We start from the raw sequence: 71,925 nt of genomic DNA on the forward strand, positions 1-71,925 counted from the left end.
AGATCTGCTCAGCAAATAATGCCGCAATAGCAAATTGCGCTGACTTTGTCCTTTCAGAGGGAGGCTCCCAAAATTGGAGGTGGCTTAACTGGAACAAGTAAAGTATTGCCAAGAAAGTTACATTTTTAAATTAAGGCATAAAATTTCAGGGTGATGATATATAAGGTCTCCTGAGACCGACTGACTTGCAGTGACTTTCAGGACACTTTTGGAAAGAGACTGTGCATATATTCAAACATACACACATTCACACACAGAATGTGCCATCCTGTTTGTATTGGTGTAATAGCCACCGTGTGCTGGGCACCGGGGAAAAAAACTGTGTCATGTACAGATCTTGCGTCCCCATTGCTTTGTATACTGACTTTTAGAAATTAAACACTCATTTTCAATAAACGTTATTGGTGCTCACATTAAAAATTAGTCTTATGTTCTGTTATAGTCAATAAAAGCTATTGTTTAGTACCACAAGCCCTCAATTTTGTGCAGAAGCAACACAACAAGCAAGCTGAAAATTTCAGTTTTCCTTTCCCTGATTTAGAAACCCTGGTTAGTTTAACCAGGTACTCTGGATCAGCAACCCCTCTTTAAGTGCTGGACTTGTGTGGGTGTGACAAAGGGGCTATCTGATAAGAACTCCCTACCAAAAATAAAAATAATTCTAATAACGAAAGTAAGCTTGATCATTAATTCCTTTAACTACTTGGCTCCTCTTCTTCCCTGTTGATTTCCTTTACCAAGATGGCCGCCCTCGAGCTCTCTCCTCATTGGTCGGATTTTCAGTAGTCCCGCCCAACAGCTCGTCCCCCTTCGCCCTGGCCCCCGGGTCCTACATTTTTGGGAATGTAATTTACACAGGCCAGCAGGAGTGGGCGGAGAGGGCGCCGGATGTGACGTTTACGGAAGCTCCGCGTGTCGTCCGCAGGGACAGGTGGGGAAGGGTCGCGGTAATGTGGTGGGGCCAGGGATCTTAGCGTAGTCTAACTCAAGGGGAGCAGCCGGCGTGAGTGTGGGGCGTAGAGCCTTCGCCTCCTCCGGGTCCCCTGCCGAGCCCGCGGCGCGCGCGCGCGCGCGAGGGCCCTGCTGGCTCCCGGCCCTCGTTCCCCGCCAGGCCCAGCGCGTCCCCGCCTATCTCACTGGAAAAACCCGAAGACCTTGGATGATTTTTTGCCCTGGTTGGCAACTTGGGCTTGAGTGCCTTCAAGGAGGGGCCTCGGGCCGTTGTCAGGAGGTCCCTGTCCCCTGTATACGCCCCCTCTGGTCATTCCTGCTGCTGCTTTTCTCCTCGCCTTTCCCCCTCAGCCCTTTACGAGACCTCCGCCACACCCCGCCCTTGGGTTGCTTTCCGACCCAAAACATCCGCTCCCAAGAGCTACTGAGGTGCAACAAGCACGCTCAGCTTCAGTCAGCTTTAAATGGGCCATGGACTGAGTATACTAATTAGACAGCTTGGGGTGATTTCAGATTTGCTAGCGGCTTTTCAGAGGCCTTAAAAAGGTTTTGTGGGAGATGGAATGCCTTGCGCCCCTGGCAGCAGCCACAGCTTTTGTACTGTTAGTGAGGGTGTTTTTGAAATGAAACTTAGTGGAGGAAATGTGACCTGGAGAGAGAGAGACTCGGCCAGAAGAGAACTATCTCTGAGGGAGTGGTCGGAGGGGGAAACAACAGTGGATAAACAAATGAAACTGAAATGTGAGGATTTCTGGGGCAGACCAGAATCCTGACTGAAGCAAACGATCTCCTTTGGGAAGGGGTAAGGTTTAAGATTTAAAAAGACAAAGTGGGGCCAAGGGAATACAGAGTCTTGAATTTCGAAATGAATTTTACTATAGCTTATATATTCTAGAGCATGCTGGTTAGGCTGTGCTGTAATTCAACATGTATCAAATACCCAGATTCTTTTTGGAAATGATGTAGAGTGATACCTGATTGGAAGCTGGTATCTGATTCTCACAGCAACAATATCTAGAAAGACTAGAATACTGCAGTTTGAAACCCAGGAAGGGAAAGCACCGAGGTTTTTTCCTTCCAGGTCACCTTTGTGCCTTTTTGTTATTCAAAGAGTGCTTAGTCTGTGAAGATAGATTTAAGTCAATTGTTTTCAAGATCTGAATTCTTTGCACTGGTATGATGAATGGGTTAGATTGACTGGAATAGTGGTTTAGTGAGCAAAGTTAGGATTATGAGCATTTCTTCCCAGATCAGGTTCCCTAACTAACCTTGTGCTCAAATATGAAAAAGTACACCTCAGGAAAATGTCATTGACTCCCAGATTAAATAAAAATAATCAAACTGGAAGTCAGTTAACAATTGTCATGGAAGTTCATTGAGTATACTCTTGCCAGGCACTGCAGTAGGTGGAATGGGTAGCTGGGAGGAGAAGTAATGCCAGAAATAAAAGATGCTGTCCCTCCTTTTATGGTGTTGAGGGCAGGGCCACCTAATGACAGGGGATAATTAGCATGAAGGGTAGAACTGAAATTCTGTGGCCCATTATAGTTATATTCCTCAGTACCACCTAATTATGGCATAAGGACTAGAGGTTTCTGAGTCTGCCAATTTTCATTATTGTGATACAGGCTTCCTTGAGGGTCTCAGCCTTCCTGTGGGAAAAGGACGTTATTTGATATGAGCCACAGCATATGGTATTTTTCTCACAGTGTTCTAGGTTGTGCTGGGATAATGTGGGCCATGATGTTGATGCCATTTTTTTATGTTTCCTATCTCAGAACTTCTTGGTCCTGATGTCTGATCATGGAGATGTGAGCCTCCCTCCCGAAGACCGGGTGAGGGCTCTCTCCCAGATAGGTAGTGCCGTGGAGATAAATGAAGACATTCCACCCCGACGGTACTTCCGCTCTGGAGTCGAGATTATCCGAATGGCATCCATTTACTCTGAGGAAGGCAACATTGAACATGCTTTCATTCTCTATAACAAGTATATCACGTAAGACACCTCCAGTTTCTTTTCTCTTTTCCGGTGACTGATGTCTTACTCACTCTGCTTTTGTGCTCATTTATTTTTTCAGAATTGCTAAAGCTAGAGAACTTGACATCATTAGCATTAATCATTTTTGCTGGCAGCTCCTACATATTGGCTGCCCTTGATATTCAAAGACATGAGTACCGAAAGTGTTGTTTTCATGACTCAGTAATTTCATGAGTAAGAAATCTAGCTCTTTGGCCTGTGCCAGCTGTTAGGCAAAAGAGTTGGTGGTTAAACTGCACATGTTTTATATTGATGAATGTTTTTCCTTTCCTCTCTCTATTAATCATAGAATTAGTGTAAAGGCTTTGCAGAACCAAAATTCCTTGCCTCTACTTATTTTGTAGCAAAGTGAGTGATTCAGGAAAAGCTTGGTTTTTTTAAACTTTTATTATGCAAGTCATCAAAGAAGTATTGACCTTCTACAGTTTGTATGGCTCCCTTTGCTTGCCTAGCATCTTAGGGTTAGCAACATAAAAGAGAAGAGTTCTGTACAGCTAACAGGGAACACCTCCTAAAGCCCCAGTGATAACAAAATGATGTGTACTTTAGGAAGAGAATAATGTTACAGGGCCTCATTTATAATTTGTAGTCTTATTCTTTGGTAATATTTGAACCTTTTTAAAAAATAATAATTATAGTGTATTTGTATGGCTTTTAATAGTTCATAGAGTATTTCCCCTGCATTATTACATTTGATCTTCACAGGTCTGTGTGTGTTTACCAGTGCACATCATCCTCCCATTCTATAAATGAGGAATCAAGCTCGGGGTTTAGCAATATGCTTTGTTCCACTTTTTGGAGTGACAAAACCCAACATGGATTCTGTTCTTTTTGTTTTCCTTTTGATAATGTTCTGTTTTTTGATACCATAATCTTGAACCACACTTTTTAAATTTTTTTATTATTGGTTTTGAATAGGTAACACATACATATAGTACAGAATTCAGAAGGCACGAAAGGATATAAATATTTAAAAACTAAGTCTCCTGCCACTCCTCTTCAGAGACATTCACTCATATTAGTTTCCTGTTATGTCCTCCCAGAGATGATAATATGCTTACCAATTATGTCACAAAAAGTTTTTGATGATGTACTACTCTAAAGTAGGGTATATCAACGTTGACATCATTTATGTCTTGGGTTGAGTAATTTTTTGTTGTGGAGACTGTCCTCTTCATTGTAGGATGTTTATCAGCATCCCAAGGCTCTACCAACTGGATGTCAGTAGTACCGCCTTCCCTCCAGCCTTGATAACCAAAAATGTCTCTAGACATTACCTAATGTTCTCTGAGGGGCAAAACTGCCTCGGTTGACAGCCAGTGCTCTAAAGAAAAATGGGAGTTAAGAGCAGACTGTCCAGGATTCATGTTGTAATTTTAGAATGGAGAAAAGGAACTGCTATTGTTCCCCCCCATTTTTTTTTTTTTTTAAGTTTAGAAGTAGTGCCTGTTTTCTCAAAGATCTTGCATTCCATCCATCCTATCACACCTTGTCATGTGGCCTCAATGTTGATAAAGTTTCACAGAATTATAATTACATTTTGGCCTCTCTTTACTGTTATAAGTTTTTCATTCCTAGGCACAGTGGGTACAAAATTTATTTTCCTGAGTGGTTTCTTTGGCTACTGGCCTTCTCTTCATATACTCTGCTACTGGTAGAAATAGTATTCTTGTATATTTTCAGTAATCTTATAGATAGTTCTCCGAGGATGAACCCCAGGGGCATAATACCTTTGGGAGAATTCGATAGAATCATGGAATTACTCTACCAGGTATTTTCTGAAGGGCCTTCCATGTCCTGTCACCCCACGTAGAAAGTGCTCTAAGGGCAAGGACCATATTTGTTCAAGAAATGTATATTGTGCATACCTACTATATACTTGGCACTATGCTAGGACCTGGATACATAGTAGATAACATGGCCCCTACTGTTATTGCTATACCTTTTTAGTTATGGGAGAAGACAGTAAACAGGTAAGCAAATAACTATGTAGTCACAAAATGAGGAAAATGCTGTGAAAGCAACAGAGAGAGTGCTATGACAGAGAATAGGCAGGGTAAGTTCTGTCTAAGAAAATAAGATTTAAATTGAGACTTGAAGGATACAGTAGAGTTGGGTATTGTGTTTGGAGTGCAGCAAGTGAGGGAGAAGGATGGCTCCAGATGAGATCAGAAAGGCAGGCAGAACTGAATCTTGCAGAACTATATCTTGCAGAACTATATAAGCTACAGTAAGGCATTTGCATTTTATCTTGAGAGCAACAGAAAGCCACTGAAAAGTTTTAAGTGAGGTGACCTAATCTTACTTACATTATAAAAATATAAATTTTGGCTGCTGTGTGGTGAATGGGAGAGGGAATGTTACAAGAAGACAGGGAGGTTAGTTAGGGAACAAAACTGTTCAGGAGGGAGGCTGATGGCTTGAAGGAGCCTGGTGACTCAGAAAGAAGTGGCTGGATTTGGTATTCTGGAGGCAGAGTCTATGGGACTTACTTATAGTTCAGGAAAGATTATATCAAGATAGACTTCAGCTTTCTTGCTTGAGTCATTTAGGATGTGGTGGTCTGTTTCCTGAGAGGGAGACAGTGGTATTGAAAGGGGAAGATTCAAGAGTTCAGGTCTGGGTTTTTGTTTTTGTTTTTGACATGTTAAGATGTTAAGTTTGGGGTGCCTGTGAGATACCCAAGTAGAGATATCCAGTAGGAGGTTGGCTATACAAGTCAGTCTGAACTCAGAAAAGTCTGAGTTGGAGATATAGATGCAGGAGTCCTCAGCATACAGTGGTTATGGAGCCATGAGAACCACTGAGACCTTCTTTTTCTTAATCTGGGGTCCAGGAACCCCACGGGGATTCAGAAATGGAACCTGGAGTCCATGAACTTGGTTGGAAAAAACTTTTCTTAGTTTTACTAACCTCTAACTGAAATTTAGCTTTTCCTTCAATTTTGAATATAGGCCACAAATGACAATAGTATTAATAATATAGGCATACCTCCGAGGTATTGTGGGTTCAGTTCCAGACCACTGCAATAAAGCGAATTGTGCAATAAAGTGAGTCACATGAATTTTTTGGTTTCCCAGAGCATATAAAAGTTATATTTACACTATACTGTTGTCTGTTAAGTGTGCAATAGTCTAAGAAAAACACAATGTGCAATATATACCTTAATTTAAAAATACTTCATTGCTAAAAATGCTAACCATTATCTAAGGCTTCAGCAAATTATAATCTTTTTGCTGGTGGAGAGTCTTGCTTCAGTGTTGATAAAAAATCTGCAAAGCACAATAAAATGAAGTTTGCCTGTATTTGTAATTTTGTCACCAATAGAAATCAAAATATTTTCATGTCACATTATAATTTTTACTGATATCTCAGGGTAGCATTTGTACTTATCATTACCACATAATTATAGTACAGAGTTATTAATCCCATGACTAGATCCTGTTTTTTAATGCATTAACAACACGTCAATAAATCTGTTAACAATGCATTAATATATGCATTAATAAAAAGCACATTAATAAAGAAGCCCAACCCTGGCCAGTATTGCTCAGTGGATTGAGTGCTGGCCTGTGAACCAAAGGATTACAGGTTTGATTCCCAGTCAGGGCACATGCCTGAGTTGTGGGCCAGGTCCCCAGTGGGGGGTGTGTGAGAGGCAACCACACATTGATGTTTCTCTCCCTGTCTTTCTACCTCCCTTCCCCTCTCTAAAAATAAATAAATAAAATCTTAAAAAAAAAAAAAAAAGAAGCCCAGATCATAATATTTTATATTTTGAAAACTATTTCAGTAAAATTGGCTTTTTTTGTAATTCTTTGTATTTTATATTATACCTTAAAAAGTTATTCTGAGGAGGAATCTATAGACTTCATCAGGTGCTAGAAGGATCCACGGCACATAAAAGGATAAAGAATCCTTGGTAATGAGGCTGTAGAATGAGAAAAGGAGCCTGAGCCTGAACCCTGAGTTTGGTTAGTGAAGGGAGGACCAGCAAAGGAGACTTTGAGGAAAGTTCTAGAGGCAGGAATAAGTCTCAGAGAGGGTGGTGTCATGAGCGCCAACAGAGGTCAGTGTTTGCAGAGAGGAGCCAGCTACATCAGGTGGGTCAGATGGGTGAGGATTTGGGTTTGGTAAAATGATGTCATTGGTGATTTTGGTAAGTGATTTCACTGGAAGGATTAAAAAGACACTAGATTAGAGTGGGTTGAAAGGTGAATGGGCAGGGAAAAAGTGGAGAGAGTAAGTATACTGCCAGCTGAGTTTTTTTGTAAAGGGACACATAGTAAATATTTTTGGCTTTACAGGCTGCTTGATCTCTGTCACGACCTCTGCTTTGCAGTATGAAAGCAGCCATAGACAGCACATGAATGAGTGAGTATGGCTGTGTTCCAATGAAGCTTTATTTACAAAAACAGATGGTGAGCTGAATTTGACCCACTAGTGTAGTTTGCCAAGACCTGGCATAGACAACACTTTGTAGAAGTTTGGATAGGAAATAAAGTGGAAAAATGAGGACATAATTACAGGGGGGACAAGGAATGCGTGAAAGTGTGGTATGTATTTTAAGGTGGGAGATTCTAGAGCATTTTTTTTGCTTATGGAAAAGGAGAGGCTGCTGTTACAGAAAAAAGAGTATTTAACTGTGGCAATAAACTCCTAAATAGGCAAGAGGGGGTAGGATTAAGAGTACACAGACTCTTAAGGAATTGATACTTTTCTGTGACTTGGTGTTACTTTGAGTGACATGAGTATTAGCGTTAACAGCCAGACTGATGGGCAGTCTGTCCCTGTATATGGTTCCTATTATAGGAGTATTTAATGTGATGAACTAGGCCTGGAGAAGAGTTGAATGAGAAAGAGGTGGGGTGTAGCAGTTCATTAACTTAATTTGTTAGATTTGGGGTTTAATTTGGGATTTTGTTGGATTGGATTGACCTGGATCAATAAATGTAGCTACCTTCATTTTTCCTGCAGATATCTTTTAAGACCCTAATTCTGATTCTGTGAACCAACAAGCCCTGAGAGTAGAAAAAAGTTCTAGTTCAGTATTCTCATTTTGTTTTTCTACCACATTTTACTTGGTCTATTTCTGTCAGTAACAATGGCTCACTTTGGCAATTATTACCACTGAGGAAGGAGGAAGCCAGGCATCCACATCACCACTCCTCTGCCTCCCCCACTACTACGAGTCATTGTTCTAGACCTTTTGTGAATCCTTTAATTCAGTTTTAAAGGCATGTTTGTTCTTTTCCCTGGAGCAGTTCAGGAATCTGAGTGATCTCAAGCACATTCCCCGTTCAGAGATTTTCCCTGCTCTAGGAATGCTTTGCCTTTTGCAGACCCTGGTGTAGAAGAAGGATTTTCAGCATATTAAAGCAGTGCATAGTTTCATGGTGAGCACAGACAACAATCCAGGCGCTGGATTCTTTCACAGCTTTTTATGGTCATTGACTAGGCTACATAAAAGGGCTTAAGCAATTCCTGTCTGCTCTGGAAATCGTCTGTCACCTGCACTGAAAATGGTTACAACTGGAATTCTGGCTAATAGACTGAAGTGATTATGCTCACTTCACTGATCAACTTTTTGAGACTGGAAGAAGTGAAATGAGAGTCCCTAATACTTTCATATTATGTAATTTCTGCTTGACATTTTGAATTGTTTTTATATAAAATTAATATTTCTTCATGATTAAAACTTTTTTTCAAAACATACAGCAAGGGAAATATATGTTTCTTGTATATATACTACAAGCACATGTTTATGCCATGCAAGCACGTAGGCTTACATGTTTATGCTTTTTTTTTTAAAGATTTTATTTACTTATTTTCAGGGGAAGGGGAAGGGAGGGAGAAACATAAGGAGGGAAACATCATTGCTTCTTGCGTGCCACCAAACGGGGACCTGGCCCACAACGCAGGCATGTGCCCTGACTGGGAATTGAACTGGAGATCTTTTGGTTCATAGGCCAGTGCTCAATCCACTGAGCCACACCAGCCAGGACAATATTCTTTTTTCTTAAAACATGAATGAAATTATATAATATATTATGTTCTACAACTTGCTTTTTTTTTAAAGTATATTTTATTGATTATGCTGTTACGTTAGTCCCAATATTTTTTCCCCTTTACTCCCCTCTGCGCAGTACCCCCCTCCCCTCCAGCAATCCACACCCCTTTTAGTTCATGTCCATGGGTTGTGCATATAAGTTCTTTGGCTTCTCCTTTTCTTATGTTATTCTTAATGTCCCCCTGTCTATTTTACACCAACCAATTATGCTTCTTAATCCCTGCACCATTTCCCCATTTATCCCCCTTCCCCCTCCCAGCTGATAACCCTCCAAATGATCCCCATATCTATGATTCTGTTCCTATTCTGGTTTGCTTAGTTGGATTTTGTTTTTACTTTTTAGATTCAGTTGTTGATACTTGTGAGTTTGTTGTCATTTTAATGTTCGTAGTTTTGATCTTTTTTTCTTAAGTAAGTCCCTTTGACATTTCATATAATAATGGCTTGGTGATGATGAATTCCTTTAGCTTTACCTTGTGTGGGAAGCACTTCATCTGCCCTTCCATTCCAAATGATAGCTTTGCTGGATAGAATAATCCTGGTTGCAGGTAGCCTTTCATCACATTGAATACTTCTTGCCAGTCCCTTCCTGCCTGCAAAGTGTCCTCTGAGAAATCAACTGATAGTCCTATAGGCACCCCACTGTAAGCAACTCTCCGCCTCTCTCTTGCTGCCCCCAGGACTCTTTCTTTATCTTTCACCTTTGGGATCTCAATCATGATGCGTCCTGGTGCGGTCTCCTCTGGATCCAGCTCGCCTGGGACCCTCCATGCTTCCCAGACCTGTATATCCATCTCCTTCACAAAATTTGGGAAGTTATCCTCATTTTTTTCAATTCTTACTTCCTCATTCTGTACTGGTTGACTGTTTTGTTCTTCCTTATGTTCCAAATCATTGATTTGAACCCCAGTTTTCTTCCCTTCACCATTGGTTTTGCGTGGATTTTCCTTCATTTCATTTAGCATGGCCTTCAGTTCTTCCCTTATGCATTTGCCATCCTTAAGCATATCTGTGAAGCCTGTGAGCATCTTTATTACCAGTGTTTTGAACTCTGCGTCTGTTAGGTTAGCTATCTCCTTGTCACTTATTTCTTCCACTGGAACCTTGATCAGTTCCCTGTTTTGGGCCATACTTTTCTATCTCCTCATCCTGACTGGTTCCTGTGTTTGTTTGCCTCTGTTCTTAGGTAGAGTTGTCACACCTGTTACATTGTAAAGGATAGGATGATATTCATCTGTACAGGGTGATCTCTTTCACCACATTGTGGCACTGTATGTGGGGGAGGGGTCTGAGAGGGAACAACGCTGCTTGCTCAGCTCTCACCCCCTTTTCCAGGCACTTCTCCCACTTTCATATGGGACTGATGCCTCTCTAGCTGTTGCCCTGACTGTTTTTCCCAGAGTGGGTGGGTCTGTGGACATTCTAGGACTGTGGGGCCATTTAAACAAGAGGACTTTGCTGAGATACTGGCAGTTTCTTCCTCCACCCCTACCCCCACTGGTTTGCACAGTCAAAAGCAATGAGGCTTTATTTTCCCTGGCACTGGGACCATGAGCTGTGCAGTCTTTTTAAAACATGTGACTGGGCTTTTTGCCGGCCCGACCCTCCTGCCAGCACCACACCGTTTCCTCTCCACACCAGCTCCACCCGTCCTACCTGTTTGGATGAATATTTCTTCTTTATATCTTTGTTTGTTGGACTTTCAGGTAGCTTGATTTTCTGGAACTTCTGGTTGTCTCTAGTTTTGAGGTAGTGGTATTCCTTCTTAGTTGTGGAGGGAAATGCAGCATGTCTGTCTACGCCTCCATTTTGGCCAGAAGTCTCATTTCTAGAAGTGGAATTGTGAGTTCTAAGAATATGCGCATTCTAAATTTTTAATAGCTGTCTCCCATCCCTACTCTTCCCTAAGAAAAAAATATTATCAAATTGTAGTCCTGCTAAGAGATATAAGGACACTCATTTCCCTACACCCTTTGCCTACACTGAGTATAATCAACCTTTAAGCCTTTGCCAATATGATAGATATCTCATCTTAATCTTGATTTCTTTCATGGTAAGTAAAGTTAAATACCATTTCATATACTTACCTTTTGTATTTACTTCTCTCCTTGTCTCCTTTTTCCCCATTGCTCTATTGGGGGTTTGGCTTTTGTTTTTGCCAGCACGTCTTAGTTTTGGTACACGTCCTCTCTCTTGGCTGCAACCAGATCTAACCCCAGAGAACAGTATACATCTGGGCCACAGCTATTCTATGCCTAGACCGTTTCTAGTGCTGGCGTAACATCTTCGTCTCTCCTCCTTACTCACATTTTTAATTTGTTTACTTATTAGTAAAACAATAACATACAGCTAACATACAGTGCTCAGAACTTTATTTTTTTATTTCTTTAAGCATCACAGCAATCTTACCATGTGATACTATTTTGTCTCTATTTATATAACTTACATATATATAAAGAAACTCAGGGATGGTGAGATTAAATAATTTGTCTGAGGCCACAGTAAATGGCCAACCAGGATTTGAGCCCAGGCAGAGTGGCTCCAGAGCCTGTCCTAACCACTAAGCTCTTATTCCTCCAGAATGGGAAAGGGGTTATGTGGCCCAGCCTCTACTTTCAAGAGACCTTTCTGCCCATATGTCCCCATTCAGAAAATGGGCCACAGTTGAAACAAGAGAAAGGTATTCATGTATTGGTCTGAAAGTTTTTCTTACTTATAAGCTAGATTCTATTCATTCAAAGTCTAAATAATATAAAAAGGTTTATGGTGACGAATTTAATTCCTACTCTTGTCTCATCCACACTATTTCCCTTGCCCTCTACTTTTGTTACTTACTGTATATATACTTCCTATGTTTCTTTGGATATCTATAAGCGGAATAAATAAATATACATATATATAACTTTCCCCTTTCTTACACGGTAGCATAAACTTTTTTATTTATACCCTGGTTTTTTCACTCAGCTCATCCAGCGGTTTTAAGTCCACTCTATTCATCAGATATTTATTGGGTGCAATAAATACAAGGCACTGCACAGGCTTTAGAGGGACATACAAAGAAACATGAAACAAAAATCTCTGGCCTCGGGGACTCTATAGTCTCTTTCTTTAGGTTGAGTGCATAAGTGAACATAAAGTGAAGTGTTCCTGTGACATGGTACTTTCTTGGTTGATTCAGGCTTCAGTACAAAGCACATTCAGCCAATGGAAGGTGGTGAACATGAACCTTTATCTTTAGGGCAAGGGCAAGAGAGTTACTGTATTGTTAAGTCTCATGAACGCAAGAACTATGTCTTATTTATCTTAATATCCTCTTAGGACTTATGACTGAACAGATAAATTTATACTTGTTTTAGACTTCAATGAAACTGTTTTATATCTTTTTCATGAACCCAAAGGGAAGATTTTTAGACTCCTTTTGATTTTAGAATTTATCCTGGCCTGAGGGGTCTTGGATTGAATGGAAATTTTCACATGCCAAATATAGAATGGAAGGAGAAGGACTCATCTGTAGAGGGTTTGTTTTGATGGGGGTGTTGGCAGGTCTTCTTCCTTTCCCCTTACTGAGGCTCCCTTCTCTATTTTTCTCCTGCCCATGGGCAGAAAATGGAAAAGACTCAATTAATCCCAACTATAGCAGAGTATTTTAAGGCTGTGAGCAAGCTACCTCTAATTTATTTGTTTTAGGTCTTGGCTTCTATTTATTACAACTTAATTCTATTAAAAGACCCCTTTATGCAGAACCCCTCCAACAGTTGTGAACATTCCAGGAGCCATATGGAGGTAATGTGGGGTATAGTAGTTAGTAGATTCTGTAGCTGACACTGAAATTCTAAATTTGCCACTTTAGGCTCTGATAAGATACTGAACATCCTTTTTTTTCTTTTTTCAGTGTTCCCAAGTAGACATCATAAATGTTAGAGGTCTGTGAATTGAGTCAGTTTATTTTTCCCACTGAACTTTACAGCCAAGGACAGGAACTAAAAGAGAAAATCTAGCACTTATGTTCCTCTTAAGTACTTTTCATCATAGTGCTTAGCATGACACAAGGAATATCTTTGAAGGAACATGAATCCCAAAGGAAAAAAAGCCCAAAGTTAAAGGTCACACAGGGCTAGGAGTAGAAATAGAATATGGGTTTTCCTTTAGCTTCCTACTGTTGGCTGCTGAACTGTTCTCTGAAGAGCAGGAACAGAGGCATGTCGCTGTCACAAGAAAAGAATGCCTTTGGAGGTATATTTTTGGGCACAGGGTAGGCTATCCCCACCCCATATCTTTTGTCGTAGGAGTCTGGTGCTTGCTGCAGCAGGCCTGATTTGGGAGAAGAGAGAAACACTCTGTTGCTCTTTACAGGGCTAGAGATGGGTGGGGGGAACATGGCCAGGGTGTGCCTGTTACCCCTGCCCTGCACATCTGGAACCCCGTCCTATAGGGGCTGCAGCATAAGGGAGTTGCGTGCTTCAGAATCTCTTGGACATGTGGACATTTTCTTTGTTTCATAATCATTCTGATCTGTTTCCTTAGGCTCTTTATTGAGAAACTACCAAAACATCGGGATTACAAATCGGCTGTCATTCCTGAAAAGAAAGACACAGTAAAGGTGGGTCTTCACTGTCATTGTTGCCCATCTTAAAGCTTCATAGTGGCACACACTAACTTAAAGGTGAAAGTAGTAGTGTTTGCATCTGAGCATCAAGTCCTGCAATAGGAGATGAGGCCAATTCACCAGATCAGTATAAAGTAGCAGGGGAGTGTTGTAAATTGTTTTTGGAAACACTGTTGTCATTGCCAATTTGACTTCTCTACTTAATTATCTGGGAACTATTCTAATTATCCGTATTTGTGTATGTCTCAGAAATTAAAGGAGATTGCATTTCCCAAAGCAGAAGAGCTGAAGGCAGAGCTGTTAAAACGATATACCAAAGAATATACAGACTATAATGAAGCAAAAGTGAGTAGCAACAAAAAAGGGAAATTAATTTTTTTTCTTAGGCTGCCCTGGAATTATAATATAATATTTCAGCAGATCCTATGATTTTAATGTGATACCTTACTTTTTTGGCAAAGGCCAGAACCCAAAAAAGTAGACTGCAAGTGTTTAGGCTGAGTATTCTAAAACAGAGTTAGCCTGCTTGTCCAAGAGGGTGACTTGAGGGACAGAAATGTCTGCCGTATCTAGAGCAAGAAGCTGAAAACAATGAATATTCTCACTAAAGCATAGATTTTTAGATCAGAGAATTTGGCAGGTTTCAGTCACATTTTGTTATACTTGAAATAGGCTATCCCTGTTTGAAATAATTGATTCATTTTTCAAGCCATTTTCACATAATTCTTGTTAGGAAGAGTCAGTGCAGCATGTGGAGAAACCCCAAGGCACCATCAGTGGGCTGTGACAGACATGAGTGCACACTGCAGGCACTCCGCATTACTCTGCAGCACTCTGCCCAGCTCTGATCTGGACTCTGTGGGTGAACATAAGCAGAGAGGTGAACAGCTATGAGGCATATATTTCTAAAATACCAAGTGAGTGAAAACCTTAATGAAGGAGATTATTACTTAATATTTCTTGTTCATTAAAAACTGATCACCAGAAAATTATAGAGGCTTCATTTTGAGTTAAAAATTCAGTGAGACCCCCAACATAGCAGGTGTAAGTTTGGATTTAGTTCTGTCTTATAGCTTTACTTGGGATATAGAGTGTACCCCTGAAACAGAATAAAACTGTCTATGATTCTAATTATGAGGTGCAAACAGTAAGTTGCATTGAGATGCTGGTAAAGAAGGAAATACATTAGAGTCATTGGGAAGGGTACTAAGAGAATTGGGACTTTAACTGTCCTTGAAGAATAGGTATATGGTGGCAAGGTGGACAGGAGTGGTGACTCTTCCAGGTGTGTAGAGGTTAGGGAAGTATGAATCCTGTGTTGGGAAATCAGGCCAGAGCAGAGTGCCTTTGGGGAAACCCCCCTGCTTGCATGGCCTTGCCTTCCTGAGGTGTGAAGTCACCTGAATGTAGTGTTGGCCTAACTCCTAGTCTTTCTTGGTAGAAGAAGGAAGCGGAAGAATTTGCACGGAACATGGCCATCCAGCAGGAGATGGAAAAGGAAAGACAGAGGGTCGCACAACAGAAGCAGCAACAGCTGGAGCAGGAACAGTTCCGTGCCTTTGAGGAGATGATCCGGAACCAGGAGCTGGAAAAAGAGCGGCTGAAAATTGTGCAGGAGTTTGGGAAGGTGGACCCTGGCCTAGGCAGCCCACTGGTGGCTGACTTGGAGAAGCCCTCTCTAGATGTGTCCCCCATGGCTCCTGTTGCGTCCACACAGCCCTCAGACTGTGATACAACTGTAAGGCCTGCCAAGCCCCCTGTGGTGGACAGGTCCTTGAAACCTGGAGCACTGAGCAACTCAGAAAGTAGTGAGTCCTTTTGCTCATGTCCTCTTCCACCTCAGCTACAGCTAAACAGTGTATCATGCTAGGGGATTCAGCCTAGGATTACCTCCATGATCCCACTCACTAGGCTGTGGTCACGGATACCCTTTTGATCAGTATTGCTATGTTGCGTCCTATCACACTGACGGTATTATAAAAGTGGCCTTTGCTTAAGCCATATAATTTTCCTGGGCCCAGATCAGTTTTCTGAAGAATTAATAATATCCTTGAAAGTTTCCACCTTCAGCTTTTAAAAGGTTATACAGAGATTTGAAATGTTCAGTGAACTAGAGACCACTATTGGCCTTTTGTAAAAGACATTTGAAATTTATTATAGCACTTTATAATGTAACAGCTTATATTAAGGGGGTGTGGGGGACACTACGGAATGGTGCTTACCCTGAAAACATTACTAATCCTTAAGGAGCTTAGTCAGGTAAATATTGTATACAGTCGGTGATAATTCAGTCTAATCATAAAAACTCTTGACAGTCTTTCCTCCTCTCACTAATGATTGACCATCTAAGGAAATGACAATAGCTGCAAAATACAGAGTATACCTTAGTTATGAGGTAAATCTTTTTGGGTAGGAATATGCTTTCAGGTAGTCATTTGAAGAAGTCTGCTTTGCAGAATATCCACTTAAAAGGACAATGTAAGAATGGGCAAGGGGTGCTAGACTCTGAAGCCTGGCCTTTAAGGTATTTCCCTCACATATTTGGCAGACTTGTCTCTCACTACTCTTCCTTCATACATATTCTATACTTTGGTCAAATTGAACTCTCACTTTCTCAGAACAGTTCCTGGACTGTCTTATCCAAAGAAGCTTGTTAACATTTGCCCTGAACCTAAAATCTCCTTTCTCTATCTTTTCCTGATTATCTAAAGTTTTTCCAGATCCCCTTCCCTTCAATCAGATTGATTTTGTTCTTAAAAGTCCCAGAGTTCTTATTATCTGTAATGCAGTTGAGGTCATTACCTAATAGTACAGTCATTTGTCAATAACTAGATTTTGCCGTCTTGGAGGGTTAGGGTTTGATTGTTATTCTTTTTTTATGTTCCCTGTGGGCTGAGCACTGTGTCTGCTTGGTAAGTGATTATTGAATTGAAAAGGAAGGACTGTGCCAAACCTTAATTCAGAGCCCTCAGATCACATCATCAGATTGCCATGTGACTGCTTGGCTCTTGGTCTGACAGTGTTACCTCTCCAGCATTTCAGATCTTGCTGTTGAATGTGCAAAAGCAAAACATCCTTTTTTTCCTTTTTTTTTTAATGAAAAATTGACTGTGAAAGATGCCTCCTGATTTTAGCCTGCTGTCTCTTTCATAGGTTTCTCCCTGGTGTTCAGGGACTGGGTTCATTTTTTTTTTTTTAATTTTTTTAAAGATTCTATTTATTTTTAGAGAGAGAGGAAGGGAGGGAGAAAGCGAAGGAGAGAAACATTGATGTGAGAGAGAAACTTTGATCAGTTGCTTCTCATACATCCCCCAGTCGGGAACCAAACCCACAACCCAGGTGTGTGCCCTGACCGGGGATCAAACCAGGAGATCCCTTGTTTTGCAGGATGACGCCCAACCAACAGAGCCACGCCAGTCAGGCTCTGGGTCCATTCTTGGCATTCTCAAACAGGCTTATAAGCTGCTTTGTTTGTGCATTCCTTTTTTGAGGACCAGAATTTTTTTGTTTTGTTTTATCCTTTTAACTTTCTTCTAAATTAATAAATTCAGAAGTGAGTTGTTACCCAAATTACTTCCCATTTATCTAGAATATATCCCGGTGTATTTCTTTGAAAGGCATACTCTTTGATATTCTTATCTTAGATTAAAGAGATTTAAAATGAAAGTTAAAGTTTAATTGAATGAGGTTTTTTTTTCATTCTTTGTATTAGATGGTGACAGAGAATTTCTGAATAGCTCAGAAACTTCTTTTAAGTAGTAGTTTACCCTTGTCTTAACTTGAATGATTGAAGCCTCTTCTCTTGAAATAACACACTCCCAACAGCTGTAGCCAGAGGTTGGAGAAGAGACTTTACAACCCTCTTTCTTCTGCCATTTAGGATGAGATTCCCACTCACTGCCTGAAGTTGACAGGGGAAGGGGGAGGGTGCGGGTGGTAGTGATTTGGCATTGCTATCCCAGGGTTGCCAGCTCTGAATTGGCTTGAGGAGGCTGTGCCCATGGTCTCACACTTCCCCCCTCTCTCCATTGCAGCTCCTACAATCAATGGGCTGCGCCACGTGGTGGTGCCCGGGAGGCTGTGCCCGCAGTTTCTGCAGCTAGCCAGCGCCAACACTGCACGCGGAGTAGAGACATGTGGCATCCTCTGTGGAAAACTGGTAAAAACAAGTGCTTTCCTGAGCTAAGACTGTTTCTTCCCCCTTGGCCCCCTCTGGCTCTCAGAGAAGGCAAGAGGGTCAGTTACTCTTTGCACTGACCTGTCTGCTGAAAGGACCATGGACAGCATAATGCAGATGTCACTTTGAATCTGATAACTGTACTTGATTGATTTTCAGAGGCCCTTGAATTGAACTGATTATTTGAATGCTAATAATAGGGAATACCTACTTCTATGCTTGGTGGGAAGATCCAGTCATTACCTGCACATCATTTTTTTAAGCACCTGCTTTAGGGTAGGACCTGGGGATATGAAATATATAAAGCACATAGCATGTGTCCACAGGAAGTACCCAAGCACTTTGGAAAGATGGAGATACACACCAAAAGACAAAGAGCATTCTGAATAGTATGTACAACATGAGCACTAAGAACTTTGGAAGAAGGAAATATTAAACAGAGGCATTTACAGAACCCAGTACTAATTGCTGAATGAAGTGGAATAGACTTAAACTAAGCCTTAAAGGATGAGGACTTAAGAAACAGGGAAGGGAAACTAAGCATGAGCAGAGGAAGAGAGATGGTGCTATATGGGGAGCTTCTCGAGAACCACAAGTAGACCCATTTCACTGTAGCAGGAAATTCCCCCAGGGCTGTGGGCATCTGTAACTTTGCAGAGTGCCCCCAGGGCAATGCACGGAAATAGCCAAGATTGTGAACCACAAGGTGAGGGGCTTGGAGCAAGAAGTATACTGTGATGGGAAGGGCCTTTCCTTACATAGATGTTTAACTTTCTGCTGCTGTGGCAGAGGGGGTTGCATGAGTGCCAGGGAATTATGATGAGCTGTTTCCTCCTTTGACAGATGAGGAATGAATTTACCATCACCCACGTTCTCATCCCCAAGCAAAGTGCTGGGTCTGATTACTGCAACACGGAAAATGAAGAGGAGCTTTTCCTCATACAGGATCAGCAGGGCCTCATCACACTGGGCTGGATTCATGTAAGCAATTCCGAGCTCTCAGGGTTAGTCTCTTTTCTCACAATGTTATAAACACACTGCTAGTTTTTTTCTTTGAGCCAAGTGAATTCTATCCAGATTATTTAAATGATTGTGTTTCCCTCCCTTGGATACAGACTTGACTTCTCTAGCATACAGGACTGCTTGTTACTCCAGTGTTGATTTCTGGGAACTACTTAGGGCTTTTAAATTTTTTATTTAAAAAAAAAAAATTTTTTTAATAAAAATAATTTTGTTTTCCTAAAGCCCCAGTTTCCTTGTGAGTATGAATGGTCATGGGATGCTGGCCTAGAATTTAAGTGGACATGAACTGTGCCTGCTTCATACATACTATATATGTTCCTACAAGTATATAAATCAAAGTATTTTGAATGAGCCAAGGAAGTTAATTCAAATGTTTGCATTTGGTTTTTCTTAAAGCAGCACATAACCTTATGTAAATCAGAAGGACCCCTAAATAGGTGATTTTCAAGTGTCTGCATATATTTTGGTCATATTCTGGTAAAATATAATTCTATCCCTAAATATTATTTCTTCATTTTTCTTTCTGTTTCTTTTCAATTCCTCACTCTCACAACTCATATTGTGTGCCAGGGTTAAATACAAACAAGTCAGCTCATTTCTGGATTTGGGAAGATTACTCACACTTGTATGTTAGAATTTGGGGAATTCTGACCTGTGAGGCATTCCCATGTGCCTATGTCTTTTATTCAGTTTAATTACATGAATGTTTGCCTTTCATTGTGTATCTCCACTGGATAGAAAACGTGTTTCTTATCTGCCCGGGGATACAGATTTGAGTAAGACACGATTTTAGTCTCATGAAGGAGATTAGACACATGAACAAGTTATAACTCCTCAGATGAGGCAGATGTGCTAAGGTCCTCAAGGGGAGCAAAGAGAGCCCAGTGGAATTGAGAGGAGGGAAGGACCACACTTGCTATGATTTACTAGAATTTTGACAAGATAATCCAAGGGAGAGTTCCAAATGGAGGGGAAGGCACTGGAATAGACAGGCTGTGTTCCTGGAGCATTGAGTGTCCCATTTGCTGGAGTTTGTGGCTCATGTCAGGAAATGATAGTAGATAAGCTTTACTGTGACACATTGGATAAACAGGAAGAATAGTTCTCCTTTTTAGGAAATGGAGAATTATTTAAAGTTTTGGGTTTTTTTTCTTTACTTGTGATGATTTCTTTCTTCTTTTTATTAGCATAGTTGCCATATTATATTAGTCGCAGGTGTGAAACACAGTTGTCGTAACATTTGGAGCAGAGCAATGACGTGATCAAAGCCACACTTTAGAAAATTTAAAAATTTAAAACAAAGGCATTTTTAAGGTAAGTTGAGGCAAGGAGATCATTTAAGAGATTAGTGTGGTGATAAATTCTAATACAGTATTCCCTCACTTATCGCGGGTATTATGTTCTAGAACACCCCACAATAGGTGAAAATCTGTGAAGTAGGAACCTTACATTTATTTTAGTATTTAAATATATTTTAAGGCTTTGTAAACCCTTCCCACACACTTATAAACTGTTCCCAGTCCCTTATTAACCTTTCCCACTCCCTTATTAACCTCTTCCACACTTTTATAAACACTACTTATGTTCTTAAACATATTCTATACTCTTAAACCTACGTAACTTTAACAACATACATATACAGTACCGCGAAATCCCACGATATAGCGAAAAATCTGTGATGAATAATTAAATATAATATTTTTTAAAATCCCTTGATACAGTGAGGCAGCGATAAGTGAACCGCGATATAGAAGGACTACTGTAATGAGAGCTAGGGTGATGGCATTGTGTTTAGGTAGGAGGAGATGAGTGTAGGATTTCAGAGGCTGTGGGGAATGAGTAAGAGAAGATGATGAGTAAAAGGCAGTGATGACTTAGACTTGGTGCCTGACTCACGGGAGTGGCAGTGAGCATCCCTTAAGCAGAAACAGGGGCTCCAGGAGGGGAGGGCTCACTTTGGTGTTCCGTTCTGAGCATGATGATGGCACCAGAGAGACATTAAATTGGTGAAGATAGTTATCAGGCAGTTGGAAATGTGGCTGGAACTTGGAAGCAAAGCAAAGCAGTAAAGAGATCTGGGAACCTCTGCATAGAGCTGACCTTGGAAGCCTTGAAACTGTTGCAGAGCAGAGAGCAAGAAGAGATTCACCGGCAGCCTAGGGGAGAGGCTACTGAGGGTACATAGGAAGTCGGCAGCAGTAAAGCAAAGAGGCATAAGAGAAAGGTGAGGGTAGTGTTAAGGCACAGAAGTCAAAGGAGGAGGAACGTTTTAAGAAGAAACTTCAGTATATTAACTATGTCACATGCTGCAGAGAGCTCTAGAATAACGAAGGCCCGCATGAACCTACTGGATTTGGGGAAGTCACTAATGATCTTGATTTAGTGAGTTTTAGGCAGTGGTGGCAGTAGCTTATAAGGGTTTAAGAAGTAATGGGAATTGAGGTTGTGGTGATAGTGAAAAATACACACTAATTTTCTGAAGAGCTCAGTTCTAAAGGAAAAAAAAGGAAAGAGATGAGATGTCAGGGAGCTGAAGGGGTAGCCAGGTTGAGAGAAGATTTGCTTGACTTATGGTTTAGTATGAAAAGCTTAAACATGTGTTTTATTTTGACTTTGTTTTTTTTAAAACCTTTACATTTGAAATATATATAAAAGTACATAAACTAACTTATGGATCATTTAGCAAACATCTGTGTACACAAACTACAAGAAATAGAGAATCGCCAGAGGCACACTCCCACCCTGAGTCTCCTGCCAGTCACACTTTCTCCCTGTCCTGACTTCCTTTTTATATAGTTTTACCACCTAAATATGTATTCCTAAAGGGGATGTTTAGTTTTGCCCGGTTATAAGGTTTATACAAATAGAATTACATACTATGTATTCTTTTGTGTCTGGCTGCTTTTGTTCAACATTTTTAAGGTTTATCTCCACTCTTTTCTTTTTTTTTAAATATGTTTTATTGATTATGCTGTTACAGTTGTCCCAATTTCTTTTCCCTTTATTCCCCTCCATCCAGTGACCTCCCTTCCCTCCAGTTGTCCCCTCCTCTTAGTCCATGCCCATTGGTTGTGCATATAGTTCTTCTCAACATCTTCCTGTCTACTCCACTCGCTCCTACTATGCTTAATTTCTGTACCATCTCCCTGCCTTTCCCCCTTGCCCCATCCCTGCTGACCTCCCCCCATAGTGTTCCCCAAACCTATAATTCTTTTCCCACTCTCGTTGCCTACTTAGTCTGCCTTTCTTTTGATTCCCTAGCTTTTGTTGTTGGTTGTTCTGATACAGTTTTCATTTTAATGGTCATAGTTTTGATCCTCTTTCTCCTAAACAAGTGCCTTTAACATTTCATATAACAGTGGTTTGGATCTGATGAACTCCTTCAGTTTTACTTTGTCCTGAAAGCACTTTCTCTGTTCTTCTATTCTGAATGACAGCTTCGCTGGATAGAGTAACCGTGGTTGTAGGTTTTTGCTTTTCGTTTCTTTGAATATTTCTTGCCAGTCTCTTCTTGCCTGCAGAGATTCTTTTGAGAAATCAGCTAATATTCTTATTGGGACTCCTTTGTATGTAATACTCTTCTTCTCTCTTGCTGCTTTTAAGATTCTCTCTTTATCCTTAATTTTTGACATTTTGATTATAATGTGTCTTGGTATGGTTCTCCCTGGGTCCAGTTATTTTGAAACTCTCTGTGCTTCCTGGACCTGTAAGTCTATTTCCTTCCCCAAGTTAGGGAAGTTCAATATTTTTTCACATAATTTTTCAATTTCTAGTTCTTCTTCTTCACCTTCTGGCAACCCTATGATTTGGATGTTGGCCCGCGTATAGCTGTCCCTTAGGTTTCTGAGCCTCTCCTCATTTTCCTCACTTTTCCTCTTTCTGCACTGGTTGTTTGTTCCTTCCCTATGTTTCGATTTATTGATTTGATTCATGGTTTTCTTTCCCTCACCGCTAGTTTTGTATGTGTTTTCATTCATTTCAGCAGGACTAGCCTTCATTCCTTCCCCATCTTGTTTAAGATCTGCTATTAGGTCTGTATGGATTTTTATAAGCAAAGCTCTGAACTGAGCCTCAGAAAGATTTCCTATCTCCTGAGCTGTTAGATTAGATATTTGCTGCCTGGTCAGCTGTGTCACTGGGATCTCTATCATGATCTGTGCCATCCTGACCATTTTGTGTTTACCTTTGCTTCCTTGGCGGGGCTGTCACACCTCCTACGCTATAGGGGGCGGAGCCCCATGCACTTGTCACTACCGGGCGACCCTTCTCACCACACTGGCATTTTGTGTGGGGGCGGGGGTCCAAGATGGATTCCTGCCGTTCACTCTCCACCGAGAGACTGGGAGCCTCCTCCTCCATCCCCACGCCCTCCAGCCCTCACAGTCTGAAGCATTGGGGGTCTGCCTTCCCCGGTGTTGGAATCGCGAGCTGACGGGTTTGGTTTACAGCAGGGGGTGCTCCCCAGGTGCTTCTCGCCTCCCCTTATATACGGGTGTCTATGATTACCGCTGTCCCGCCACTGGCACTGCAGCTGCCACCGCCAGCACAGCTTGACCTCTCTGCCCCAGCTTCACCTCTCCTACCCATCCAGATGAGCACCACTTCTTTATAACTTCATACGTTGGACTTCCATGTAGCTTTTTTTTTCTGGAACTTCTGGTTATTTCTGGTTTTGCGGTAGCTGTAGTCCTTCTTAGTTGTGGAGGGAGACGGAGCGTGTCAGTCTAGGCCTCCATCTTGGCCAGAAGTCCTATCTCCATTCTTGTATGTAGTTGTCTGTGTGTTTAACACCAGTGAGCCAGTGGAGGAGATTTTAGAGAGCAGGAGAGACAGGTAATATGGAGGTAGGAAAGTATCAAATCAAAAGTGAAAAAGAAAAAATTAATTAATTAATTTCTTTTTTTTTTTTTTTAAGAATAATATAGGAAAGGGCGAAGCCAGAGAACTTGTATGTACCACTCATGGGCATGGACTGGGGGGTGGGTGGTGCTGGGCAGAGGGGAGCAAAGGGGAAAAAATTGGAACTATTGTAACCATATCAATAAAATATACTTTAAAAAAAGTGGAAAAGGACATTCACATATGGGAGAGAAAACATTCATTACTCTGAGGCAGAACTGAAGGCACAGTGAAATAGAGATTTTTGAGGTTATATTTGGAGGAGTTGAGGGGACTCATTTCAGGTTATCTTGAATTCAGCAAGGGTGGAATGTAGATCCACTACCCAGAGAGAGGGAGATGGGGGTTTAGGAACTGGAGATGGGTGAATAATTACTGTTTAGGCTTCAGAAAGAACTTAACCACAAATGAATGAAAGGGTTTCTGATATCAGTGAGGGCCCAGGTAGGAACAAATTTAGAACCTAAATTGATAGCATTTCAGCTATTTTCTCCCCCATGATATTGCTTCCCCATTCCTCCTAACTTGGGATTAAAAATAAACAAAAGCAGATCATGGGCGTGCTCAGATCTTACAGTTGGCAAGAGGAAAATGCAAAAGATCAGGTCTTCCTTTTGCTCCTTGCCAACTGAAAATGAGGTTCTCTGGTCAAATGCTTTGTATGGTCATGTATTGATTACCAGCTATTGTGTAACCCCCCACCCAATACTGAAGGTGCTCCTTTACCCGGTCTCAGCCTGGCTTTGCTAGCCATGCTCTCCTGTGGCTGCTCTGCTCCTGTGCCCAGGCTGCCGTCGGCATCCGTTCCCCTTCTCATTTCTGTTCCTTTGATATGTTGTTTTCTCTTCATAAAAATGCCTTCCTCTGTCTCCAGCATGCTGGACACACTGGACATAACTATTTTTTCAAGCAGCTCAATTTTGAGGGGAAGGAGAAAGAAAAGGCATAGTAGAGGGAAGCAGAGGCTCAAGGCAAGGTTTTAAATTTAGTTTAACAATTATTTATTGAGCCCCTGCTGTGTGTCTCTATATTGTCTTTCTAGCTAACCCAGCTTTAGATCAGAAGCCTAGATCAGCTTGTATAGGCCCCATTTCTTCCGAGTTAGAATGCCTGGTTCTAACCATGGGATAAAATGTGCTGCACTGCCCATTTGTCCTTAGCAGGCTGTAGGGTCCTGCTGTTATCAGGTAGAAACTGTTTTTCCCTTGTGCTCACCGAAATTCTTACCTGCCCTGTGAGGACCTCTCTGCATTCAGCTAACATGTTCCTCTCCTGCAGACCTCTTTCACAGTGAGCTGGTCACAGTATTCTGTAGGGTGGTGCTTCTCAGACACGGTGGCACATAAAGAACCATTTAATGAGCTTTTTTAAAAAAGGAAAGTTTCCTCTCAGGATGGATATTTCCAGGGGTGGAGCACAGGAGCCTGTGCTTTTGACGAGCCCCTCGGGAACTTCAGTTTTTGCAGAGCAGGTTTGTAAATGGTGGTCAAATATACTTATTTATTTTCTGTGCTTTTCTGTCAGTGAAGGTTGGTGGTCTTTTTGAGTCATACTGGATCTTTTCTTTGTCCATTCTTGTTATCTAAAATCACACCACCTCTAAGATGAACATACATTATTATGTAGAATGTGTTAATAAAACATTAAATAATTGAAAACAAATGAGATCAACTGAATGTGCATTTAGATGGTGCTTTAACTGATTACCCTCAAATTTCAGCATCTTGGTCCTTTTCCCAAACAAGATAGGGTCCTTCTGGCTGTTGTGGCTCAGTGGATTGAGCGTCGGCCTGTGAGCCAAGTGTCGCTGGTTCGATTCCCAGTCAGGGCACATGAATAGGTTGTACAACAGATCCCCAGTTGGGGGTGCAAGTGAGAGGCAACCACACAGTGATGTTTCTCTTCCTCTCTTTCTCCTTCCCACTCTCTCTAAAAATAAATAAATAAACAAATAAACAAATAAATTATTTAAAAAAAAAGACTGGGTCCTTTGTGTGCCTTAACTACCCACTGAAATCCTAGTCACCCCCTGACTCTTACACCCTGGATGATATGCTTTAACCACTGGACTGCTTTTGTTACTTTTGCCTTTAGAGCCCCTGACTCATGTTTGACCTTTTAACACCTCCATCAAGAAGAATCATTCACCTAACTATGGCTTATTCAGTCTTTGACTTGTCTCAGTTTGAAGTATCATTGGGCAGCTGTACTGTCTATTACAGAATGAATGACTCTCGTTGTGTAGAGAGCTATGAGGAGTTCAACAATTAGAAATCATGAGTCTCTTCACACACTCATGTTAAACAACACTTGTTTACAGTGCTGGAAAGGAAATTCATTACTTATTATGAACTTCATACATACCCCTCACGGCTGCAAATGGCTCTGTACTGGGGAAGGAGGTTGTGGCCAGCTATTTAGATCTATTTGACTCTACCCTCCTGCATAGGCTAGGGTTCGCTGTGCAGTCTCACTGAGGGGGCCTCTGACCTTTTTTTCTCTTCTCAGACTCATCCCACACAAACCGCCTTCCTCTCCAGTGTTGACCTGCACACTCACTGCTCCTATCAGATGATGTTGCCGGAGTCCATAGCCATTGTTTGCTCCCCTAAGTTCCAGGAGTAAGTACATAGGACACAGTTTGGGGGCCATTACAAGGAGGCATATTCTTAAGACCTTGTTCTCTATAAAATAGATTGTGGTATTAACTGGCTATTCTGAAAGGGTTCTTTTTATGCTCCATATCCTGATAAACCTGTTATGCTTGTTTAAAAAGATACCTGAGCAACAACTTAGGTGCTTGTCTAAGAAAAGGATATAAGAAATTTGAAGTGTTTGATGCGAAGCAGTAGGAATTTTAAGAGATGGATGTCAGATTAGAAATTTCAAAATGAGATTTCTCAATGTTAAACTTTTTTTTCATTCTAAATCCTGTTATTTACTGTGACTTCCCCCAGCAAAACTAGTGTGGTGGCAGTGATGAGTCCTTCTCTAACTCTGATTCATTCACCAGAGAAGAGACCTATGAGCTCGCATACTTATGAAGGTGTCTCAAAATGAGCTCTACCATGGTGTGTGTGTGTGTGTGTGTGTGTGTGTGTGTGTGTTAGGGACTAGGGAGTCACATTTGCTTGATTCTGGGCCTGTTTTTTCTTTTTTTCAGAACTGGATTCTTGTGTCTCGTGTGTGTGTGTGTGTGTGTGTTAGGGACTGGGGAGTCACATTTGCTTGATTCTGGGCCTGTTTTTTCTTTTTTTCAGAACTGGATTCTTTAAACTAACTGATCATGGACTAGAGGAGATTTCTTCCTGTCGCCAGAAAGGATTTCATCCACACAGCAAGGATCCACCACTCTTCTGTGTATGTATTTATATAGAAGAAATCGGGCTGTGCCTCAAGCAGAGAGGCCAGTCAGAGCTGATGAGGTGCATTGTACTTTCTGACCCATATAGAAGATCACTCTTATCACCTGTCTTTCCAAATCATCCTAATAAGGACATGCAGGGGAAGCGAGTGTGGCATAGGAACAGATTGGAGTCAGCTCTGCCACTTATAGACTGTGTGTCTTTGATGGGGCTACTTAACCTTGCTGGGCCTAGCTTTCTCACCTGTAAATGGGGATGATAATAATAATAATACCTACTTTATAGGGTTTTCAAGAGGATTAAATGAAATAATATACAGAAAGTACATAGTGCCATAAGCTGGCTTCTTGTAGGTTTTTTTCTTCATCAGCATCAGATGCTAAGCCTGTACTTCAGTAAGAGATTTGAAATCAAAGGAAAAAAGCCACTTAAGACAAGTAAAGTATATTTGATTCTGGAATTTTATTTAGATAATAAGGATTTTTATGACCTTCTTAGGAAGTGTTTTCCCCTAAGTTGTATTCTGTGAATAAGAGAGTTTCAGTTGCTGGTAAGATCAGCAGGTTTCAGTATGCCCCTCAGATCTAATGTGACAGTGTTGCTCCGCTCTGTGCTGCCCGTGGCGTATGATTTCTTTTGGAAAGTGACCAACATGGGAGAGACACAGCATCTTGTCACATGAAAGGAACTGGGGGTATGTAGAAGATAAACTCCAGAGAGAATCTGAGAACTGACTTTAATGTTGGAAGAATTGTTGTATAAAAAGATGTGGGGTATATTTCTATGTAGAACTAAAACTAAGAACTCATGGAATGATAGTTTTCAGCTGAGAATGAGAAACAACTTTCTAACAGATCTGTTCAAAAATAGGTTAGTCTGTGGAATGGTGCACCTGAAACCTGTATAATTTTGTTAACCGGTGTCACCCCAATAAATTCAATGAACAGGAAAAATATATTCAGCTAAAATAACCCTTACAGAAAAACATTAGATTAGAGAAAATGGGTTAGTCTTCCCTGGGTGCCATGATGTTGAAACAGAGGCTGCACAATCCCCCACAAATGCCCAAGTTTTCAGTTATAAAGACCCCTTTGCATGCCAAAAGAGAGCATTCCCCATGAGTGGGTAGGTGTGCTTTATTATCTGGTTGACACAGTGACCCAACAAACTGCAATAAGTTCAGCAATTCTTTTATATAAATGTGTACCTTTTGAATGACTAGAGTATAGATATGTTTGAAAAATAAATGAGGATATACAGGCCCACATTGGTTCAGGGTAGAGGTAGGGGATGGCGGAAGTAATGATTCCCAGACCCCTTAGCAAAACTGCCTGTTAAGTGGCAGTCTGGCTTCCAGACTGGGAACCACTAACCAGAATGAGCATTTTAAGTAATAAATTTTAAAACATGACTTCAGAATTTTCCAGGACTTCCCCTTTTCTTTTTCCCTGTTACAGAGCTGCAGCCACGTGACTGTTGTGGACAGAGCCGTTACCGTCACAGACCTTCGATGAGAGTTTAACTCAAATCCCTGTCAAGAACTATAAAACCACATCAGTGTACTGTATCCCCTTAATTTAAACTTTCCAGAAAGTTTGGAAGCTTTATTAGACTAGAAAGTGAGTATCACCTGGGGGAGAACTGATTTTCTATTTCTGGCTTGAAAAGAAATAATTGAATGTATTTTTAGTCAAGTCTGGAAAAGAGCAGAGTCATGCTAAAGCAACCTTTCAGTCTGCCTGTAACTAAAAAATTAAGTTGATAGAATGGTATAAAGCCCTGACCAGTTGGTGCAGTAGGTTGGAGTGTTGTCCTATACACCAAAAGGTTATGGGTTTGATCCCCAGTCGGGGCACAAACCTAGGTTGAGAGTTCCATCCCCAGATGGGGTGGGTACAGGAGGCAACCAATGAATCTCTCTCTCTCTCTTTCTTGCTCTTGCTCTCTCTCTCTCTCTCTCTCTCTCTCTCTCTCTCTCTCTCTCTCACCCTCTCACCCTTTCCCCGCCTTGCTCTCTCTCCCCTCCTCCTCCTCCTTCCCCCCAACTCCACCTCTCTTTCTACCTCCCTCCCTCTCCCTCTCTCTTCCTCTCTCAAAGATCAATAAAAAACATCCTCAAATGATGATAAAAAATGGAAAAAAATGGTATAGTGAACACTCATATGTTCTTTGTTCTAGATTCACCAATTGCTAACATTTTTTTTTCTTTCAGCTCTCCTAATTTCTCTGCCAACTTGTTTATTGTTTACCTCTGGACTAATTAAGGGCACCTATGCAGAAATTTGGAAGCCATTCAGAAAAATCTCTGGGTTTTCCTGTGGTTTATGGCAATATTAATGAAGTTTATTACAAGGGCCAGGGACAGCTCACTATGTCTGACCGGATGGTGAGGCTTGAAAACCCTGAAGAATGATTTTTTTCAGGAATTATTGTTATTTAACAAATATTTCGGGATTTTTTTTCTCTACAATAAAATAACAGTTAACTTATTTGTGTATGTGTGCTCTCGAGAGCTCTGTTTGATCAAGCATTGTCTAAACAGACTAAAAGGTCTGGTTGTTTGGGAATATGGAATTTGAGATGCACTGCCATGAAGGTGTGTCCCAGTTCACTTTGAATTGTCCAGTGTTTGTTGTCTACCTGTTGCCATCATCCAGGGCTGTGAAGTCATCTGTTCATTTTGGTGCTGTCTCAAGTGGGTCATCCCATTCACTTCCTCCTTAATGCCCTAAAAGCTTGCAGATGAAGATAATAGAGCCTTTATGTGGAGTGCCAAGTTATGCTCCAAATAAATGATTCCATTCCCATGCCACCCCACCCTACCAATTTTTTGTGTTGACTGTTCTTTACTGACTCAGGCAACATTTAGGAAGGTGTTTAAAGCTGCAGTTGATCCTGTGTGTTTTTCCTGTGAGCCGAGCCTTGTGTTCTAAGGTGGCCTAGAAATAACGTTACTGTTTGTGACCCCTCAGGTGGTGGCACAATAGTAAATAGCTTGGATAGGAAGGCAGAGATTTCTTTTTATATCAAAATTCTGTGGAAAAAAAATTATGAAGTTTTGCTTCATTTTAAAATTTTGTGTCCTAAATATGTTCAGTCTTTATCACTTAGGTTAGTGGTCCTTGAACTCTTCCCCTAAAAGCCAAGTCTATATTCTTGTTCTTTTCTTGGTTTCTAACCTCCAAGGTACTGGAAGTTCTTTCTAATGTCATATAGTGTAGGAAGGAATGTGGGGCCAAGTGGGGAAGAGTGCCTCACCTGTCACTGTCCCCGTTTCCCTTCTGCGACCCCAGGGCAGCCTGGACTCTTCCACCTGACCCTAACAGTCCTGCCATTGCCTGGTCCTGTGCTTTCCATGAAGTTCATCCCTTCTGTTCATTCTCAGTGCTGCCTTTTACCTGAACTATTACAACAGGCTTTTGCCAGTTCCCTTTGTCTTCAGTGTTTCTTGACTATCTGTTCTGCCCAGTACATTCAGGAGAAGCTTTCCATGTTATAGCCATTCTCACCTTCCCTCTCTCACTCAAAAACCTGCAATAGCTTTCCATTGCCTAAAACCTAAATTTAGCCTTTATTCAGAAGTTTCTACATATGGGCACAAAGTTCTTGCCCCTGGCTACACATTCAAATATCTGTGGAGTTTTTAAATACTTGTGCTCCGCCCACACCACTGAAATCCAGGGGCTCCAGAAATTGATTGTTTTGTTGTCTTTCTCTAAGGTTGTTAGGATTCTCAGCAGCCAGGGTCAGGGTTGAAAACCAGTGCACCAGTCATTTATACCTAAGAATCGTGTGCTCTCTTTTCAATCCCTGCAAGTCAGAGGCATTCAGCAGATGTTTGTTGAGCCTAAGTGAACTGAGTGTATCATACATTGCAAACATATTGATCACTTATCGGTTACCGAACTGCCACATTTTCTTACCTCTGCACCTGTGCACAAGAAGGCTCAGTGTCTAGATGGGCTCATGAAATCAGCTGCAGGTGCCCTCTTCACACCTGCTGCTGTCTGGCCATGGCAGAGGCACTGCACAGGACAGCTTGTGTCTCTCTCTTCACCCCACCTCTGTGGGAGAGACTCGTGTTATTAAGCCAGCCGACAAGGAAAGAGGGAGGCTGCATAAGCTGGTGAGAGAACAGGAGCCAGAGTTGTAGGGAAAGGAAGAAACGAATATTGCAAATAAAAGGGAATTAGACCCTGAAACCTGAGGAAAGTTTATGGTGAAAATAACAACTACTCAATAAAGAGACTGACTCCTGAGCTTCTGAAAGCCTCCCTGTCACCTAAGCCACACAAGTGCCATGTTTACAGGCCTGGGCTGAGGGGAACAGAAAGGCCGGGTCTGGCTGCAGAGACACAGACCTCTGAAGTGCTGTGCACCAGTTGCAGAGACTCTGGGGAAGCTGCTTTGCTGGGAGTTAGGGCAGGGCTGTGGGTTTTTTGTATATTTGTTCATTTTTGATGATCACTTTCAAGTACTCATAGTTAAATGAGACCAAAGAGGAAGGAGAAACCACTTGAGCATTTATCATGCTGCCTTATGTGCCAGACACCTTAAAAGACAGCTTGGGGAGAAGTGTCCCCCAGTGGGGCTGGTGTCATTGTGGATATTTGTAGCTTCAGAGGCGGGGGTTTTAACTCATTTGCATATCTCAGAATTTAGAATCATAATGTCTCTCCCTTTTGACTGTTGAGTGCTGTTTCTGGGTTTCAGTTACCCCAGTGGAAGGAAAAACTTTCATGTAGGGGTTGAGAGGAATGGAGTGTGCTAGGAGTAAAGCTTTAATGGCATGAAGGCCCAGTGAGTCCTGCAGTTTTGGTCTGTTTCAAATGGATTTTGAGAACAGTTTTAGGACCAGACCAGATGTGGTTCTCCAGAACACATTTTGTCGGTAGGCATTGTGCCTCCCTCCCCCTCCACCACATGTCTCAGTGCTTTCTCTCCACCTGGGTTTGGAGACCCATTTGTCCAAAGACCTTTCAAGCCAGTGAGCCCAGAGTGGTACTTCTGAGTCAGGGCTTATTTCTCTTTGTGAGGAACTTTGCTTCAGGCACTAAGAAGCCTATTTAGATCAGGACCATTGGAACATTTAAGACTTTGTTTCCAGCCCAGCTGTTCATTCACCAGCAAATCACTCAACTTCCCAAACTTCTTTATAATCTGTAAAATGAGGTCAGGCTAATATGCCTACCTAAAATAAGGGCAGAATGAAATCCAAATACAACTATGAGTTGTAAGATGATACTATAAAGACCTAGGATACTTGTTACTTGTATCTCAGAATGTTAAGAGTTGAGGTGCAGTTGCTTCCACCCAGTTGACCTCTACCCCATCCAGCTTCCAGCTAGAGGACTTTCTATTCTTTATCATTAGCTGAGCCTCAGCTCCAAATATCTTGTCTGGTCTACCCTGATATTCTGAGCTGGAAAACTGAGAATCTCAAGAACCAGGAGAAACTTTCCAAATGTCTACTCATTTTCCCTAAGACCTAGAGCAGAGCCAGACCTAGAGACTGCACTGTGTCTTTTATCCTTTGGCTCCACCCTATTCTGGTTTGAACCTCTCACTATTCTACTACTTGAGATGAAAGAAGAGGAAGAGAACTTTGACACTCTTTAAAGACGTCTTCACTCCTTCATCCAGGGTTGAATTTAACCTTAGCTTACTTGGTATTAGAAGCAGGGCCTTACATTTATAGCATGTGTCCAGTATCATTCATTGTGCCAGTTAGATACAGAGTCCAGCCCTGTTGTACTGCATAACCAGGACTTCTGTGTCCTTTGATGATCATACCTTCTCCTCTCAGGGCTTGGTTCAAGTTTGACCTCCTCCAGTGTCTAGTGGTCAGTTCACTCCAAGGGCTTCCTTCTTTGAACACCAGTGGCATTTATAGCTTGTTTCTCACAATTTCACAGGTGCATGTGTGCATGGTTTTATTTTTGTTTGTTTTTTCTGATTTGCAGTGTTTTTTCATTGTCCTCTTACACGAGTTAGGTCTCTGAACTGTCATGTAAACTCCGTACAGGTAGGGCCATGTTCCTTTTTAGCATTGTCTTGAGTGCCTTTCAGTCAGCCTAGCACTTCCTTACTGTCTTTTGCCCAGCCCTTCCTTGAAGTAGCCTCTTTGGTGTTGAATTATATGTTAGGAAGCCTGTTGGACCTATGTCGTAACCTTAAGAAGCTCTACCTTTACCTTGTAGGAAGGATCTAGATGCCATGACTCAGACACTGTATCTTGGGCCTGTGTTGCCACCCCAGCGTCACCTATGCTGAAGGTCTGAATACAAGTAAGAGCTCTCAGCAGAGAGAGCCAGTGGTTGAGCTCTACTTCCAGCTGCCAGGACAAATGGTTTCACACCCAACAGGTTCATTTAATGGGTGGTCAAAGGAAGGGGTACCTGCAATGGAGACTGAAGAGTGGATCTCATAGAGGTGAAAGGAGACCAGGAGATAGTGATACCACTATATTGTTACAGAAACCATGGAAGGAAACAGTTTAAAGGAAAGAGGAGTAATGTCAAATGGCTGAGGAGAAATTTTCTGGGCTAAGGATGAAGATAAGTCCAAGATGGGATCTGGCACTTAGCAGAGATCTTCCCTGACAACTCCACCTAAAACACTTCCACCCTGTCACTCTACATTAGCTTCTTTACTGTCTGTCTGTACAGCACTGTCATTAGCTGAAGTCATCCTTTGGTTTATTTCTAGCTTTCATATCTCCTTAAGTAACTCCTCAAAAGCAGCACCTTTGGCCCTGGCTGCTGTGGCTCAATGGATTGATTGCCAGCCTATGAACCAAAGGGTCGCTGGTTTGATTCCCAGTCAGGGCACATGCCTGGGTTGTAGGCCAGGTCCCTGGTTGGGGGCATGTGAGAGGCAACCACACATTTATGTTTCTCTCCCTCTCTTTCTCCTTCCCTTCCCCTCTCTCTAAAAATAAATAAATAAAATCTTTAAAAAAAAATAGCAATTTTGTCTTGGTCACCCTTGTATTCAGCTCCCATAATAGTGCCTGACACTCAATAAGGTAGAATAAATGCACAGATTTGTCCAAAGTGACCCAGTTAGTAAGTGGGAAAGCTTTGGTTAGGGATGGAGGACAGAGCAGTAAATATGCACATATTGTGAATAATGATTTTAAAGATTGTACAATTTAAAAATTAACAAATTAACTTCCGGCCAAGATGGAGGCATAGACAGACATGCTGCGTCTCCCTCCACACCTAAGAAGGAATACAACTGCCTCAAAACTAGAAACAACCAGAAGTTCCAGAAAATCAAACTACATGGAAGTCCAGCAAACAAAGATATAAAGAAGAAATACTCATCCAGACAGGAAGGAGGGGCGGAGCCAGGGCGGAGAGGACTCAGTGTGGTGGGAGCAGCAGCGGCAACAGAAGCAGGCCAGCAGAAAACGCAGTTACACGTTTTAAAAAGTCAGGAGGGACAACTGGGGAGCGTTCCCAGCTCCTCACCAGACCGTGCAGCTCACTGCCCCAGCACCGGGGAAAATCAAGCCTCATTGCTTCTGACTGTGCAAACCAGTGGGGGTTGGGACTAAGGCAGAAACTGCCAGTCTCTCAGCAGAGTCTGCTTATTTAAAGGGCCCCCACAGACCTAAAACATCCGCAGACCCACCCACTCTGGGAACGACGGCTAGGGCAGCAGCTAGAGGGGCGCCAGTCTGGTGCAGAAGTGCAAGAAGTGCCTGGAAAAGGGGAGAGTGTTGGACAAACGGCATTGTTCCTTCTCAAACCCCTCCCCCACATACAGCGCCACAACATGGTGAAATAGGTCGCCCATTAGGAATACCTAAGGCTCCGCCCCTTAAACGTAGTAGGAGCGGCAGCTCTCTCTGGGACACAGAAGCAAACAAACACAGGAGACTTCCAGCCAAGATGGAGGCCTAAACTGACACGCTCCATCTCCCTCCACAACTAAGAAGGAATACAACTACCGCAAAACCAGAAATAACCAGAAGTTCCAGAAAAGAAATGGAAGTCCAATATATGAAGTTATAAAGAAGTAGTGCTCATCTGGACAGGTAGGAGGGGCGGAGCTGGGGAGGAGAATTCAAGCTGTGCTGTCCACAGCAGCAGCAATGATGGCGGCAGGACAGCAGTAAGCATAGACACCCATATTTAAGGGGAGGTGAGAAGCACCTGGGGAACACCCTGGCTGCAGACCAGACCCGTCAGCTTGCGATTCCAAAGCTGGGGAAGGCAGACCTCCATTGCCTTGGACTGTGAGGCCCAGAGGGTGTGGGGATGGAGGAGAAGGCTCCCAGTCTCGGCAGAGAGTGAACGGCAGGAAACCATCTTGGACCCCCCATGCCCCCCCCAACAGAAAACTCCACAGCGTGGTGAGACGGGTTGCCTGGCTGTGACGAATGCACGGGGCTCTGCCCCCTATAGCATAGGAGGTGTGACAACCCTGCCTAGGAAGCAAAGGTAAACACAAAATGGTCAGGATGGCACAGATCATGATAGAGATCCCAGTGATGCAGCTGACCAGACAGCAAATTTCTAATCTAACAAAGCAGCAGATAGGAAATCTTTCTGAGGCTCAGTTCAGAGCTTTGCTTATAAAAATCCTTACAGACCTAACAGTAGATCTTGTGCAAGACAGGGAAGGAATGAAGGCTACTCCTGCTGAAATGAACAAAAACACATATGAAATTAGTGATGAGGGCAAGAAAACTAGGGGTCAAATCAACAAATCAAAACATAGGGAAGGAACAAACAGTCAACCAGTGCAGAAAGAGGAAACGAAAAGTGAGGAATATGAGGAGAGGCTTAGAAACTTATCAGACAGCTATAAGCGGGCCAACATCCAAATCATAGGGTTGCCAGAAGGTGAAGAAGAACTAGAAATTGAAAAATTATGTGAAAAAATATTGAACTTCCCTAACTTGGGGAAGGAAATAGACTTACAGGTCCAGGAAGCACAGAGAGTTCCAAAACAAATGGACCCAGGGAGAACCACACCAAGACACATTATAATCAAAATGTCAAAATTAAGGATAAAGAGAGAATCTTAAAAGCAGCAAGAGAGAAGAAGAGAATTACATACAAAGGGGTCCCAATAAGACTCTCAGCTGATTTCTCAAAAGAATCTCTGCAGGCAAGAAGAGACTGGCAAGAAATGTTCAAAGTAATGAAAAGCAAAAACCTACAACCATGATTACTCTATCCAGCGAAGCTGTCATTCAGAATAGAAGAACAGAGAAAGTGCTTCCAGGACAAAGTAAAACTGAAGGAATTCATCAGATCCAAACCACTGTTATATGAAATGTTAAAGGGACTTGTTTAGGAGAAAGAGGATCAAAACTATGAACATTAAAATGAAAACTGTATCACAACAACCAACAATAGAAGCTAGGGAATTGAAACAAAGGCAGACGAAGTAGGCAATGGGAGTGGGAAAAGAATTATAGGTATGGGGAACATTTGGGGGGGAGGTCAGTGGGGAGGGAGAAAGGGGAAAGGGAGGGAGATGGTACAGGAATTAAGAAGCATAATAGGAGCAGGTGGAGTAGATAGGAAGATGTTGAGAAGAACTATATGCACAACCAAAGGACATGGACTAAGGGGGAGGGGGACAAATTGAGGGAGGGTGTCACTTGGTGGAGGTGAACAAAGGGAAAAGAAATTGGGACAACTGTAATAGCATAAACAATTAAATTAAATTATAATTAAATTAATCATACAATATAAGGTTAACTTTTAGAAGGTAAAAGGAAAGTATTAGAAAATAAATGCTACAAATACAGTCGTTTGTCTTTATTTAGAAATGAATGATAATGCAATATCACAAATCAAAACTTCTGAAATTTTCACAAATTGTACGGAGAAGGAAATTTAGAACTTTAAATGCTTTAATTTTTTTTAAAAGAATCAAAATATATGAATTAAGCATTTGACTCCAATTAGAAAAAAGACTGAAATATACTAGGAAAGCCAAAAAGAAATATAAAAGCAGATATTACTGAATTTTAAAATGAGAGAATTGGTAGATAATTGATAGTTATTTTTTGAAAATAAAATAGCCAAAGTCAGGGAAAAAAATAGATACAACAAATGCACATTGTAATAACGTCCTATATAGGACTTCTGGTCAAGATAGAAGCATAAATAAACATACCTGACCTCCTTGCACAACTACAGCAAGAATTGCAACGAGACTACAAAACAAATATCACCCAGAAACGTCAGAAAGTCGAGCTATATGGAAGTTTGCCAACCAAGGATTTAAAGAAGCCACATTCATTCAGACGGCTAGGAAGGATGGAGATGAGCAGAGAAACATGGAGAGGGGCAAAGGCATGGAGATGCAGAGAGGCATAGTGGAATGGCACAAGGTGGCTCAGAGAGGCACGGAAACATGGAACAGGCAGTCCTACATTCATGTGTGGTGGTTAAAAATCAGGAGGGCTATGTTGGGAGTGAGGAATTCCAGCCCCAGACCAGACTACCCAGCCCAGGGTTCAAGCATCAGGAAGATAAGTCCCCGTAACTTCTGGCTGTAAAAACCAGTGGGGGTTGGGGCAGCAGAAGAAACTTTGGGTTTCTCAAGAGATTTCTCTTAAAGGGCCTGTAAGGGACTTAGGATTCATGTAGACCCACCCACTCTGGGACTCAGCACCAGGGCAATAGCTGGAAGGGCACCAGTGGCATACAGGGAGAAACTGAAGTTACTGGCATCAGGGTGAGTGCTGGGAGATAGTTTTCTCCCGGGCAAAACTCCAGAGGCCAGGCAGCATCATTGTCCCCTCTCCAAGCCCTCACCATAACAGAGCCTCAGAGTGGTGACACAGGGCTGCCACGCCCTGGCAATTACCTAAGGCTCTGCCCCATTCAACTTACAGGTCACTTTTTCTACAATAGGCCACAGTACTAAGACAGGGAGTCAAAGCAGCTTTACCGAATACACAGAAGCAAACACAGGGAGGCTTCCAAATTGAGGAGACAGAGAAATATGGTCCAAATGAAAGAACAGAGCAAAACTCCAGGAAAAGAACTACAGAAAACGGAGATAAGCAACCTATCAGATGCAGAATTCAGAACACTGGTTATCAGAATGCTCAAAGAGCTCACTGGGTACTGCAACAGCATAAAAAAGACCCAGGCAGAAGTGAAGGTTACAGTAAGTGAAATTAAAAAAAAATCTACAGGGAAACAACTGTGGAGGGGATGAAGCTGACAATCAAATCAATAATTTGGAACATGAGGAAGAAAAAAATCAGAACAGCAAGAAGAAATAGTTCTTAAAAAACGAGGATGGGCTAAGGAGCACCTGGGACATCTCCAGATGTACCAACATCCAAATCATAAGGGTACCAACAGGAGAAGAGGGAGAGCAATAAATTGAATATTTATTTGAAAAAATAATGAAGGAAAACCTAATTTTTTTTTATTTTTTATTATTTTTTTTTATTTTAGTAAACCTTTAATTGCAAATTCCATTCTGTGTATTGATTTTTGAGAAAAAGACATTGGAAATCTATTTTTCCTGAGCACAGGAATACAAATGATAGCAAGACACATTTTAGTAGCTACTAAAGAAAAGGATTTTTTGCAAATAGCATTTTAAAAGCCACTGTCATTCAAGCTAAGTAATAACAGATTAGGGTGTGATCTTATAGAAAGTTAATAAAAAAAGTTTTTCCCCCGGGACACAGCACTATTTGGTATGATCAGACTCTGAAGCTGGCCCATGATTTCTGAGTTCCATTTCTCGCTGTTGGGCAGCCAGTCAGCTGGCTCTACTTTGGGCCAGAGAAGGAGGTAAAGGCCTTGTCACAGCCCGCCATGCATGCTTCGATTTCCTCCACCGTGCGGGGTACACAGGTCAGCAGCTCCATGCCACTGTCAGTCACCGCAACGTCCTCCTCAATGCGGACCCCACCAAACCCACGAAAGCGCTGCAGGACCTCACGATTAAAGAAGCAGGCACGTGCCGGGTCAGCCAGGGCCTCGTCCAGGAGGTGGTCGATGAAGTAAATGCCAGGCTCCACGGTGAGCACCATGCCTGGTTCCAGGTGCCGCGCGGTGCGCAGGCTCCGCAGGCCGGGCTCGTCAATGCGCTCCACGCCCTCTGGGTAGCCTCCCACGTCGTGCACATCAATGCCCAGGAAGTGACCGAGCCCATGCGGCATGAACACGGCTCCCAGGTGGGCCTGCATCATGGCATCAATGTTGCCGTTGAGGACACCGATGTGGGCCAACTCCTCCAGGTGGGTGCGGTCGGCCAGGCGGTGCATGTCAGGCCACCAAACGCCTGGCTTCATGGCGCTCATGACAGCACGGGAGCTCCGCAGCACCGCCTCATAGATGGCCTTCTGGTCTTTGGTGAACTTGCCATTGGCAGGAAAGGAGCACGTGATGTTAGAAGAGAAGCAGTAATACACGCCACCCATGTCAAACAGGCACATGTCTCCGTCCTGGAGGGTCCGGTCGTTGGGGGCCCCAGCATGTCCGTAGTGCAGTATGGCTGAGTTCTCACCGCTGCCGCAGATGCAGGTGTAGGAGCTGTGGCGCATGCCGCCCCGGGAGTAACAGTAGTGCTCGAAGAGGCTTTCCATCTCATATTCTTTCATTCCCACTTTTACAGCCTTCATTACCTCCCGGTGGGCCTCGCTGGAGATTCTACTGGTGTAGCGCAAAACCTCCAGCTCCATGTCCGTCTTGAAGACCCGGCATTCCACAATCTCTGGATGAAGAATGGTGTTGTTGACATTGAACTTGCTGATGCCCTCGAAGGAGGCCTCCCTGCAGACACTGCCGCTGTCGGTGTTGACGCCGCGCGAAGTGAGGAGGACAGAGGGGCTCTGTGAGGTCAGGACGCTGGCGATCTCATCTGCATACTTGACGTCATCCATGGCATACTTCTCCTTGAAGTGCTCCTTGGGATGGATCTTTCCCATCCAGGTGGCATGGCTGGCAGGAAGCCTTGGCACAAACAGGGTGGACTTCCAGGTGTCGACATCAATCACGCCGTAGCAGCCTGGCTCAGTGACTCCGAATGCCCAGTGAAAGAAGGACTCCTGGCGGAAGAGGACCCCAGTGTCGGTGCAGTAGCGCTGCGTCTCCTCCCCACCCTGCAGCAGCAGGACAGAGCCTGCCTGCACGGCCAGGTTCTTTCGCAGACGCTCACACAGGCGCCGCCTGTTCAGTGCGAAGAGGGCCAGTGGCACCTTCAGGGTTTCGTTCCCCAGCCAAAACCATGGTCCAGAGATAGTCACCATGTTCAACCAGCTCCAACGTCACGTGAAGTGCAGCGTCCGAAAAACCTCCTAATTTGGTGAAGGAACTAGACATACAAGCCCAGGAAGCACAGAGTCTCAAATAAGCTAGACCCAAAGAGGACCACACTAAGACATGTCATAGTTAAAATGCCAAAGGTTAAAGTTAAAGAAAGAATCTTAAAAGCAGCAAAAGTAGAGAGTTACCTACAAAGGAATTCCCATAAGACTATCAGCTGATTTCTCATAAGAAACTTTGCAGACAAAAAGGGACTGGCAAGAAGTATTCAAAATCATGAAAAGCAAGGACCTACAACTTGGATTACTTTATCCAGTGAAACTATCATTTAGAATTGAAAGGCATATAAAGTGCTTCTCAGACAAGGTAAAACTAAAGGAATTCATCATCACCAAGCCATTACTATATGAAATGTTAAAAAGAATTAGGTAAGAAAAAGAAGCTCAGAATTATGATCATTAAATGACAATAAACCCACAACTATCAACAGTTGAATCCAAAAAACAAACTAAGCAAACAACCAGAATAGAAACAGCATCATAGGTATGGAGATCATTTGGAAGGTTATCAGTTGGGAGGGGGAAGAGGGAGAATGGGGAAAAGGTGCAGGGATTAAGAAGTACAAATTGGTAGGTACAAAATAGGGAAGTTAAGAATAGTATAGGAAATGGAGTAACCAAAGAACTTATATATATGACCTATAGACATGAACTAAGGAGGGAATTGCTGGAGGGGATAAGAGTACCAAGTGGAGGGGAGCAAAGAGGGAAAAATTGGGACAACTATAATAGCATAATCAATTTAAACTTTTTTAAAAAGAAAGTCCTATATATAACTAGACTGATTGAATGTGCTACTCAATGAAGTAGATAACTTTCTGGTACAAAAAAAAAATTGTACACATGAACAAAACTACAATTATTTTACAATAAGTAAAGGACTTGAAAAATCATATTCAATGAAGTGGAAAAAAGTGTGCAAGTATTATCTCCAGACACTTCTATGAATGAGTTCTTTCAAACTTGCAAGGCACAGATCATTCTTATGCCACTTTTTATTGTAAAAAAGCAATCACATAACCTAAAATTTGCCATATAAACCCTTTTAACTGTACCATTCTGTAGTGTTAAGTATACTCACATTATTGTAAAACCAATCTCCAAAACTTTTTTTATCCTGCAAAACTGAAACTGTACCCATTGAACATCTCCCCTTTTCCTCCTTCCCCAGACTCTGGCAAGCACCCTTCTCTTTTCTGTCTCTTTGAATTTGACTTCTTTAGATCATACAGTATTTTTCTTTTTGTGACTTCCTTATTTTACTTAGATATTGTACTCAAGGTTCATATATGTTATAGCATGTCGGAACTTCCTTCTTAAGGCTGAATAATATTCCGTACATCACATTTTGTGTATCCATTCATCCAGTAGTTGACACTTGGGTAGCCTCCACTTCCTGGCTCTTGTGAATAATGCTGCTGTGGATGTGAATATATAAATATCTCTTGCTATTTTAACTGTTGTAGAGCACAAGAAAATAAGAAAACCAACATAATTCATTTTTGTGAACATACATAATAAATTGTATACATACACGTCACACCATTTTCAATAATACAGATGCAAAAATCCTAACTAATGCACTAACAAATTCATCAATATAGTAAAGCAATAATGTTTCATAAATGCCAGGATTTATTGTGAATCTCTGTTTAGAATTTGCCCATGACCCCTCAGCTAGTAAGTGGTGGACCAGGAAGACAGCACAGGTCTGCCTGACTCCAGAGCCAGGATTGGTGAGTTTGTTGAGAAGGGACTGATGGCCCCTTAAAACACACCCACCAATTAATACATCACAGAAGTAGGTCAAAAGAAAAACAAAAAACAAAAACAAAAAAACAGACCCAAGAGCCTCTCAGAGATAAAAAGCATTTGAAGATGAAAATCAACATTTATTATTTATTTTTGAAACTCTCCTAGTAAATTAGGAAAGAAATAAGGTTCATTGACATGATAAAATATATCTTCTGAAACAACACTTAACATCATTTTTGATAAATAATGTCAGGGGCAAGACAGACCCATCCTGACTACTGTTATTCAATAATGTCCTGAAAGGATATTCTAGCCAATGTAAAGAAGTAGGATAAAGGGTTTACTACTGGAAAGCAGAAAATGGTTTTTGGCTGCAAACTAAATATCTACTTAGAAATCTGAAAATAATCATTAAAAAAACACCCAGACCTAACGAGGGAGCAGCGAGGATATCCAGTAAAATATATACATAAAACTTCTAAAATAGCTTTCTAGTACAGATAATAGTCAGTTGTGATTGCCAGGGAAAAAAAATTTCATTCACCCTGGCAACCAAAACTATAAACTACCTTGAAACAAAATTAGCAGGAAACATGCCGGGCTTACATGAAAAACACTAACTACTAAGGTTTACAGAGGGACAGGAAGAAGGTAAATAGACAGGTAAGCTATATTCCATGAGGGAAGGCTTGATGCTTAAAAGATGTTAACCCTTCTTTAATCCATAAATTTAAATGTAAATCTACAAAAATATTTTATCAACTTGAAAATAATATTTTAAAGTTAATCTGTAGTAAGTAAAATAACCATTTTAAAAATTAGAAGAAAAAGGGAGGGAAATTTTATTACCAGATAACTTATTATAAACCTATAAGTTAGAATAATATTATACTGGTGGAGGACTAGGTTAAGAATTTGCAAACTTTATTGCTGAAGGAGATAAGACTTAAGTTGCAAATCCACAGAACTCCAAATGAGTGGTGTCAGATTTCCAAACCACATTCTAAACACAATGCAATACTGCCCTCCTAATTATACATAGATACATCCATTAGTAAAAACTATGAGAAATAAGTACACCAAAATATTAATATTAATTACTTATAGGTGATGGAATTATGATCTTTTTTCCCCTCTATACTTTTTTTTAATTTGTCAAATATTCTACAAAGAACACGTATTGCTTTTATAATTGGACAGAAAGGACATTTCTACCAGTTTCAGAAACCAAGCTCCACTGCCCAGTCTGTGTGGGAATCCAGCCAAGACCTTATTCTTGGACAACATCAGTGAAGGGGCCTTGGGAATGCTCCTGGGCACAGCCGCAGAGGCATGTCATATATGGAAAACTTCCATGAGGATGACCTCACCGCTGGAACCCATTCAACGTAAACCTCACCTGCAAGAGCTAGTAGAGATCTCTGGACAAAAACCTGGAGGGTGAAGAGCCGAGAAAGAACTGACCCTAGGAGAGAACTTCTGGGCTTATGACCTAAAGAAGTGCAGTGTGTCCATCTGGGCTTAGTCAACCTTCTCTGTGATGAGTTGCTAGGGAAGGATTATTTTTCCCCACCACAATGTCCTCCAAAAAAGAATTCCCACAATGGCCCAGGGTTATTTCTTTTTCCTGAGCCTGCATGAGAACATAAGATGTTACTGTTGTTGGACAAATAGTAATGTGTTATTGGTGGGTGAAAGAAGTGGAATCATCACATAGACTAAAAGAAGAAGAGACTATTCTTAGATAATCCTAAATCATTCTCTGTAATTAGCTTCCTCATCCCTGGCAGTCTTGTCTCTTCACCTCACTTCACCTTTAAAAAAGCCAACAATGTTACAACCAAGTACAATTCCATCAAAATATAGTCCAGCCATCTACAATGCTAGCCCCTTTGCTCAAGGTTTAAAAATTGTCTGGACATTGAAGGGCCATAACAAGGCCCTAGTCAAAGACTGGCCTCACATTTATAAAAATTGGGGCAGTCGACTTGTGTCAAGCGCCGGAGGAAGTGCACTTCCTGGGTGTTATCCAGTGTCTGGTCTTACGCAAACTCACCTTCCAGGGTAATTGCTCAAATGCCACTTCTGGAGTCTGCCCTCCTTGCTGGATTCCTTTCTCACCACAAGGTGTTATCAAAGTAAAGTATTTTTAAGACAGTGGTCTAAACTCTAACTTTTATGAGGTCCTGAATCACCTCTTCCTATTTTGGTTTTTTACCTTCTTGATTGGACTTGCTCAAAGTTATTTTGGCTACCCAGGAATTCTGTAGGAAAAGCGGGATCGGCACTTGCAGTAACATTTTGAAATTCAGACTGGTTCTAAATTACTTGCATTGTTATGGGAGAACCTTACCTTCAGAACACAAGTGATGCTTCCAATAGTTCTCAGCTCATACCAAATTGCAAGTAAATGTTTTCCCTCAGCATCAGGAGAGGGTGTGATGCTGAGGTTGTAAGAACAGCCTCTGGAGCTAGACTAACCTGGGATGGATTCTTGGCTTCTTCTGACTATGTCACTTCAGTAAGTGTCTTATCCTCCCCAGCTTCAAAGTCCTCAACTCTAAAAAAATTTGAATAATACCAGGATTAAATAAGAAAATACATACACAGGGCTTAGTACAGTGTGTAGCACAAAGACACAACTCAATAAATAGCAGCTATTGATAATACCAATAAAGGTAATAATAAGAAGGCCTAAGGCCAATAGTCTGCTCCAAATCACCCTTTGGGGATTCTTGTTCTTGTCTAGAGAGATGGGCAGAGGATCCTAACAATCCAGGCTCTGCAGAGTCCCTTATAATGTGATGCCTTTCCCAAAGAAACCACAGGCCCTAATCACGAAATGCTTTCACTTCACCCTGGCTGATATGGCTCAGTGGATTGAGCACCAGCCTGTGGACCAAAGGGTTACTGGTTTGATTCCCAGTCAGGGCACATGCCTGGGTTGTGGTCCAGGTCCCCAGTTGGGGGCGCATGGGAGACAACCACACATGGATGTTTCCCTCCCCTCTTTCTCCCTCTTTTCCTCTCTCTAAAAATAAATAAATAATATATATATTTTTTAAAGAATGAAGTCATCCAGCAGGGAGGTTACCAACCCAGCTTTTAAAGCCCTCCAGTCCTGCCCTGCCTGATGTGGCTCAGTTGTTTGGAGCATTGTCCTGTTAAACTAAAGGTCATGGGTCCAGATAGGGCACGGGCCTACGTTGCAGGGGATTCAGTCTGAAAGATGTTTTCTCTCACATCGGTATTTCTCTCCCTCTCTCCCTCCCTTTCCCTCTCCCTAAAATCAATGAGCATGTCCTCAGGTGAGGATTTAAAAATAAATAAATAAAGCTACTCCTGTCTGCAGGCATCAGGACAGGGACCCGGGGCACCACAACTCACGGGCTTGCCAGGAAGGAATGTGGGAGTCTGGGAGAGAAATGCCTGATAATAAGGAAGGAAAGGAACTGGGATCCTGGGGCACCCCCCAGGCCAGCTCAAGGTTCTGGACACTTGGAAAGTGGAGTGTAGTTTGTTTCTAGCTCTTTTTTTTTTTTTTCAGATTTAATGTGTTTTATTGATTAAAATATTACATTTGTGCCAATTTCCCTTCCCTCTGCTCCCCTCCACCCGGTGGCCCCCCTCCCTCCAGTTGTCCCCCCCTTTTAGATTATGTCCATTAGTTGTGCATACAGTTCCTCCCAACCTCTCTCCGTCTATTCCATTCCCTCCTACCATGATCCCCAATTCCTATATCATCTCCCTCCCTCTCCCCACTCCCCCTCCCTGTTGACCTCCCCCCAATATGCTTCCCGTACCCACAGTTCCTTTTCCACTCTCGTTGCCTGTTTAGTTTGCCTTTGTTTCATCTCCCTAGCTTCTGTTTTTTAAACCAGTCCCTTTAACATCTCATATAACAGTGGTTTGGATCTAATGAACTCTTTCAGTTTTATTTTGTCCTGGAAACACTTTCTCTGTCCTTCTATTCTGAATGACAATTTCGCTGGATAGAGTATTCGTGGTTGTAGGTTTTGGATTTTCATTACTTTGAATATTTCTTGCCAGTCCCTTCTTGCCTGTAGGGTCTCCCTTGAGAAGTCAGCTGATAGTCTAATTGGGACCCCTTTGTACATAATTCTTTTCTTTTCTCTTGCTGCTTTTAAGATTCTCTCTTTATCTTTAATTTTTGACATTTTGATTATAATGTGTCTTGGAGTGGTTCTCCCTGGGTCCAGTCTCTTGGGAACTCTCCTTGCTTCCTGGACCTGCAAGTCTATTCCCTTCCCCAAGTCTGGGAAGTTCTCCTTTATTATATTTTCACTCAATTTTTCAAGTTCTAGTTCATCTTCCTCACTCTCTGGCAAACCAATGATTCTTATGTTGGGCCTTTTATAGCTGTCCCAGAGGTTTCTGATCCTCTCATTGTTGCTTCCCATTTCCTCTCTCTGCATTGGTTGACTGCTTGTTCCTTCTCCATATTCCAGTTTGTTGAAATGAACTCTGGATTTTTTTTCCTCACCATCTGTCTCGTATGTGGTTTTGTTCCTTTCGTTATGAATGTTTTTCGCTTCTTTCTTATCTTTTTCCTGCTCTTCTGTGAATTCTGTAAGCCACCTGATAACAATGGCCCAGAACTGAGCCTCTGACAGGTTTCTTATCTGTTCATCTGTCAGGTTCTCTATCTGTTGCCTGGTGAGCTGTGCCACCGGGATTTCTATAGTTGTCTGCCTCATTTTGACAGATGCGTTTTGTTTTCTTGGGCCGGCTGTGGGGGCAGTGCCTGCGTACGCGTCACAATCCAGCGACCGGTGCCTGTCCGCGACCTATTTCGCAGCCCTGTGGTGCTTTCTTTGGGGGCGGGGGTCCAAGATGGATTCACACAGTTATTCAGCTAGGAGACCGGGATCCGTCCTCCCGCCCCCTGGGCCTCACTGTTCAAGGCGATGCGGTGGCTGCTTTCCCCAGCGCTGGGGTCGCGCACTGCCAGGGGCTTGACTGCAGCCGGGATTTTTCGCCGCCCCGCCGCTGTCCCAGGTGCGACCGCAAACAGCGCTGCCCTCTTTAACTCTTACCTGCCCAAATGGCACCGCTGGTTTATAACTTCATATGTTGGGCTTCCGTGTAGTTTTATTTTCTGGAATTTCTAGTTATCCTTTGTTTTGAAGTAGTTGTATTCCTCTCTAGTTGTAGAGGGAGACCTAGCGTGTCCGTCTAAGCCTCCATCTTGGCCGGAAGTCTCTGTTTCTAGCTCTTCTAGAGTTGGGGTCATCCCGGAGGGCTGGTGGGAAAAGGCGGGTGTCTTTTTACTTAGCTGCTGGTGGGTTTCCAAGTTTTCCCCTTGGGCTGTTGCTTCTCCATTTGGCACTGACTATCCAAATGCCGGCTTTCCTGCAAGTGAAAAAAACCGCCGGTGTACAATAGTTCAAACACTTCCATCCTCCCTTATTCGCACCCCCTCCAGTGGGGCACTCATAGTCCCTCTCTTCGGTGGCTTAGACCCCAGCCACCTTCTCTGTGCCCATTAGACTTGTGAGGCTGCCCCAAATTGGGAGGTGGTCTGCCCTGTCCCTACTCCCTGCCTAGTCTCTCATCACCTTCCTCCAATCGTGCTCAAGTGGGCTCAAGGAAGATCAGTTCTGCTGCTGCAAGAGCAGACACTCAAGCACAGAACTATTGTAGGAACCTGAATCTTCCAAATTGTCCTCCGGGAATCCCCCCTTACTTGGTGGGAGGTATAGCCCATCCCTACACAGAGAAAGGAAAGAATCCCCTCTCCCCTCCACACTGCTCCTGGCACAGTCTGAGGAGTAGAAAGGGAAGATTCAGTCTATTCTCTCTAGCTCTTTTGCATAGACACCTGGGGGTGGGGGCCAGCTGGTTAAGCTACCTCTCAGTAAACCCTGGGGGAGGTGCTGGGCTCCATTTTTGCCTGGTCCTGGAACCTATTGTTGACATTTGGGGCCATAGAGATAATTTCAGGGAAACAGAAATGTTCACTCAACATTTGAACACAGATAAAATTTAATCCTGTTTTTCAGATTCTCTATCTTCTTCCTGATCTTTGTGTCTCCTCCTTCAATTGGTTACTGAAAAAGTTGTGTTAAAATCTCCCAATTTGATCACAATTTTCTGGTCTCTGTTTTGTTTAGAAAATTTTTGTTCTCTCTCTCTCTCTCTCTCTCTTTACTTCTCTCCCCCCAACCCCAACAATGTCTCTATATGTATTATAAAATGTCTCTCTTTATCTTTAGGACAGCTCCTTGCCTTAAAACCTACTTTGTCTGGTGTTGCTATAACTTCTTTTGATTAGTGCTTTACTTTCAATGTTGCATTTTAAGTGCATCTTTTGGTTGATTTAATATTATCAAATATCCTGTCCAACAATCTTTATTTTTGAATAGGAATATTTAGTCAATTTAAACATAATGCAATTACTGATGTACTTGGGTATAAGTTTACCACCTCACAATTTGCTTTCTATTGTTCCTACCTGTTTTATCTTTCTTTTTCTCTTTGTTGATCTCTTTTGGGTTAATCAACAGTTTTTTATTATTCGAATTGTTTTCTCCTCTATTAGCTTATTAGTTACACATTCTTTTTCTTTTAAAGATTACCCTAGATATTGTAACATTCATATTTGCTTCATTAACGTTTCATGTAAAATAGTAGTTTTATCCTTGCAAGACAATGCAAGGATCTTAGAACATTTTACCTTCATTTATCCCCCCTCCCGACTTTAGTGTTGCCATTATTGTGCATTATAATTCTACATATATTTTTAACCCCCACAAGACATTATTACTTTTGTTTTGTATAGTTAGTATTTATGCAGATTTATACACATATTAATCCTTCCCATTGTTCTTTATTCCTTCTTGAATTTCTGTGCTTCCTACTTGGATAATTTTTCTTCTTCCTGAAGCATTCTCCTTAAGGCAAGTAGCTGGTGATGAATTATCACAACGTTCAGTTCTCTGGAAATGTCTTTATTTCCTTTTTCAGGATATTTTCACAGGTTATATAGTTATAAATTACATCTATTTTCATTCAGCATATAAAAAAATGTTATTCCATTGTGAAAAGATGGCTATAAGTCTTATTGCTATTCCTCTAAAGGTAATATTTTCACCGTGTTGCTTTAAAACTTTTCTTTCCCCTGCACTCCCACACCACATACCATAGTTCCAGGATGATATGCCTAGGGATGGTCTGCTTTGTATTCTACTTGGGATACAGAATATGTCTTAAATCTGTAGCTTAATGGCTTTCATCAGTTTTGGAAATTTCTTGGCCATTATCTTCCAAATATTCTTTCTGTCTCATGCTTTCTCTCTTCTCCTTCTGGGATTGCAATTATAAACATTTTAGACCTTTTCACCATATTCCAAATTTATCTTTTTGTGGTTTTTTTCTTTTTCCAAAATATAGATCATCTGTGGTCTATTTCTACTGTTTTCTTTTTCTTTTTGCTTTCAGTCCTATTTCTTGGTATTCCTGTTAATTTTTTAATTGAATGCCAGATAGTGTGGGCAAAAATTTGTAAAGGCTCTTAATAGTAGTATCTTCCTCTAGAGAGAATTTACTCTGATTTTGGCAGGTAGTTAGAGATCACCTTATTTCAATCTGGAACTTATTCAAAGCTGGAGAGCTGGATTCATTTCCTTCTAAAGCCTGTTCTATTTCTCACATCCCCTTACTCCTAGAGCATATTTTTTAAGAAACCTCTGTTGGTCAGGATTGTTCAGAGAAATAAAACCAATAGAGTGTGTGTGTGTGTGTGTGTGTGTGTGTGTGTTTTCATACAGCCATTAGGCTGGAGATCCAGGGAATAGTTGCAGTTTGAGCCCAAAGGCAGTTTGTTAGCAGAATTCCCTCTCCTTCCAAGAAGCTCAGTTTTTTATATTAAGGCCTTCTACTGTTTGTATGAGACCCATTCACATTATAGCGGATAATCTGTATTACTCAAAGTTCACTGGTTTAAATGTTAATCACAGAAACATTAATATTTGACCAAATATTTGGATACTGTGGCCTTGCTAAGTTGACAATAAAATTAACCATCACAGGTCCTGGTGGAAAGCCTGAAATGTTTGCCAGTGTTCCTCCTCCACAGTGGGTTCTGAACGCCAGTATTTTTCTTCCCAGCCACATAAACCTGCCAAAAGTGCCAATGACCTTCTCAGTCTCTTAGTTACTGCTTCTTACTCAACTTCTTGGCCTCTACCCTGTACAGCATTAATATTGAAAGACGTTTCAAGAAGAAAATGGCTTAGAATGTCAGGTTCACCCAAATGACTCTTCTCTCTTTAGAAACCTGGCCTCTCACATCCTGTCTGCATTGGCAGTTTTCTGGTGCCTTCAAACACTTGTTTTTTCATATTTATCTTAGAGGGGTGGTCATTGAGATGCTGAAAAGACATTTCATTAAATCTGACTCTCAATTAATAACTCTTAATAAATCTAGAATAAAATAATAATTCCTTAATGAAAAAATAATGCACATGATATTGAATCATATTTAATGGGGACACACTAGAGTAGGTTCCTTGGTGGTATAGAGGTCGAGAACATGCCTCAGTATAATGTGTGTAACTAACAGAACAGAGTTGCCTGGGACTCATAGATTTGATGAATTAGAACCTGTGGGGTCACAGGGGATGAATTAAGAATAATGAATTAGAGACATTCTCATTAAAGACAAGGATGCCAGCTATAAGGGTTAAACATCAAACATTGTTCTAAAAGTTCTCAATGGTGACATAAAACTAAGATAATATATAAAAGGTAGAAATGTTGTTTACAATAAATATTATTTCCAGGTGATGTTATCTACCTAAAAAGAAAAACATCAAACTAATGAGTTTAGCAAGATATCTAGATATGTGTACATAATTATGTATTATGCATCATATGTATATAATATATATATTTCCTACATGTCAGTAATCAGTTAGAAAATATAACAAAAATTTTGACATAGTAGCAACAAAAAAATATAAAAACCTAATTAAAAAACCAGGACTGTGCAGGATCTATATGACGAAAACTTTGAGGTGCTACTGAGGAACATAAAGTTTTACATAAATGAAAAGACACAAATTGGAAGTCAGACAATGTGAAGATATGAACATTTTCTAAATTACTATATAAATTCAATGCAAATCTAATTAAGATCTAAATTTTTTCAGAATATGTGGTGACAGAATTTCACAAAATGATTTTAAAGTTTTCAGAAGAATAAATGAGCAATAATAACCAAGAAATGCTTGAAAAAGAGTGATGATGTAATATTTACTCCAGCAGATATTAAAACCTAGAATTATATTTAAAATGGTAAGATACTGCTGCAGAAATAAACAGTCAAATAAAGGAAGACAGCAGAGTATAGAAAGAGGGAATATTTTAATCATGGATATGGTGTTGACTAATTTACAGAAGATATTGGCTAATTAATAAGTGGTATTGGGAAATAGCCCCTGAGGGAACAGAGAAGACAGGAGAGATTGATCTTTATCTCATTGTTTAGAACACATTTAAAATACATTAGAATACATTTCAGCTGGATTTCAATATAATATATTAAATAATCAAAGTGCCAGAATAACATGTAGATGAGCAGTTTCATAATTATGAGTTGAGAAATGCATTTCTAAAGGTAACTACTGTGAAGGATAAGACAGGTGTTATTATGATAAAAGGTAAAACTTCATCAGAGTGGTGTTTACCTTGGGAAGATAACTGACTGGATGAGGTTACCTGAACATCTGGTTTATGTCGCAGTTATGTGGGTATAAAAGACTCATTGCACACTTAAAATTTGTGTACTTCTCTCCCTCAGTTTAAAAAAATAAGTAAAACTTTTGTTTGAAAAAGATATGAAAACAAAATAAAAAGAAATGGCAAGCTAGGAATAAATATTTGCAACATTCATGACATACGAAAGGTTAATTAATATCTTGCTATATAAAAAACTATTGTAAATCAATAAGAAAATATTGAGCACTCTATAAAACAAATGCAAAAAGCACAAACAAGCAGTTCACTAAAGAGGAACTACAAATGGACAATAAGTAAGAAAAGATGCATAACTCACTAGTAAGCAAATAAATGCAAATTAGAATCCAGCGCAGCACCATTTTTTATGTATTAGGTTACAAGGTTTAAAAGGTTTCGCCCTGGCTTGTGTGGCTCCATGGATTGAGTGCTGGCCTGAGAACCAAAAGGTTGTTGGTTCGATTCCCAGTCAGGGCATGTGCCTGGGTTGTAGGCTGGGTCCCCAGTTGGGGGCGAGCAACTGATATCAATGTTTCTGTCCCTCTTTCTCCCTCCCTTCCTCTCTCTCCAAAAATAAATAAATAAAGTTAAAAAAAAAAAAAGTCTGATGCTCTTTAGCTGGGTTGTAAGGAACCAAACACTCCTGTACCCGAGTGGGAGAATAAATTGCAATTACCTTCTGGACATTTGGCTTAGCAAAGTAATTTATAATTAAAATGTGGATTCTATTTGACTAAGAAACTTCTCCTTTTGAAACCTCTAAGGAGATAATCCCAAATACACAGACAAGTAAAAACATACTCATTTACAGTATTGTTTATAATAGTGATAAATTGGAAACCACTTACACAGCCGAACAGTAAGGCACTGGTTCAATAAATGCATTGAAATATATGTAGCCAATAAAATAAATCAAGTTGCAAACCTATATTCATGCACGCAGAAAAAAGAAATTCTAAGACATTTTTAATGGTAAAAGTGAAATTTATTTCTTTATTTAACAGATATTTATTGAGTACCCATATGTGTCAGACCCTCTTCTAGACATGGGGGATACATCAGTGTGCAAAAAGAAAATAAATTATTGCTTTCCTGGAGCTCACATTTTAGTGACAAAGGAAAGATAATAAAAAGTGAAATGAATTATCTAGTATATAAAATGGTGTACACTAAGATGCCACTTTTAAAAATGTGCACGTGTATTGAAAAATGTCTGCAAAGATTTTAGTTTATAGTGGTTATCTGGATGATGGGGATATTTATTCTCTACACTTTTTTCTTGAAATATTTTGAATGAGTATTTCTTTTCAATTGGAAAAAAATAAATGATTTTCTATTTTGACAATAATAAAATGACAAAAAATATTTTTTAAAGTGTTTGAATAATTGGTATTTGCTATTTTCTTCTCTCAAAGAAATGAAAAGAAACAAGTGGGAGAAATTTTTTTATATTAAGAAGTGCTCAAATGTAAATCAAAACCATAATGTAGAATAATAGAAACTCTCATACATTGCTGAGAGAATGCAAATGGTACAGGCACTTTGGAAAACAGTCTGGAAATTTCTTACAAAACTAAACATAGTTTTTCCATATGATCCAGGAATTGCACTCCATGGTAGCAACTAAGATGTCCTTCAATTGGTGAAAATATTAATAAATTGTGCTACATTCAGCACTAAAAAGAAATGTTATCAAACCATTAAAAAAATGAAGGCAACTTAGATGCATATTACTAAGTGAAAGAATTCAATCTGAAAAGGTTACATACTGCACAGTTCCAACTACATGACATTGTGGAAAAGTAAAAATTATGGAGATAGTAAAAGATCAGTGATTGGCTGGGGCTGGTGTGAGCAGAGATGAATGAATAGGTGGGGCAGAGAGAAATTTTAGAACAGTGAAACTATAATGAATGATACTATCTATAATTATGGATACAGGTCATTGTACATTTGTCAAAACCTATGGAATGTACAACACCAAGAGTAAACCCTAATGTGAACTATAGACTTTGTATGATAATAGGTGTCAATGTAGGTTTATTGATTATAAAAAATATACCACTCTGGTTGAGGATGTTGACAGTGGGGGAGGCCATGGTCTGGGGTAGGGGGTAGTAGGTATATGGGAAATCTGTACTTTCTGCTCAATTTTTCTGGAAACTGAAAACTACTTTAAAAAATAAAATCTATCTAATTTTTAAAAACCACCTCACCCTCATTAAAATGTCTACTATCAAACACAAAAACAAAGAAACAGAAAATAAGCATTGGTAAGGATGTGAAGAAATTGGAGCCCTTGTGTTCATTGGTTGGAATGTAAAATAGTGTAGTCACTGTGGCAAATAGTATGGGTGTTCCTCAAAAAATTAGAAATAGAATTGCCACAGGATCCAGCAATTCCACTCTGGGATATATACCTAAAAGAACTGAAAGCATGGCCTCAAAGAAATTTTTGTACACCCATGTTTATCACAGTATTATTCACAATAGCCAAGAGGTGTATATAACCCAGATGTTTCTAAATGGATGAATGGATTTTAAAAATTATTCAGACTTAAAAAGAAAAGAAATTCTGTGGGGTGTGGGAGGAGTGGCAATATTGTTCAATGGGTACAGACTATCAATTTTTTTATGAATTAGGTATTAAAATTTTTAATTAAATTTACTGGGCTGACATTGGTTAATAAGCTTATATAGGTTTCAAGTGTACAATTATATAATGCATCATCTGTGTATTGCATTGTATGCCCACCAGAGTATTAATTTTTTAAGATGAAAAAGTTCTGGGTATTGCACAACAAAGTAAACATACTTAACACTACTAAACTGTACACTTAAATGGTTAAGGTAGTAAATTTCAGGTTATGTGTATTTTACCATAGTTAAAAAAGAAGTGCTCAACTTTCAGCCAAGATGGAGACGTGAGCCTCCCTCCACAACCATATGAAGGAATACAGGTACCTCAAAACTGAAAACAACAAGAACTGCTAGAAAATCAAACCGTATGAAAGTCCAACAAACAAAGAAGTAATAGGAGGGGTGGAGCCAGTACGGAGAGGATGTGGTGTGGCAGTGGTGGTGGTGGTGTCAGGAAGGCAGTGGCTGTGGCCAACCAGCAGAAAGCATAATCACACGTAATAAAAGTTGGAAGGGACACCTGGGGAGCACTCCCAGCCCCAGACCAGACCACACAGCTCACAGTTCCAGCCCTGGGGAAAATAAAGCCTCGTTGCTTCTGACTGTGAAAACCAGAAGAAATTACCAGTCTCTCAGCAGAGTCTGTTAGTTCAGAGGGCCCCCAAGGTCCTAGAACATCTGCAAGCCCACTGACACTGGGAACCACAACAGGCCAACTGCTAGAGGGGTGCCAGTCCAATACAGGAAGTGGGAGAAGTTCCTGCAAAAGGGGAAAGTGCTGAACGAGCAACATTGTTCCTTCTCAGACCCCTCCCCCACATACAGCACCATAACGTGGTGAAACAGGATGCCCCACATTGATGAATATCTAAGGCTCTGCCCCTTACAATGTAACAGATGCAACAACTCTACCAAAGACACAGAAGCAAACATAGGAGCCTGCCAAGTTGAGGAGACAGAGAAGTATGGCCCAAAAGAGGAAGCAGATCAAGGTTTCAGTGAGAGAACTACGAGATGAGGAGATAGCCGATCTAACATGTGCAGAGTTCAAAACACTGGTGATAACAATGCTCACAGACTTGACAGACATGCTTGAGTACCGCAAATGCATAAGCGAAGAAGTGAAGGCTATACTAAGTGAAACAAAGGAAAATCCACATGAAACCAATGGTGAAGGGAAGGAAGCCGGATTCAAATCAACATGACTTGGAACATATGAAAGAAAGAAGTAGTCAACCAGTACAGAATGAAGAAATAAGAATTGAAAAAAAAAAAAAAAGGAGAGGCTTAGGAGCCTCTGGGACAACTTTAAATATGCCAACATCCAAATCATAGGGGTGCCAGAAGGAGAAGAGGGAGAGCAATAAATTGAAAACTTAGTTGAAAAAATAATGAAGAAAAACTTCTTTAATTTGGCAAAGAAAATAGACCTACAAGTCCAGGAAGCACAGAGAGTCCCAAATAAGTTGGACCCAAAGAGGACCACACCAGGACACATTATAATTAAAATGCCAAATGTTAAAGATAAAGAGAGAATCTTTTTTTTTTTTTTAATTTAATTTAATTTTTTTTTTTTTTGGTTTTTCAATTACAGTTGTCCCCTTTTCCCCCATTTCTCTCCCCCACCCAGCCCACCCCCTCTCCCGCAATCATATCCCTCCCTGTTGTCCATGTCCATGAGTCATTTATACAGGTTCTTTGACTAATCCCTTCCCTTACTTATCCCCCTTCTCTCCCTCTCCCCTCCCCCCCTATTGAATGCTATTCTGCTCTTTGTTCTATTTAGTTCTTTTGTTTGTGTTGTTCTTTAGTTTCCTGTATTAGGTGATATCATATGGTAGTTTTCTTTCTTTGCCTGGCTTATTTCACTAAGCATAATTCTCTCTAGTTCCATCCATGTTGTTGCAAATGGCAGGAGTTCCTTCTTTCTTTCTGCTACATAGTATTCCATTGTGTAAATGTACCACTGTTTTTTGATCCACTCATCTACAGATGGGCACTTAGGCTGTTTCCAGCACTTAGCTATTGTAAACAGTGCTGCAATGAACATAGGAGTGCATAAGTTCTTTTGAATTGGTGTTTCAAGATTCTTCGGGTATAATCCTAGTAGTGGAGTCACTGGTTCAAAAGGCAGTTCCATTTTTAATCTTTTGAGGTAATTCCATACTGTTTTCCATAGTGGCTGTACCAGTCTGCATTCCCACCAACAGTGCAGTAGGGTTCCCGTTTCTCCACATCCTCGCCAGCACTTGTTTGTTGATTTGTTGATGATGGCCATTCTGACTGGTGTAAAATGGTATCTCATTGTGGGTTTTTTTATAATTTATTTATTTATTTGTTTGTTGATTTTTTTGTTTATTTATTTATTTTTTAGAGAGAGGGGAAAGGAGAAAGAGAGGGAGAGAAACATCATTGTGTGGTTGCCTCTCACTCGCGCCCCCAACTGGGGATCTGACGTGCTACCTAATCATCTGCCCTGACTGGGAATCGAACCAGCGACACTTGGCTCGCAGGCTGACCCTCTATCCACTGAGCCACAGCAGCCAGGTCATTGTGGTTTTTAAGACAGAATATTAAAAGCAGCAAGAGAAAAGCAGAGAGTTACCTACAAAGTAGGTAACTAATTTCTCAAAAGAAACTTTGCAGGCAAGAAGGGAATGGCAAGAAGTATTCAAAGTGATGAAAAGCAAGAACCTACAACCAATATTACTCTATCCAGCAAAGCTATCATTTAGAATGGAAGGGCAGATAAAGTGCTTCCCAGAAAAGGTAAAGCTAAAGGAGTTCATCATCACCAAGCCATTATTATATAAAATGTTAAAGCGACTTATTTAAGAAAAAGAAGATCAAAACTATGAACATCAAAATGACAACAAGCTCAAAACTATCAACAGCAGACTCTAAAAAATAAACACAAAAACAAACTAAACAAACAACCAGAATAGGAACAGAATGATAGCTATGGAGATCATTTGGAAGGTTATCAGTTGGGGGTGGTGATGGTGAATGGGGAGAAATGGGGAAAAGGTGCAGGGATTAAGAAGCATAATTTGTAGGAACAAAATTGACAGGGGGATGTTAAGAATAGTACAGGAAAGGGTGAAGCCAAAGAACTTATATGCATGACCCATGGACATGAGCTAAGGGAGGTGGGATTGCTGGAGGGAAGGGGGTACTGGGCAGAGGGAAGCAAAGGAAAAAAAAATTGGGACAACTGTAGCAGCATAATCAATAAAAAATACTTTAAAAAAAAGAAGTGCTCAGCCTTCCTAATGATGTTATGAAAGACAGACACCAAAATGGAAAGACATTTGATTAAACTTCAGTAAGACAAATGCTACCAGACAAAATTAAAAAGCAACAGTTAAATCGGTGGGAGAGTGGGGTGGGATGGGGAAAGGGGGAAATATTTACAACCCTTGTCACAAGCAAAAGGCTAATAGTATCACTAATGTAATATACCAAGAATGCTTATAACTCTAGGAGGAAAGGGTGAACAATCTAAGAGAAAAGTGAATCAGCCACTCTCAGAGAAAGACAAAAAAAGGTTAACGGAAGCCAAACATGTTCTTCTTAATTAGTTACCAAATAAGAAAATGTCAAGTGTATCCTTTTGGATTAGAAAAAAATTAAAGAGCTGGATAATTGCCAATGTTTCACATGTTTTTTTCAGGCACAAGGAGATCCAGCTAAGTACAGTGGCTCAGTTGTCACCTATTTTCATATTTTTCTTTTTCTTAATCCATTGAATGTATTATTTTTATAATCAGGAAAAGTGCTAAATGATTCTTAGGTAGTGAGTTACAAAAATTAACATGTTTCCAAACGTAATCAACAAATTGGACAAAAGCAGTGATGCTCAGTGTCTGCAGCATGTGAAAAAGGAGGTGGTCTCGAACACTACTGGCAGAGGCGTAAACTCACACAACCTTTTTGTAGGACAATATGCAGTTTCTATCAATATTTCAAATGTTCATGCTTCAACAAACTATTTCACTTTAATTTACCATATAGATATGCTCACATATGCACAAAGGCACAAGTAAAGCTTTATTAATTGCAGCAATGTTTGCATAAGTAAAAAACTGGAAATAACCAAAGAATCCATCAGTAGGAGATTGGTTAAATAATTTATGGTATATCCCTATTGTGGAAAACTATGGTAGGGTTTTACAAATTATATAAACTGATTTGGAAAGATATCCAAGAGTATTATTAAGAGAATGTGGCAAGTTTCAGAACAGTTGTAAAAACATATGTTATAACATAACTCATTTTTATGAAGTAATGTACATATATTAAGTAATATAAAATGATAGAAAAAAATCTGAGGGAATACACATCATACTGTTAATTGGCTGTTCTAACTGAGATCTGTGTAGTGTTGCAGGGGACTTTTGCTTTCTGAAATAAACACTTTTGTGTTCTTTGAATTTTTTTGCATTGATTTTTGAAACCAGGGGAAAGAAAGAAAGATGAAATATCAAGAGTGGGTTTGCTCATACTAGGAAAAAAAAAAAAAAGAGTACTATGGCACCTGGTTTAGCCTGCCTCCTCCCACACCTCCTTCTCTCTACCAAAGTCAAGGCGGACTCCCGCTCCCCAAGCATTCTCTAAGGGTTTCAGCTTACTCAGACTGCCTTCCATTCTGATCTCTGCGCTCTGTGGACCCTGAACTACAACCATCCTCCTTTGATTACAGGCTCTTTATTGTTTTTCAGCTGATTTATACCACCAAGGTGAGAAAGTCCTCCTGGCCACAGAGCTGAATGATAGAAGGGAGTAGAGCCAACCCTGACACAATGACAGGCAATATACCCCTCTAGGTCCCTGATGAGGACAAGGAAGACTGGCACCCTGTCCCCGCTCAAGGAGGGAGGCTGTGGGGAGGGGGAACTCATGATCTGGGTAGCAGCTCTTAGCTGCCTCTGCCAGCCAGGGCTGACAGCACTTGTACCTGCTAGACAGCTCCCACCTCAGGGGGTTCTTGGGATGCCTCACCCCCACCAACCGCGGGAGGACTTGTCCAAAGACCTGCAAGGCTCAGGAAAACTCCAGAGGCACGGAGTCCAGGCTTAACTCTAAGCACTCAGGGCAGCGGTCCAAATATGAGGAAGTACCTGTCATCATAGCTAGTGTCCCTTCTCTAAGGGGATAAGCACTAGCCCTTATGTAAAAAGCCTTCCTTAATCTTTTCTCCGGGCTTTCTCTGCAGCAGGCACCCCTATTCACACCTCCACCTACCTCAGTCCTCAGAAAATGGGAAAGAGATACCTGCACCAAGCCTTCATTCTAGGAAAGCCCAAACCAGACAAAACTCCCATGCAGGTCCACAAAGGGGGTGCCACAGTGCCTGCTGCGGTGCAAGCCCAGGACAGCCAAAAAACCGAAGGGCAATGCCGTCCACACCTGCTACCCCGCACACAAACTCCTGAGCCCTTACCAAGTCCCCTAGGGTCCCAGGACACCTTCTGCTGGTGTTCTGTGCATGTTTCTTCCAGTGAGGGATAGATATTCTGGGCACCAGGGTGAGGCAGTTCCGTAAAACGCAGATAGCTGAGTCCTACCTGCCCCCAGGATTTCTGATTCTGTCTGTCCTGGTGAGGGCTGAGAATCTGTATTTCCAACACTGACTCAAGTCATGTTGTCTTCCGATGGGCCTGGGGACCACACTGGGTTGAAGATGAGACTGAGTCAGGAAGGCCAGTCATGGGGCTGTGGTGGCTCCAAGCCAGACAGGACCACCACTTGAAGCAGGATAAGTCCTGCAGAGCTGAGAGGCATTTCTGAGGGGAGGGCCACCAGGAAAACCGCCCAGGTGGTTGTGGAGCATATGGGGGAGAGAGAGTTCAGACTGACTCTGGGGCTTCTAGCTTAAAGGGTTAAGGGGAAGGATCTGAGGGAGGGAACCCAGGAGGCTCACCAGCATGGACTGTATGCAGCGCTCAGTTTTGGAACATCCTCTGTGTGGGGATGTCCATTGAGCAATCTGTAATTTTAGCCTGGGGCGGGCAGGAGGTATTGGGGCGGTGGGAATGTGGAATCGAAGGTCAGCGCCACAGAGCCGGGAGCTAATGGAGTGGAAAATGCAACAGCCACTTGGGGAGAATATATGAATTTTGAAAAGAAAAAAGAGCAAGAACCATGGGACTGTGGAAAATTCTACAAGCTTCTGAGTCTTGCTAGGGGTGTTTCAACCTGATGGTAGCTCCCTTGCTCTGTGACTCCCTGTACTTAGAGTCTGGTAGAGGGAGTCCAGTGAGGAAAGGCAGGAGACGGTGAAGTTCCAGAGGCAGCTTAAGGTGTCCTGGGGCCCCAGGTGACATAGCCCAGGGCCTAGAAGCTTGTGTGAGGGGCAGCAGGTAAGTAGGACACGGGATTTCTTTCCCAGGTGTGGATGGGATTTCCCTTAAGCCTTTAGCTGTCCTGGGTTTGCACCATACCAGGCATGATTGCATCTGCTGTGGGAACACTGCACGGGTGTCCCAGGCTAACCCAGAATGGCAGGCATCAGGACCTGAAGAAGGGAGGCATGGAGGGAGGAGGCCCACTGCCATTCTTGGTATGGTTCTTTCTCCAGGAGCAGAGCTGCATCTGGCCTCACTCTGGGCAGCTTATAAGGCCTGGTGTGAGATGTGTTTATGTGAGTACAACATAAAAGGAACAAATCCACCAGCACCAGGGATGTTGCCACTCAAGTCCTTTTGCATACATTTTTCTAATGATAATTCACTCTACCCAACCCCTCTTCCCCACCCCCAAGGCCGATTTATTGAAAAAACCACCTTATATGGTAATATTGCTAACACACCGTCAGCTGGCCTTTTTAGGGACTCTGTTTAAAGAAGATCCGCCTCTGGGGTTTTATATTGCTCTGGTATTTATGCCGAAGACACACCAGCCCTCAGTCACTGGGAGAAGGACTCTCATTCATTTGGTGAGTACGGTACAGCTTCTGCTGGCTCTTCCATCCTAGGGTTGCCTGGCCCCCTGGGCACAGGAGGAGCCTCCACTGGCCTGGCTCCAGTGACGCTGGCCCAGGTCACACACGTCAAGGCCCTTGTGTACAGCGGTGCCTGTGAGCATCCTGCTGCCTGCCAGGAAACGGCCCTTCTGGCCGGGGGGCATTCTGGGGCAGGGGCTTTTCCAGTCTTCATGGGTGCTCCCTGCCCTCGTAACTAGGTGATGGGTGGGCTACTACACCTGGGGTCTCTGCTCATCCTGCTGACTAGGGGCGATGCAGAACTGCACTCTCATGTCCCTTGTCACAGCTCCAAGTATCTGGGAGACTGTTTTAGGTGGGCAGATGCTTTTCAAAAAAAACTGCTTCTTCTGAGGGTGTTTAAATCAAAGCTAACTATGGGCCCAGTGTCGGAGATGTCTGGGTTGGGAATAAGAGTGTATTTTCTTCAGTCCTCTGTGGGTCTCCTGTCCTCTGATCTGTGGCTGAGGTGAGCAGAAAACATCCTCAGTCCTTGAAGGCTCTGGGCTCACAGGGGTCAGGGGAGGGGTGGAACGTTAGGGGTGGGGTAGGAACAAGTGGTCTGTGGCATCAGGCAGATTTAGGGCTGAAAGGAGCGTAGGAACCATTTAATTCATTCTCTGATGAGGACACTAAGGCCTGGAGAAGTTAAACAACTTGTCCAAAAGACACCCAGCTGTGAAATCACCTGCCAATGCCACTCTCCCTACCCACTCCCCATACACACACACACACACACACACACACATGCACACACGCACACACAAACATGCACGCACAAATATGAGACCCAGGGGCTGAGGGGAAGGATTCTGAGGTAGGGAACCCAAGAAGCTCACCAGCCCTGATGGTAGGGCAGGGTTCAGTTTTGAAGCATCCTTTGTGTGGGGATGTCCAATGGGCAATCAATAATATTAGTCTGGTAATTTCCACTTTGTGATCAGAGTCACTAACATCTCTTCATGGCTGAGGCAGGTGGTTTAGTGATGCAGGCCTTAGGAGCAGACTGTTGGTTACTGAGCAACCTCAATTTGCTCTTCTGTAAAATGGGAGCAATAGTAATACAACCTACTTGGCAGCACTGTTGTGAATGTTAAATGAGATATGTGTATAAAGTGCTCAGCTCAGCACTATCAGGGCCTGACTGCCAATTGTTCAAACCTTTAGAATCACCTGGAGCCCTGACCAGTATGGCTCAGTTGGTTGGGCATTGTCCTGCAAAGTGAAAGGTTGCTTGTTTGATTCCCAGTCAGGGCACATGCCTGGGTTGTGGGTTCAGGGCGCGTACAAGAGGCAACCAGTTGATGTTTCTCTCCCGTCACATCAATGTTTCTCTCCCTCTCTTTCCCTTCCCCCCTCTTTCTCAAAAAAACAAAAAACAACAATTTTAAAAAGTACCTGGAGGGCTTGTTAAAACACAGGCCACCCTACACCCTACCCCCGATTCTGATTCAGGAGGCTGGGGCAGGTCCCACTAATTTGCATTCCTTATAAGCTCCCAGGTGATGCAGAGGCTGCAGGTCTGAGACCACACTTTGCTTGCTTTTATTATTTTAATGGGTTTAAACTTTAAGGTTATCCCTTGGGCTGAAAAGAGAGCTTCCCACTTTGTGACAGAAGAATGGGTGCTGGGGAACCTGAAATGAGCAGAGAGATTCTACATGCCAGGCCTGGAAAACCAAGTTGGACACTATGACATTCTGACCTTAAGGCATGATTTCTTTCTTCTCTTTCTTTGTTCATTCCACCAACATTTACTGAGCACTTATTTGCCAGACACTGTCCCAGCTCCTTAGGAACAGTATAGGAACTTCCACAATCATTGGGAGAGGCAGCAAGACAGATGAGAACCATGGAGTAAATAAATGTATAAAGGTCTCTGGGAGGAGTCTCTTGCCCAGCCCAGGAGTTATCAGGGAAGGCTTCATGGAGGAAATGGTGCCTGAGCTGGGTCCTGAAGTTGGGGTAGTCCAGGTAAAGAGGAAGCATGGTCTTTGGTATTCTTTAATTATCTCAGCTCTCCTGAATTTAGACTTCAAGGCAGGAAGTAGGGAGATCTAAGGTCAGAGGGACGTGTAGGGCTGTATTATCAGGGCTTTATATATTACACTAAAGGACTGGTCAATGGGGGACTACAGAAAGGTGATGGCAAGAGATCTGCCTTTTAAGGGGCTGCTCTGGCAGCCGTGAGAAGAGTGAACTGGAAAAGGGCAAGAGTGCTACTACCTCCACGTGCATGGTCTGGGGTTGGTCATGCAGGGTGGCATGGAGATAGAATTAAGACATACTGGGGATTTGTTGGGAGGGAGGAGACATGGGACGGGGTCATGAGAAGGGGGTGCATGAAGGGAGGAGAAGAGCACAGAAGGAGAGGTGGCAGGAACTCTGAGGCCAAACCTTCAGAGAGACAGGGAGGGAATTTAACACCTCTGTCTTCATATTTGCCTGGGGGCAAGGGGCAGGAGATGAGTGAGTGAGCAAATTCTTTTTCTTCTTGTATTTTTTATTTATTGATTTTAGAGAAAGAGAAACATCAATCTGTTGTTTCACTTAGTTTTGCATCCATTGGTTGCTTCCTGTATGTGCCCTGACCAGGGATAAAACCCGCAACCTTTATGTATCAGGACAGACACTAACTAAATGAGCTACCTGGCCAGGGCCTAGCCAATTCTTTACACTCATTACATGTTTGGTTTTGGCCACCCTTGGGGAAGAGGGGGGCGCTGTGTTTCTAACTTAGTGAAATCCTTAGTGAAGCCCAGATGTAGTCCCAGCTAACAGAGCCAGAGCATTTCACTCAGCTTTCTGCCAGCACAAAGCAGTTGTGACCCCGGGAAGTCACACTGCCTTTGGCTCTGGTTCAGCAGACGTGCTCCAGTCTAGCCACAAGTTACCAGCGAGCAGCTGAGGAGGGTGTAGAGTTTCTCCCGACAGAGCCGTTCCAGGAGAATCTGGATCCACAGTAGAACCCTTCTCCTGAGGGCAGCGTGGGGCCCTCTGAGGCTCCAACTCCAGACCAGCAGCCCTGACCCCGCCTTCACCTCCCTCACTTTTCATCTGGGTCCGCCTGGGAGAAAGCAGACTTAAATCCACCCCAAGTGCTGCACAATGGCATTGTTGACAGCTTTAAGTTGCTTTGTGGCTTTTCTCAGCTGCTGAGAAACAAAGTCCCACACTCTCTTTCTGTGCGTGGGGAACTCAGAGGAAGGCAAAAGTGTTCACTGAAAAGCCAGGTAGGCTTGGACTGTCAGCCACACATCCTCGAGCAAGACAGTCAGTCACAGAGGAGTGGCTTTGCCTCTGGGCTGCCTGCTAGTTTTCAAGATTGCTTTCCCCTCAAGGCAGACCCCTGTTAGAACATGGAAACATAACTGTTTACTGAACAGCTTGTATAGAGAAAACTATCCTTGCATAATCCTAAATCAGGCCCATGTGACCAAGTTGTTGTGATAGTGGTCTGTGGGAACCTGGGGTTATCAGGGGTAGTGCAGACCAGGTCTAGGAGGCAGCCTCTCAGGTGATGGGGTTGTCATCTAACATTAATTGAGCACCTACTATATACAAAACACCAACATGGACTCAGGGGCTAAAAACACAAATGTAGACATAATCCTGGCATTGGAAGGACCCAGAGACTCAGAGAGAGACAAGAGCACAGACTTTTGTTTTGGGGATTTTGCTGCCAACAGCTCTAGAGAGACAGAGAAGCAGAAGCAAACACCAAACATGGAGAAATTATGAGAGTTTCACTAAGGTGGTGAGGAAGGTGCAAGTCCAGGTCTTGGAACCTGCCTTGGGCTGATGCCAGCCCAGCTTCATCCTGGCAAGGAGACATTAGGCTGTATTCTTTCCCTTCTCAGAGACTTAGTTTCCAACTCTGTAAAATGGAAATAAAAATACAGTAGTCCCTCTCCATATTGCGGTTTACTTATCGCGGCCTCATTGTATCGCGGGATTTTAAAAAATATTATATTTAATTATTTATTGCAAATTTTTTGCTATATCGCAGGATTTTACAGTACTGTATACATATGTTGTTAAAGTTATGTAGGTTTAAGAGTGTAGAATATGTTTAAGAACATAAGTAGTGTTTATAAAAGTGTGGAAAAGGTTAATAAGGGAGTGGGAAAGGTTAATAAGGGACTGGGAATGGTTTATAAATATGTGGGAAGGGTTTATAAAGCCTTAAAATATATATACAGTAAATACTAAAATAAATGTAAGGTTCCTACTTCGCGGGGTGGGGGTGGGGGCGTCTAGAACATAATACCCACGATAAGTGAGGGAATACTGTATCTTACTTCAGGGCTTTTGTGAAGATTTAATAGATAACATATGTGAAGGACCCCCTTTTTTAAATTAAAAAACAATTTCAAAGAGATGAAAACATTTATTTATCAAAAATTGAAACAGGAATATACTGCTGTGTTTCACTTAACAAAGCAGCTGTATCTTCTCCACTGCATTAAGTATTCTGCTCTCTCCATTATATGGAAGTTTTTTCTCATTTTGGTTATTTTCAACAAAGCTGTGATAACCTGGCTCTTGGCCAAATCGTTCCACTTACCCACTCGTGTTTCCCAAGGATAAACCCCAGAAGTGTCTTTGTAGAGCTAAAAGACATATACATTTTTATATCAAAAAATATATACAATTGTTCATATGGAAAGTAATATAATAATTAATAAACAAGAATAAACTCTGTATTTCACATACTCACAACTGTAAACCTACTTTTGTCTGCCCCGTACATTATACACAAAAGATATATATTCATTTTAAGGCTTTGAATGATGTTATCAAATCCCCCTTCCAAAAAGTTGTACAATTGGACACATCAGCAGTGAATGCAAGCCACTTGCCTACACTGTTCCCATTAAGGGTGTCCCCAGGCATGGACACAGTACTCCAGCCAGAGGAGGGTTAGCTTTCCTCATGGCCACAGCACACTGCTGGCTGTCGATGAGGCCCTGGGTCCTGCTCACAGGTGCTGAACAGAGCTTTCACAGTTTGGTCACTTAGAGTCACATGCAGAACCTCATGTTTATCCTATTACATTTAATCTTATTGGATTTAGCTTATTTTCTCTGCTTTTTGAGATCTGCTTTGGATTTTGGTTCTTCCTTCCAACATATTTAATATTACTCTCTCCCGGTCTGTTTTACCTGGAAATTATCAGCATGTGCTTTATATTTTCATCATCCAACTCATTTATTAAAATGTCACAGGAGAAAAAAAAATAAAAGTAGAGCCTAAGGCATCTCACTGTCTCCAGATTGATGTTGATCCATCAATTAACACTTTTCGGTGACTAATTTAGGCAGCTACAAATATGCCTAATTGATTTGTTGTTCAGCCCACTTGGCTTTATCAATAGGGATATCACAGGAGACCTTGTCTGATGCCAAGATAAAGGTCAACATGTTCCACCTTCTCCTGCTCCGTGGTCCTGAGAGAGAATAGAGGGCTGTTACTCTGACAACATTTGTTCTTGGTAAACAATTACCAAAAATAAGAAATCACTGCTTCTTTAAAAATGCTTTCTTTAACAGTGCCTTTGAATACCTAACTTACATGTCAAGATTACTTGAAGTTTTAAAGATCTGCCTTCTTTCACTTTTGAATATTTAACAATATTTGCCCATCTCCAGTCTTTTAACATCTCTTCATTTCTCCATTCTTCCAATGTGATAGGAGGTTGGGGGATCTTCTCTGCCTTCCAGAAGCTGTTCAGACCCAGAGACAATACTGTTTTCAGTAGCTGGGTACTTTCCTTCCATCACTTCACCTCAGACCTTGATTCCTCTTACGAATGTTCATCCTACCTTTGCTGTTCTGAAAACCTTTCTCCTTGACAGCCATTGATTCATTCACTCATTTGTTTTAATAACAAACATTTAAGAGTCCACTCTGTGCCAGACAGTGTGCCAGGCACACTGAAGAATCATGGGGGAATAAGGCAGACTCAGCCTCAGTCTCAGTCTTTACAGAGCTCCTCATGAGCCAGGATATGCAGAGCTGATCATTTCTCAGGCAAGTTCAAGGTGCTGCAGGGCATGAAGAGGGGGCACTAACTAAGACCACTGGCAAGAGAGGCCTCATGAAAATGCGGTGTCAACACAAGAGGTCTGACAGGTGATGGGAGTAGCAAACAGGTAGGGAGAAGGATCTTCCAGACCCCGGGTCTAAATGTGCAGAAGGAGGAGGAAGTGACACAGTTCAGAGAATGGAAGAAAACTCCACATGTGAGAAGGCTGAGACGGGGCAAGAGGGAAGATGAACCTAGAGATGAAGGCCAGCGCCAGTCCCCGATGGACCCTGTGGGCCAAGTTAGAGAGCCAGGACTTGGTCTCCATGGCCAGGGGAGGTAATCAGGATGAACAGGAACAGAAGCAGAGCTGGACTCAATATTCACAGTGGGCCTCTCCCCTAGTGCATACCATGCTTCCAACACAACAGGAAAGGGCTTCCTTTTAGCCTTAAATTTTTGTTATTAAGCTTCTACCCAGTCTCTACTTAGCCCTTCCAACCTCACACTCACAAGCCTGTGGCTCTGTCTCAGGCTTTGGTCATTGTCTTCACTATTCACCTTCAGCATAAGGCCAAGGTCACGGGTTTCCATAGCGCCGATCTTCTTCCCCTCCTGTGGCCTCACTTCCTGAATGAAGCTTGACTGGGGCTTCCTCTGCCACCACCACCTTCTCCTTCCACACCTTGGGCCTCTTTCCCCTGGACTCCTGAAAGCCGGCCTTCCTGACCCCTCAGCTACGACCCTTCCTACTTCTCTCCACACTCTCCCACCCAGTGCTTCCCAGTCTAGACAGCCATCTGCTCGCTGCCTCCTGAGTGTCTGTTCCTTCTCTTTTATCAACCCCCCACCCCGAAAGAAAACCTGCAGCAGAAGTTGGAAAAATGAGTTCCCTCCTCACTTAGCAGCCGGCACCGGGGGAGGGACTTCTCTGTTTTTTCTCCATCTGAAGCAGCAGGGGGCAGTGAGTCTCATCCTGGTTCACTGTTCCCTCTCCTCTCAGATGCCCCTTGCTCCCCAGGGGCTTCCACACTTAGGATTGAATGTCTCCCCTATAACTACTACATCTTTTTTCCTTAATGATATGTTATGCTTATTTTAATTATAAACTATTCATGAATATGAAAATTTAAAACATTGTAGCTGTACCCCAGCACCTCCTCTCCCAGCCCCTTCCCACCTCCAGAGGTAATCACTATGGTCAGTCTTAGACTTTTCTCCAGAGCTTTTTGCTGTGTTTATAGTCACAAATAGAAAACTATGGAAAATACATACACAATCTTGGGGGGTTTTTGTTTTGAAAAGAATGTACATAAATGGTTTTATGCTATACATTCTAGAATGGTTTAGAAATCTAGCTCCATGAATCCATAAACATAGGCCTGGCTCTTCTTTTAAATTCAGGACACTATTCCATACTTTATACTTTTGGGGAATTTCAAATAGTGTGTTTCTCTAGTTAAAAAGTGTCAGTTTTCCCACATTTTTGCCAATACCTATTATAAAACTTTAACTCTTACCACTGTGATGGATAAAAATGGTCTTATTTCATTTGCACTTGCCTGATAACTAGCCGGGACTGTATGTTTTCAGACAATTGTTGCGTATTTGCATTTCCTTTTCTGACAGTTATATATTCATCATCTTTGTTTTTCTTTTTAGCTGTTTACTTCTTTCTTATTGATTTGTAAGACTTTTTTATATAAATCCTTTGTTACATATTCTGCACATTTTTTAAACTCCTTTCCTAACCTTCAAGTTCTTTAAGTTTTCTCCATTGAATTAAAGCTTTGTAACCATTTCAGGTCTTTCAGAGCCAGGTGGATGGGTTTGCTAAAACTGCCCTAACAAACTATCTCAGACTGGGTGGCTTAAACAACAAACATTTCTTTTTTCACAGTTTTCGACACTGGAAGTCCCAGATCAAGGTTTTGGCAGGGTTGGTTTCTTTTGAGGTCTCTCTCCTTGGGTTATTGATGGCTGCCCTCTTGCTCCCTCTTCACGTGGTCTTCCCACTGCAAATCTCTGTCCCAATGTCCTCTTCTTATAAACACATCTGTCCTATTGGACTAGTTACATTGGATGCCAGTTATTTTGGATTAATGACCTCATCTTATTTAAATTACCTCTTCAAAGGCCCTATCCCCAAACACAGTCACACTCCAAGGTACTGGAGGTTAGGACTTCAACATATGAACTTGGGGGTATACGATTTGGCCCACATCAGCAGGGTAGAGGGAAAAGACCCAATTGCCAGGGACTGGGGGGCTGGGTCCACACTTGTGTCTCCTGGAACTGAGCCCTGGCTATAGGTGGGGTCAGGCCGCAAAGTCAAGAAGATTGTGTCTCCAACATGTTTTTGACAATTGGCTGAGTAGTTCTCTTCCTCCCCAACCCCCAAGGTGCTCCAGCCCCCGGTTCACTTGGCCACACTCACCATGTGTGAAGAGGAGACAACTGCGCTTGTGTGTGACAATGGCTCTGGCCTGTGCAAGGCTGGCTTTGCAGGAGATGATGCTCCCCGAGCTGTTTTCCCTTCCATCGTGGGCCGCCCTCGCCACCAGGTGTGCATCCATCTGGACACAAAGCTTTGAGCCACTAGGAGTAAGCACTGCATCGTGGGGGTTGTGCTGAGCTCTGTTTATGTGTGCATGTGTGACTGAGAGAGAGAATGAATGTGTGTGTGTGAGAGGGCATTAGTGTATGAGCACGTGTGTGAGTATAAGTGTGTGTGTGTTGAGGGTAGGGTTCTCTTTTCTGGTTAACTAATAGAACAAGACCCTTTAAATAGAAATACACAGAACCAAAAACACCCATCAGACATGAAATGATGGTATTATGTCTGGCTTAAGTCCCTGGGATTGCTAGGTTTGGGAAGAAACCTTTAAAATATATATATGCAATTAAACAAGTCCCTTGCCTTTTAAGCAATTTATACTCCATGAAGATACACTCACAACTCATTTGAAATCACAGGCTGAAATAGAGGTAAATATTTCACCAGGAGAGGGAGAGATTGAATCTGAATGGAGGGACACAAGAAGGGGAAGACTTTGTAGAAAAAAGGCAACTGAGGCTAAGGAGGATCTCAGCATGTGGAAAGAACAGCATGAGCATAGGGTATCTGAGGAGGGCAGGCATAAGTTGTGTGTGTGTTCTTGTGTGTGTGTGTGAAGTAGGGAGAGGAAGTATGTGGATGGGCCCTGCTCTCTCTCTCTCTCAGAAAAATGACATTGTCTTAGGAGAAAGAAGAGAGATAAGCCCACAAAATATCCTCCACCTTCCCTCCTCATCACATCCTTATTCACTGGTATCTGCATCACCCTTATGTTCTGCTGTTCTGTTTCCTGGGGAAGGACGTTTTCCTGTCTTTATCTTTCTTCAGAAACCCTTGGATGCCTGAGTTCCTCTGAGGGGAGCCCTCAGCCAGTTTGCATCTCTCCTCTTTTGTGTTGCAGGGTGTAATGGTGGGAATGGGCCAGAAAGACAGCTACGTGGGGGATGAAGCTCAGAGCAAGCGAGGAATCCTGACTCTCAAATACCCCATTGAACATGGCATCATCACCAACTGGGATGACATGGAGAAGGTATCAGTGAACTCCCCCTTTAACATGCTCATTTTAATGGTAATACATCATCATGACCCTCATAGCCCACAGTCCTCTGTGCCCTGTCAACTCTTTCTTTAAAATGTTTTTCACCTCCTTTTTTTCTTCTTGTCCATCCCCATGGCCATACTCAGTCAAGATGCTGACATCTCCCCAGGACCATTCCCCTGCCTTCCTGACTGATTCCTTTGTCTCCTGACTCCCTCACCCACTCAGTTCTCCATGCTACTGCACAGCTTATCTTTCTAAAAACAAACCAGATCATGTCATTCACCTCCTCAAGAATCCTCCGTAGCTCCTCACTAACCAACAGTAGGTTCCTAACTTCCTGCCTGGCAACTGAGGACCTGGTCTTGCCTAATTCCCAGCTTCATCCTTTCACACAGCCTTCCCTCCAAACCAGTGGTTGCTTAAGCCTTCCTTCAAATGCTGCTGCCGTTACTTGAGAGGCAAATAGCTTCTCTCCTTTTTATTTTCTTTGCCATGATCTCAGGTAGGCACATTGATGTTACATTATGATGATGATTCTTTAATGAAAATTCTAAGAATCTATCAGGGTTTCTAGAAGCCTTTTTGTGTAAGAAAATGTGGGGAAGGGGCAATTTTTAAATGGTAGTTTGTGATCAACAAAACCATGTGTGCAAAATGCTAATAGATTCTTTTTAATATTCTTTTGATAAATTCTGCTGACAGTTGTCTGAGT

General features: G+C 41.9%; 2 protein-coding genes and 1 pseudogene across 3 annotated transcripts in view; 2 read left to right on the forward strand and 1 right to left on the reverse strand.

Annotated features, from left to right (window-relative positions):
* The first annotated feature begins 857 nt into the window (after nucleotides 1-857).
* On the forward strand, nucleotides 858-29,618 carry STAMBP (STAM binding protein). The gene is made up of 10 exons (XM_090281520.1): nucleotides 858-931; nucleotides 2,730-2,947; nucleotides 13,584-13,659; nucleotides 13,915-14,010; nucleotides 15,107-15,473; nucleotides 17,700-17,824; nucleotides 18,686-18,823; nucleotides 26,273-26,385; nucleotides 27,025-27,124; nucleotides 28,587-29,618. The coding sequence occupies exons 2-10, from the start codon at nucleotides 2,745-2,747 to the stop codon at nucleotides 28,641-28,643; spliced, it is 1,275 nt and encodes a 424-aa protein (XP_090137646.1). The 5' UTR covers nucleotides 858-931; nucleotides 2,730-2,744; the 3' UTR covers nucleotides 28,644-29,618.
* Nucleotides 29,619-38,565: 8,947 nt separating this feature from the next.
* Nucleotides 38,566-40,397, reverse strand: LOC150006227 (xaa-Pro dipeptidase pseudogene; annotated as a pseudogene).
* A 21,061-nt stretch (nucleotides 40,398-61,458) lies between these two features.
* Nucleotides 61,459-71,925, forward strand: part of ACTG2 (actin gamma 2, smooth muscle) — a 24,614-nt gene continuing 14,147 nt past the window's right edge. The window contains exons 1-3 of one of the 2 annotated variants that reach the window (XM_090281521.1): nucleotides 61,459-61,541; nucleotides 70,017-70,178; nucleotides 71,073-71,201. In XM_090281521.1, the coding sequence (XP_090137647.1) occupies nucleotides 61,488-61,541; nucleotides 70,017-70,178; nucleotides 71,073-71,201 (345 nt within the window). In that variant the 5' untranslated portion in view covers nucleotides 61,459-61,487. Of the gene's footprint in view, nucleotides 61,542-70,016; nucleotides 70,219-71,072; nucleotides 71,202-71,925 lie in introns of both variants that reach the window. The other variant, XM_090281522.1, reaches the window with a different exon arrangement.

Source organism: Furipterus horrens, unplaced genomic scaffold, assembly GCF_987537825.1.
Source record: "Furipterus horrens unplaced genomic scaffold, mFurHor1.1.pri manual_scaffold_6, whole genome shotgun sequence".
NCBI lineage: Eukaryota > Metazoa > Chordata > Mammalia > Chiroptera > Furipteridae > Furipterus > Furipterus horrens.

Bases quoted from the DNA above. Each gene is read 5' to 3' on its own strand.
- STAMBP (XM_090281520.1), top strand. From the start codon at position 2,745: ATGTCTGATCATGGAGATGTGAGCCTCCCTCCCGAAGACCGGGTGAGG. The intron at 26,386-27,024 runs GTAAGTACATAG...TCTTTTTTTCAG, and splicing joins TGCTCCCCTAAGTTCCAGGA to AACTGGATTCTTTAAACTAA. The intron at 27,125-28,586 runs GTATGTATTTAT...TCCCTGTTACAG, and splicing joins AGGATCCACCACTCTTCTGT to AGCTGCAGCCACGTGACTGT.